The sequence below is a fragment of the Oncorhynchus mykiss genome, chromosome 2, assembly GCF_013265735.2.
Source record: "Oncorhynchus mykiss isolate Arlee chromosome 2, USDA_OmykA_1.1, whole genome shotgun sequence".
Taxonomy (NCBI): Eukaryota; Metazoa; Chordata; class Actinopteri; order Salmoniformes; family Salmonidae; genus Oncorhynchus; species Oncorhynchus mykiss.
In genome coordinates, this window is record NC_048566.1 from 94500012 (window position 1) to 94560959 (window position 60948).

A 60948-nucleotide genomic window follows, 5' to 3' on the forward strand; every position below is an offset into this window, starting at 1 on the left:
AGCCTCGCTCAGAAGAAGTGGAAGTCACAGACCTCACCGATGCAAGTTTAAAAGATGAGCTGTTGAAGCATGGAGTCAACACTGGGCCCATAGTTGGTGAGTGCTGCTTATGTCTCTCACTTGTCTAAGGTGTCCTCCTCTCCTTCGTCTGCACTGATTGGAGAAGAGAAGTGAAAGCGAAATGGCAGAAGCCTACTGAGGAATCTCCTTTCACCTCGTCAGTTCTTTCAAACCTGTGCAGATGAAGGAAAGGAGACGAGGAGAGGAAGCCACTTGAGACTATGGAGGTGTGTGCACCAACAGACTCAGACAAACGGTGATATATTTTTTATCCACAGTTCACTTCATCCCTAACTGGTTTCCTTTGCCTTTCCCTCAGGCTCCACCAGGAAGCTTTATGAGAAAAAGCTTCAGAAGCTACTGGATACACCTGCAGCTGAGACTACGCCCAGCCCACCTGAAACTGCCACAGTTAACGCTGCAGCCAAGGCAGATGGCAACCAGAACGGCAACACATACTCTGGCCAGTACAGTGACAAGGAGGAAGGTGAGAGCAATCATCTTACCACTGCACAAGAACATGCACCATTAATTAGGCAGCTCACCTATACAAATAAAGTTAATTCAGGATTGGGATCAATTCCATTTCAGTTCAGGAAGTAGGCCTAAACTGAAAAGCAATGAGGAAAATTTTAATTTCAGTCCTCTCCCTGAATTGAAATGGATCTTTTTTACTTTATGATGTTTGACTGTCAGTTTAGATGCCTTGATTCTCACTGACTCATGTTGGCTTTGCCTGTGCCAGATGAGATAGGTACCGCTACGGAACCAGAGCCTGTTCCTGTTGTGGAGAAGCCTGTGAGGAGCAGAGAGAAGACTCCTGTCACTGTTAGGAACAGCAGCAGACGGAGCAGCAAGGTAAGCCTTCAAGTTCAACTTTATTTTCCATATAGAATAAATAATAAATAAATAATAATTAAAACATCTTAAAACATACAATGGAAATCAGAGCTCTCACATTAAAACCGCTTTCGTCTTCAACAGCAAGAAAGTTCACTGCAAATATGTGCAAATAACATTATCTTGCATCCATAAACTCCAGCCTCTCAATCATCTGTTGCTATTGTCAATGTTCACAGCTACAGGTGGTGGAGGTGAGCCTAGCAACGGGCGACCAGACCCCTAAGAAGACGAGGGAGAATGTTGAAGAGATTCTCGCTAATGAGATCTTTTCACCCACAGGCATCAGGTAAGTCTGTTGACATTTCACTTCATCAGCAAAGTAGCCTTGAAGAATGGTTGTTTTTTTCCAGAAAGATTAAATATAATTTTGGAAAAGTACTTATCTTTCCAGTCGGCCTGGCACAATTACTGTATACCCATGTAATCCACAGTTATGAATGAAGACTGTCATGAAAATAAAATAACTGTCATGACCACAACAACAACAAAAATGAACTAACAAACAGCTGACTGGAGACTGGGTGGCTAGGTATTCGCGTGGTTGAGTCCGTTTCTACGGTAACATGGACTCTTAACAACGTAACGAAACTCTGTTTCTCCTTTCTGAAACAAACAAGGTGTTGTAGCAAAACAAGCACACATAGAAATCTACAAGCAAATTGCAGCAGCACACACAGAAATGTCATCTATGGTAGCTCATGCAGTCAGGAGTGGAGGACAGGAAAAAATGTGTGTAATAATAATATTTAACATTTCTTGCTATTCGAATGGTTAATGCGGAGACTTGCGGTCATTTGGCTGGCCAAATAACGTCATCCAAAATTCCATTCCATCACTTTTCAGTGATATTTAAAGCAGTAGATTTAAATTACTTTAGTCACTCAACTCATCCTCTATTCCCTCTCTCCCCAGCGCCAGCTGCAGGCGACCGATTCGCGGCGCGGCGGGCCGACCGGTGAAACCCAGCAACTACTGGCTGAACGAGTCTCTCCTGGAGCACTCCATCTATACAGAGTCTTATTCTGGATGCAGCTCCTTGGGCTCCAACGTGCCGGCCAGGCCCGGCTTCCTCTCTGTACTATTAAAGCTCATGGTACTCGTCACTGTAGCTGGGTCCATCTACTTCGCCATTCAGCACCTCGATGCAGATCAGGTTCAGTCCTTCAAGGGAATGCTGACCGACGCCAAGGGTCTCCTAAACAGCGCTAAGGGTCACCTGTGTAGCGCGGTTGATAAGGTGGTGGATGCCGTGTTCGATAATGTGATTGTGCCGCTGGGTATCGGGGGAGGCAGCAGCCAAGGTGCAGAAGCAGAGAGTGGCGGCCGGTAAGCAGTGCACCCTCTCCACCCTGCTTTCTTTTTTTGTTGTATTATTTTACCGTTATTTTACCAGGTTGTCCAATTGAGGTCAGATCCCCGGTTATTCAACAGACCACCTGGCCACTGCTCTGCCATCCACACCTCACTAGCTCACCACACCCCCCTCCATCGTCATCCTCTGGTCACTACCTTGGAGGACGGACTGACTTTTAATCTGGGCTGGTAGACTATCATCCTGTCCCCTCCTTGTTCACTTTTCCTCACCCCACGTGAGGAGGGCAGGAGGGGTATTCAACCCAACCAACACCAGCTTCCTGGAAAACCAACACTGTCTTGCCAAGACAGTCTAAAGAGACTTGTTTTTATTATGACGTTGTTTTTAATCGTAGTGTGAAGTCTTATGTTGTGTATCCTTTGTGTGTGTATTTTTAGAAAGGACAGACAAATCGTACGCATGGTTGTAGTTTTTTGAAGGACATGTTTGTCGTTTTTGGAGTGTCTGTGGTGCCAGGTGTTTTTCTGATGGTGAAGTGCATGCACAGTGATAGCACTTAGTGCCAGTGTAGGTGTCAATTCCATTTCAATTCCAGTCAATTCAGAAAGTAAACAATTCCAAATGTTCCTCATTAAAAAGCATGGAAGAGAATTGGAATTCCAGTGTACTTCCTGAATCGACTGGAATTGACATGGAATTTACCTCAACCCTGCTTAGTGCCCTCCCACTAATTCAAGCACAGAGAAATGATATTAATTACAGAAACATTTACAAGTATTTCTGTATTGGTTTTTGAATATACACTAGTAGTAACAATAAAGCTAGGTAGAATAATGGTGCTCAGGTCTATTCTAATTTGCTCTAAATTAATCTGATCAGTGCTGGGAGGAGTGACAGTGTCCAATAGTGTAACTTCAGGTCTCGTCACTGTATGAGGAAAAACCCTTATTTTCAAGCTATAAAGGTTATAAAACTGATTTTCTTTGGTTAAATTGCTCGTTTTTTGGTATATGCTGCAGTAACTAAGTAAGTGGTCTGACCTGTGAATGGCTCATGATGGCACCTGACTTGAGGAGCAGTGACCCAAATCCCAGTATTAGCTTTGTGAGTTTGTGTGAGTTTACGTACATGTTTCATTTAGTAGTGATTTGTTGTGCTAAAGATTCCAGATCTTCCAGTCCCATCTACCGGGTCATGTTCAGTAGGGCACTGTAGCAAAATGGGTATAATCCTCTCTGTTTTAATGTGTGTTTTCCCTGTTTGTTGCCTAAGGAACATGACCCAAGACTGGCTGTCTTTTTTAGTGCACCCACACTGCCCTTCTAAGCGGTTCTGCACACTACTGATCTGGGAAAAATAACGTTTTTGCAATAGGTAGTTGAGCAAATATACGAGTTAACAATGTATTCCATTTTGTTACTTGGATTATAAATTGATATTTACTCTGCCTCATGTACACTTCATTGTCATAGAAGAGGTAACACTAACAATTGCCTGAGGAGAGACAAATGGTAAGCAACTTAACAAATTGATAGCAACTTAACTTATGTTGACCATTCATAGAATTTTGATGTCAAGATGTTGACATTTTTTGTCCAGTGTTGAAAATAAGTATTTTATTTTTTTTTCTGTATTTTTCTAATGTGAATTGTTAATGTTGTTCTTTTGTCTAGGTGAAAGTGAAATTTTAAAAAACAAACAAAAAATGCTATCCTAAAACTGAACCTCTTTGTTGACTTGTGGTTACACAGTGAATACAGTATATTAAAGCTGAAATGTTTGTTACTTTGATCAGGCAGCTAGCTTCCCAACGATGGATTGTGGGGGTAAGGATTTTGAATCTGTTTTTATTTAAAATACTATCATGAAATAAATGTGGTAATTGAATTGTCTCCCCGTGGTTTTCTTTATTGAGGTTTGTACACTGTTCGATGGACAGCTACGATTGTGAGAACCGATTATGAGAACCCTTGTCTTGCCTGAGACTTGAAGATTTGTGTTGGCTCACTGAGATAAAGCCTAGGATTTAGATCCGTGGGTTAACAGTCTTGTGGCGCGCACTGTGCATAAAAACACATAAGAAGGACGCTCTAGTTGGAGAATATTTCAACAAAAACTGAAAACATTCATGCATAGTAAGATGTGCGTCCAACTCAAAGGTGAAAGAAGAGTGTTGAGTGGCATTCTTCAACTTGAGTCAAATCTAATTTTATTGGTCACATACACATGGTTAGCAGATGTTATTGCGAGTGTAGCGAAATGCTTGTGCTTCTAGTTCCGACAATAGCAGCAATATCTAAAAAGTAATATCTAATTCCACAACAAATACCTACTTTACACAAATCTAAGGAATGGAATGAGAATATATAAATATATGGATGAGCAATGTCAGAGTGGCAGCATAGGCTAAGGTGCAATAGATAGTATAGAATGCAGTATATACATATGAGATGAGTAATGCAAGATATGTAAACATTATTAAAGTGGCATTATTAAAAGTGGCCAATGATTCAAGTCTGTCTGTAGGCAGCAACTGTTCTGTGCTAGTGATGGCCTTGAGATAGAAGCTGTTTTTCAGTCTCTCGGTCCCAGCTTTGATGCACCTGTACTGACCTCGCCTTCTGGATGATAGCGGGGTGAACAGGCAGTGGCTCGAGTGGTTGTTGTCCTTGATGATCTTCTTGGCCTTCCTGTGACATTGGGTGCTGTAGGTGTCCTGGGGGGCAGGTAGTTTGCCCCCAGTGATGCGTTGTGCTTGTGCAGACCGCACTACCCTCGAGAGCCCTGCGGTTGTGGGCAGAGCAGTTTCTATACCAGGAGGTGATACAGCCCGACAGGATGCTCTCAATTGTGCATCTGTAAAGTTGTGAGTGTTTTAGGTGACAAGACAAATTTCTTCTACCTCCTGAGGTTGAAGAGGCGCTGTTGCCCCTTCTTCACTACACTGTTTGAATATGTGCCTGTTACAAAGGAAAAGGACAAATCAATGAATGAACAACACAAAAAATGACACAAATTGCCACCTGGGGCAGTCAGAGACCTTCATATTGTATGCAGAAAAGCCTGGTATAGGTAGGACGCCACAGAGCGCAACCCAAAGACACCAAAAGTGCGGAACTGACGTATCCTCTAACCTCGGGTGACGTAGACCCTTGCACAGTTAGGACGGACACTTGCCAGACACGAAGGTCTCTACGATTCGCCGGTGGTGAAGGACGGCGGCGCCATTTTGCGACTGAACGCGTGGAAGTAAAGAACATATAAAGACAACTTTTTTTTGTGTGAATTTATAGTTTACGTAGAAACACATTCATTGATGTGGGATACATTTCTCAAGACAAGAATATTGGTTTCTCCAGCAAGGATAATCTAAAAACAAAATGTTGACCGACTAGCTCACGTTAGCTAGCCTAGCAACTAGCTAACACTCAGGGCTAGCCAGCAGGCTTTTGTGTACTAACGACTTTACCTAGATAACGTTAACTCTCTTGCTTTAAAATATCAAGTACATGAAACAACAACATGTCATTTTAAGCCGAAGTTGACCAACTAATCTAACTAAATACATTTTGATTTGTTTCATCCATTTTTTGGGGTAGGGGGGTTATAAGCTAGCCTAACCACGTTGTCTTTATCTGTTCCCCACAGCCATCCCTTAATAAGGAACAATGTACCCCAACGCGTTAATGACACAGGTGGCGCGATCGAACCCGTTCAGCGCTCCCGGTTTCACTCTCCAGAAAGTCGAGGAGCCATCACAAAGTCTTACTGCCGATCATGGACCAAGAACACGCACATTGGCTGCGGCTGCAGTGGCCGGTAAGAAGAGTGGTGTATATGTGATTTAATATTAGCTAACAAAGTCCTCAAACGAATTAGTTAGCTAAAATAGGTTTGATAGCTAATATTACCACTTATGGGTTGTGGGTTTATGAACGAAAGCCAATTGAACCGTCTCTTTTATCTCTCTTTACTTATCGGTGTGTACATCAATGACTATGTTTGAATTACACCTATAAAGCTTAAATCGTCTGGGCCCAGTTTTTCTAAAATTATCTTTCCGGATTTCGGCTTTAGGTTTAAATGCACATACATAGAATGAATAGAACAGACTAATCATTGACATGAATATGAACTCGCGTTTTTATTTCTCTTGGTGTAATACTATCCAATAGCCGAAGTACAGATAACCTTTGAAAAGACTGGATCGCTGAATATCAGACATCAGAATATTTTTTTTTTTTCGCTTTTGGCTTCTGTACAGTCCCTCTGCACTTCCTTTTAGGCAAGGCCTTGCAGTCATGCATGGAGGACACTGTGAAGGGCAAAGTTTTGTAAAAAAAAAAAGTAGGCCAGAAGCTATGACAACTTATTAGTAGACTCTGCTTGAGATATATAAAAAAAAACAAGAAGAAAAGGAAAGCAGCTAGTAGTATTGCCAAGGCCCGATCCCCTTTTTATGAGGACTAAAGCTACAATGCAAATCATATTGTTAGACCTAAATGGTCTCATGTTGTCTTTAGCCCTGGCACAGGTAGCTAGATAATTACAAAGTAAACACTGTAACAGCCTAGGGCTTATTTTGTTGCAAATAAGTGGAATAACACATGGGGGCCTAATCTCATGGTTGAGTTGAAAGAATAGTGTCAAAGACGTGTGTGTATAGGGGCTTGCACATGGTCTCCTGATCTCCTTGCCACGTGAGTTTGGAGGTCTACCAATTTACTAAAGGTCTCATTATGGACTGGTCCTAGGCTGTGCTACTTGCTTTGACAGTTTCTTCCATTGAGTCTTATCAGTTAGTGATTTAATGGGAACCGTTGGGCTTCGTTGTACTTGAGCCCCTATCAAATAGATTAGACGGATAGGCTACCGTTTACAACCCTCCGTTTGCGTACTATGTAAGATATGGTGCCCTTTAACTACATGTACCCACATATAAATGGAATAATCAGCCGTAACGCCGTTATGAAGGTGATTTTTTTCTTCTCCCCCCGCTATTGCTAGACCGTCGAGCTCAGGTATCAGCTTGAATAGAATGTGAGGCACCAGTTAGACTCAGTACTAGAATAAATATATGGTCTTCACTCTCAGAGTTGAACTGAACATTTCTATTCCGGTCTCTGCACCAACTACCCAACTTAAGACTAGGCCTAATACTGCAGTTTATTTTTCAAAAAAAATTCTCCCCCTCTTACATTTGTGAAAGAACCCCAATTCACTGTCTTTTCCTCAGAGGGAGACAGTTGTGAGTTTGGCTCATCGCATTATTTCATCATGTGTGGCATCGGTGGAATCCTGAGCTGTGGTACCACACACACTGCAGTGGTGCCCCTTGACCTGGTCAAGTGCAGGTTGCAGGTCTGTGACCCCGACCACGGGTTGCATGGCATGTATATTGTGTTGTGGATTCCACTAAAACATTGACATCCCAGATAACAGTATTTTTGTGAAACAAGACTACATCCCAAATAGCTTTTATTTTCAGGAACGGTGTGTTTCCACTAATATGCAGTGGGGTGGAAGCAGCCAGTTATTTTATTTGCATGCTTGAACTAGTATTGTTGAGGCCCTAGGAGCTAAAAATGAGAGTTCACGTGAACTGTGAAGCTTTAACAGAATGCGAAGCTGGCATTCTTTAACTTTATGGTATGACCCCTAAATGGTACTGGCAGGAGCTTGCCCTTTCTCTGTGCGCTAAGAGCAATTTGATACTCTACCCACATTCATTCAACATCAGTGACCTTTAGCCTAGCAACAACTGCAGTCAAATTCCTAGCCAGGACAGGACATCCTCCTTGTTAAAAACTGGACTGCCCTGCCTTGGAGTTGGGCCTATAATACTTGCAGAACAAGTTTTCTAAATGACGACTGGTGTCCTTGGCCAGTATTCACGAAGTGTAAGAGTGCTGATCTGGGATACTTTTTGACCTTTCGATCATAATGAATAAGATTACATTGATAAGAGGGGACCTGATCCTAGATAAGCACTTACAACTCTTGACACTCAATGAATAATGACCCTGGTATGGGAATAGAGGAATCACCTATTATTGAAGATTTTGTTTTGTGGTATGAACTTACTTTTACAATAAAAACATGAGTCAGTGTCAGGGAGAGTGTCTTCTTCACTGTGCTAGAGAGCATAATCAAGAGAAAAGCCTAGAGAGCGTATTATGACAATCCCATTGCTCGCGTTGTGGTGTGAGACACTCGGCATGGCTTAGAAGTGATGTTGACTTAACAGCATGGTGTGTGTGTTGTCTGTCTCTATTCTGTATTGTGTTCGGTCTGCTCTAGATTCTGACGTTAGCTGTGAGTTTGGCTCTAAGAAATACTATGCCTTGTGCGGCTTCGGCGGCATCCTCAGCTGTGGGATCACACACACGGCGGTCGTTCCCCTTGACCTGGTCAAGTGCCGCCTGCAGGTCTGTATATCCGCTAGTCGTGGGGGTTGCGTCCCAAATGCCACCCTATAGTCTACATAGTACACTACTTTTGACCATAGGGTTTCTGCCAAAGTAGTGCACAATGTAGATAATAGGTTACCATTTGGGATGCAATTCTAGTCTCTGTGATCAATGTGCTCTGCTGCGCTGGAAGAATGGATACATTGCAGCGTTGAAGGTCGATTCCATTTCAATCCAGTGACTAAATTGAAATTCCAATTTTTTTCCCCCCTTCCTTCCTGCTTTGAAATGGCATTGACCCCAACTCTAATAAATGTATAATACATTGAGTGTGTTATGGCCCTGTAGTATTGAGTGCGTTTCTGTAGTATTGAGTGCGTTTCTGTAGTATTGAGTGCGTTTCTGTAGTATTGAGTGCGTTACTGTAGTATTGAGTGCGTTACTGTAGTATTGAGTGCGTTTCTGTAGTATTGAGTGCGTTTCTGTAGTATTGAGAGCGTTTCTGTAGTATTGAGTGCATATCCCTTACAGGAACCCTGCAGCACTATTTCCCCACTTAAAAAAAAAACAACAACATCAGTTTGGTTTCTAATGTAGGTTCTGTTCTCCAGGTGGACCCAGACAAGTACAAGAGCATCTTCAAGGGTTTCTCCATCACCATTAAAGAGGATGGCATGAGAGGGCTGGCTAAGGGCTGGGCTCCCACCTTCATCGGTTACTCCATGCAGGGTCTCTGCAAGTTTGGCTTCTATGAGGTGTTCAAGATCACCTACAGCGACATGATCGGAGAGGTCAGTACTGTACTAGTGCTCATCAGTGAGACTAAGTCCACGTCCCAAATGGCACTCTCTGAACACAAGTAGTGCCCTATACAGGGAGTAGGGGGGACTTAGCCAATATGTTGATTCCTTGACTCAACTGTATTGGACCTTTCTTCGCAAGGAGAGTGAATGTAAGGAATCGAGTAAAGGTGAATTGCGAAAGACCCAAAGAATAAGGTCGTCCTCCCATTTTTATAATAATCCAATCGGCTCTTTCTCAATTAATCTTTCCTCGATTCTTTGCATCCTCTCGCCTGCTTCTCAAAACGTATTGAATACGGTCTTGAAGTAAGGAATCTTAGCGCTTCTGTTCCAATACAGTTGAGGAGGCAAGCAGGTGAGATGTGAGGAGTCGTGGAAAGACTTAATTGAGATTGTGATTTTGCTCTTCACCTCCTACCCTGCCTATCTGATAAATGCAGGAAAACACCTACCTGTGGAGGACCTCTCTCTACCTGGCTGCGTCTGCCAGTGCAGAGTTCTTCGCTGACATCGCCCTGGCCCCAATGGAGGCGTGTAAAGTGCGTATTCAGACCCAGCCCGGCTACGCTAACACCCTCAGACAGTGTGCCCCTAAGATGTTCGCCGAGGAGGGAGTCTGGGCGTGAGTATCCCTACTGAATCAGCCGGTCACATTTAGCTACCTTCGTCTTAGCCCCAACCCTTTTGATGTTTGTTATTCTGAAGGGTCTGGGTTGGTATGGTCAATGAAGTTCTGGTGCTCTCAGATCTGCAACCATCGAAGGGCTAGGACCGAGGGTCAGGGAACACATTGGGACCAGCTGAATTAATATGGCCTTGTTTTGTCATGACTAGAATAAACTCCTCAATGACGAGGATGTTTCAAAGTCCAACATGCTCCTTAGATCCACCTCTGGGGGGGCGCTCCTGGTCTGAGTCTGCTATCTCTCTCTCTCTCTCTGAGTGTTGACTGCAGCTCCAGCCCAGACGCTCCCAACAGCTTTCTGGCTGTACAGTTGGAGGTGCTTGAGTCATTGGTGTGTGAGAACAGTCTACCTGCTCCTCAGCCCACTCCCTGCACTGGCACCCTCGTTGGAAAATGACCAGTGCAGACAGGCTGGGGAGCGGACAGCTTTTATATGTCCCTAATGAACTTTTTCTTTACACGGGTCATAGACTATTTGGTTCCTGTTTCCTATACTGAATTTAAGCCTCCTCCTGGTCTTAAATATATGCTCACGGAATAATCTATTAAAACAGTTGTTTATTCCAGAATTAGATTAAAGGTCCAACGTAGCTGTTTTTTATCTCAATGTCAAACAAAAAACTCAGTGTGATTGCTTTCATTTAAAACGGTCAAGAATAAAATAGCTTTTTTTAGCAAATTTTTTGCAATTTCTCAAGCAAGAATTTAGTTAGGACTATCTGGGAGGGGAAAACTAGCTGTTATTGGCAGTTTGAAACGTCCTTATTGGTTTATTAACTAATGTACCGACTGGTGATGTCACCGGGTAGGTCAAAACCTCATCCCACCAAAACAAGCTGAAATTTCAAACAGCTCTTACACTAAACAAATCTTTATTTTCACACTATTATTTCAACCTTAGTGTAGAAATGTATATAGAACAAGAGGACAGTCGTGTTTTTGACTGCACTGGGCCTTTTAATCATGTTAAGGTAGAGGTCAATAACACGGAAACAAGTCACTCACGCTCTGCCCCTTTGCTGCTGCTCTATAGTTTCTACAAGGGTGTAGTCCCACTGTGGATGAGGCAGATCCCCTACACCATGATGAAGTTTGCCTGCTTTGAGAGGACCGTAGAGCTGCTGTACAAACATGTGGTGCCTAAACCCCGCGCTGAGTGCTCCAAGGGTGAACAGCTGGTCGTCACCTTCGTGGCCGGATACATTGGTGAGTCCACGGTTCTAAAGAGAAGCGGATTGAAGAAGTTGGTAGATGTTTTGTTTTGGTTAGACTTCCAACCACAAGTGGGTATACTGGGTATTAAATCATTTTAAAGATGAGTTTTACAATGGATTTCTGTTGGTATGTGTTATGAGAATTTCGTTATCAATGTTCAAAAATGTCAATTAATCTACTCAGTCTGCAATCCAGAGTTTGTAAGATTCTAGTTGAATGAAACAGACGAGAGTCCCCGCTTACAATTGTCAAAATATTTATTCGCGAGAGTACTCTGAAGTCTATTATACAAAGACATTTTCTACCATGCTCCTTAATTACGCACATACATACACACCCAAACAGTAGGTGAGTTTTTATCCTTCTCCGTAGTTCTCACCCCTGTGTATCACTACCCAGCTGACAGTTCCATTCCCCCGAGATTAGGGAAACCTTGAGAAGTACTCCCTGTGCTATCATAAGTTCATCAAGAGTTCTAGCCAGGTTGGTTCAAACACAGTTTAATTGTTCTCGGTATTTTCCTAGGCGCACACACATACACACACATTTCTCTCTCTCCCAGTCCAACCTAGTCGGATTTATGTTTAATACTTTAATTAGTCCTTATACATGCTACATAACTATAATCCCTAATGTTTAAGTTTCAGGGTAGAATTATTTAATCATTATCTCTAAACATATAAATGATTTTATCAGTATGAGATGTAGCCTATAACTTTACTCCGAAGCCATAACTCATCAAATGTATTTTTTTCTTAATCGATTTAAGAATTTCTACTTATCTGATATTTTCTATGTTGTCCTGATCACATCTCTGATGGTTGTTCTGTCCCCTGCAGCTGGTGTGTTCTGTGCCATCGTCTCCCACCCTGCTGACTCCGTGGTGTCTGTGCTGAACAAGGAGAGTGGCAGCACCGCCATCGGAGTGCTCAAGAAGCTCGGGCCCAAGGGTGAGGAGTAGCACTGCATTCCTCTGTCAGAACCCTCCCTTACCCCCATATCCTTTTCACTCTACTGAGACATACCAAATTGTACTGGGTTGACGCTGATATTTCCCTTCCACCTTGTTTTGTCCAGCAACTTCTTTTAACTGTGGCGGATGTGTAACCAGGCCAGCTCAGTACAGCTTGGTTTGGCTCGGTAGTGTGACTCAGCCAGTAGGATCTTTCAGATGGAAATGTATTGTGTAGTAAAGAGGTTTCCAACACGCTCCTTAGATCCACCTCTGGGGGGCGCTCCTGGTCTGTTGAGTCTGCTATTATCTCTCTCTCTCTGAGTGTTGACTGCAGCTCCAGCCCAGACGCTCCCAGCAGCTTTCTGGCTGTACAGTTGGAGGTGCTTGAGTCATTGGCGTGTGAGAACAGTCTACCTGCTCCTCAGCCCACTCCCTGCACTGGCACCCTCGCTGGAAAATGACCAGTGCAGACAGGCTGGGGAGCGGACATGTTTCAATATCTCCTACATCATCTGACATTTTGATTTGTTGATATTTTTTATGTATGTGCTGTAACATAAAATATTATATTTTGACTTGAGTGTAAACTGTTGTGTTCTGTTGCTTTCTTCCTTTCTATCTCCTCAGGTGTGTGGAAGGGTCTGGTGGCCCGTATCATCATGATCGGTACCTTGACCGCCCTGCAGTGGTTCATCTACGACTCTGTCAAGGTCTACTTCTGCCTGCCCCGTCCCCCTCCCCCAGAGATGCCCGAGTCCCTCAAGAAGAAGCTGGGGATTACAGAGTAAAGAAACAAAATGGCGGCCTTATCAACAAATATCTATTCAAAATGGCGGCCTTATCAACAGCAATATAAGATGGCGGCCTTCAAACAACACATCCTTAAGTTAACATCCACACTGCACACCGCTATCTGCCTGGTATAGTCATAGCTGTCCTGTTCTGCCTGTAGACCACCTACCCTGGTCTGAGCTACTTCTGCATATTACATTCAGAGCGAAATATGCCATGTAGAACAGACATGCCGCTACGACGTGTAGAATAAAGAATCATGTTGACTCTTATTAGTAGCGTTTCTATATGCGACGTTCCAAAACATTTTCGTACTGAACATGGCCCTGGTCAGCATGAGTTGGGGTCCATTTCATTTAGATTCCAGAAGTAAACTGAAATTCCACTTCTTCTTTTTTTAAATTATAATTTCTTAATTGAAATTTTAGTTTTTGGAATTGTTTGAAATGAAATTGAACCCAACCCTACTGGTCAAGAGGGAGGAGGGTTCCCTCCTGTGGGGGAATAGAGGGAAGACGACAACACATGCCATCAGGTTAACACCCTACCACAGTTGGTTAATGTTCTAATAAATAAATGAAAATGTGGAAACATTTTATGTCCTTGTTTTTGAAAGTTGTGTGACTGATGTTGGATTGTAGTTCAGGGGATGTTTTTTATGCCCCTTTAAACAGATCATTACTTGTTCTGTTATTGGTTGTAGTTTAGTTATGAGGATTTTTGCACTAAAAAGTTAATGGAACATTATTATGATTTGTCTGATTCTTGCATTATTACCTAGAATACACACACATCCTGCAGGTGAAGAAGCCGGATGTGGAGGTCCTGGGCTGGTGGGGTTACAAGTGGACTGCGGGTGTGAGGCCGGTTAGATGTACTGCCAAATTCTCTAAAATTACATTGGAGGTGGCTTATGGTAGAGAAACCAAAGCGACTTAATATGCCTCGCTCACAATGATTTAGTGTAATAGCACAAAACACTATGCAGCATCATCTGGATGTGTGCAAGAAATGTTCAACATTCACCTTCTGCTACCATTTCTGTCAAGCTGTCTATGTGTACAGTTTGACACAAATGTTTGACAAATCTAATGTACTCACTGCAACTGCCTCTGTGCTGCAAATGCAGCGTTCCGTTGGAAGTTAATGTACTTCTAGTGTACCAAAATGCAAAGGACCTGTCGGTGTGATCGAGGCGTAAAACACAAGGGATTAAAAAAAATGTATTTAACCTTTAACTAGGCAAGTCAGTTAAGAACAAATTCTTATTTACAGTGACGGCCTACCAAAAGGCAACAAAAAAAAACTCCTGCAGGAACGGGGGCTGGGATTAAAAATTAATTGCATTTAAATATTGGACAAAACACATCACGACAGAGATACTACATAAAGAGAGGCCTGAAACAGCATGGCAGCAACACAACATAACATGGTAGCGGCACAAAACGGTATAAACATTATTGGGCACAGACAACAGCACAAAGGGCAAGAAGGTAGAGACAATACATCAAGCAAAGCAGCCACAACTGCCAGGAAGTGTCCATGTTTGAGATAAAACTGTCCAGTTTGAGTGTTTGTTGCAGCTCGTTCCTGTCGCTAGTTGCAGCGAACCGTAAAGACGAGCGACCCAGGGATGTATGTGTGCTTTGGGGACTTGTAAAATAATGTGACTGCCAGAACGGGTGTTGTATGTGGAGGATACACAATGTAGATCGCCATCTGAGGTGCAGGGCAGGTGCACCAGATGGAGCCTGTGTCATTACAGACATTTGGCATCCGATTAGTAAACCTAGAGCGTTGTCCGGTCAGAGTAAAGCAGGAGGAGGAGCCGATTCTAGAGCTCTGTGCTGCTGTCACTGTCACATTCTGTGGTGCACACTCGCTTTGGGCCTGCGTCACATGCATCCGAATCTGTAGTGCTGCAGCTCATCTACGGTATTCCTCCTGACCTGACTGGATAGAGGATACGGTCGTTGTGTGAGGTGCTGTGGTTGCAGGGAGAACCCACTTTAGCTCTCTTCTGGTCTCGTCAGACATGTTGATTACATGGTGGTATTTATATATTACAGCTCGGAGCATCCTCCAACAAAGCAAGTATTTGTTTGTTATTGTTTGTGCCTAAAGTAGTTAATTGTTTCCTGCTAGGATCGACAAGCTCTGCACGGTGATATGGTGTTTCTGTTGATTGAATGGTTGGTTGTGTGTGTGTTTAAGAATGGTGTGTAGGTGGTAGTAGGCGAAAATCATGCAGGACTAAAGACTAGAATCAAATGTCTAAAACCTTAATCTCTAATCTCTGGGCAGGACAGGGCAGTGCTGTCAGCCTGCCATTTTAAAGCGACGCAGGTTGTTTTTTTGAGTGCATCAATTATTTAATGAAACTAGCTGGGTCAGGAAAAGTGTTTGTCCTGCTTGTGTCTGAGGGTTCACTATTGTGTCTCTTTGGACATGTAAAATACTTACATTTTATGTGTCTGACCAGGTACATTCTCCCTCTACCCAACCCCTTCCCTCCTCTCACCCCCCCCCCCCTCCTATTTTCCCATCTCCTTCCCTCCAGCATTGAACATGGCCTCTATCCTTCAGAAGCTCTTGACCCCCCTGGTCAGTGGGAACCCGGAGCCACCCAGGAACAAGGTGACGGTGGTGGGGGTCGGACAGGTGGGCATGGCCTGTGCTGTCAGCATCCTGCTCAGGGTAAGACCCAAACCTGCTCTGTGTTGTTGACTGACTCCTGTTAAAAACATTGCTACAGTATTATGTCTAGACTAACCCCCACCCCGTGTTACAGTATAACCTGTCTAGTCTAACCCCCGCCCTGTGTTACAGTATAACATGTCTAGTCTAACCCCCACCCTGTGTTACAGTATAACCTGTCTAGTCTAACCCCCACCCTGTGTTACAGTATAACCTGTCTCGTCTAACCCCCACCCTGTGTTACAGTATAACCTGTCTAGTCTAACCCCCACCCTGTGTTACAGTATAACCTGTCTCGTCTAACCCCCACCCTGTGTTACAATATAACCTGTCTCGTCTAACCCCCACCCTGTGTTACAGTATAACCTGTCTAGTCTAACCCCCACCCTGTGTTACAGTATAACCTGTCTCATCTAACTCCACCCTGTGTTACAGTATAACCTGTCTACTCTAACCCCCACCCCGTGTTACAGTATAACCTGTCTCATCTAACCCCCACCCTGTGTTACAGTATAACCTGTTACTACTCATCTCTCAGTAGTCTGTATTACACAAACATTCCCTCTTTTATTAGTGTCATAACAAGGTTGTTGCTATGCTTTTGTGCTGTGTTTTTGCTCATGTAGGAACACCTCGTTCATTGTGTGTTCAACTAATTTATAAAACATAGTTTTTTTTAGAAGCACACATGCAAATGATATGTAATCAATAATATTACCATTTACTTATATGAATGACCTGTGTTGGGGCTGTCTCTCTGCAGGAGCTAGCTGATGAGCTGGCATTGGTGGACGTGATGGAAGACAAGCTGAAGGGAGAGATTATGGATCTGCAGCACGGCAGCCTCTTCCTTAAAACACCCAAGATAGTCGCAGGCAAAGGTGAGTCTATAGCAATGGGACACTAGGTAACCAGAGAGCCAAGATGGCCACCCTCTACATGTCAAATGTCTTTTCTCTATTTTATTGGTCACGTTGTCTTTTGATATGTTATAAACTTGTTCACTTGTCTCCAGACTACTCTGTGACGGCTAACTCTCGCATCGTCGTGGTAACGGCGGGCGTACGTCAACAGGAAGGAGAGAGCAGGTTGAATCTGGTTCAGAGGAATGTCAACATCTTTAAACGCATCATCCCTCAGATCATCAAACACTCCCCACACTGCATCATCATCGTGGTCTCTAACCCAGGTACTCACTACACACACACACACACATACTAGTGTTAGTGACTCCAATTATTTGTTAAAGCAGTGTAGCCTAAGCCCAGAAGTCTCTCCCTGGCCATAGTTGATGTGCTGACCTATGTGACCTGGAAGTTGAGTGGCCTGCCCAAGCACCGCGTCATCGGCAGTGGCACCAACCTGGACTCCGCCCGATTCCGTTACCTGATGGCAGACAAACTGGGCATCCACACTTCCAGCTTCAACGGATGGATTCTGGGAGAACACGGAGACACCAGCGGTAAGTGTCCAGTGTGTGTTCGCGTGTATGTGAGCGGGTGTGGTGCATAATTAGGACAAATTAAAGAACACACACTCAGGAAGTCAGGACAAGTGTGTTTTTATAACATTCAAATATGCTTTAGAATTCTTCTACTATAAATAGTAGCAACCCCTTCCTTTAGGGTTACTGTGATAAAGGTGAGACGTGAGAGACCTGCTAATCTATCTGGGCATTAAGGAGTTAAGTGTTAATTAGGTTAACTGTGTGTGCTTTAGTGCCTGTGTGGAGCGGAGCTAATGTAGCAGGCGTTAACCTGCAGACGCTGAACCCTGACATCGGTACTGATGCTGACCGGGAGAACTGGAGGGAGATGCACAAGCAGGTGGTCGACAGGTAATGTCGGCCTACACAGTCCTATTCAAGCAACCTGTTATCTCTATTGCTGTTGGTATAAATCAATGTCATTTGAAGTTTAATTTCTGTAGTTCTGCTCTCTCACTGTTATGGAGTTGTGTGTATGTTGTGCTCAAAGTCACAACGGCAATCTGGTTGCCTGCTCACTTCCACAATCATTTTTACTGTCAGCCCTGGGATTCGAACCGGCAACCCACCGGTTACTCCCCTGTTTCTCGAACTGCAAGGCTACTGAGATTTAAAAATGTGACTGTGTGAGTTTTCAGTGCCTATGAAGTGATCACGCTGAAGGGCTATACTAACTGGGCCATTGGCCTGAGTGTGGCTGACCTGACCGAGAGTCTGATCAGGAACATGAACAGAATCCACCCTGTCTCTACCATGGTCAAGGTAAGGAGGACACACACAGTACTGTATATGTAAGGTGTGTAGACACTTATCTAATGTACAAACACACACCTACACCCACAGATTACAGCATACCCATAATGCACAACACACATACTACCGTTCAAACGTTTGGGGTCACATAGAAATGTCCTTGTTTTTTAAAGAAAAGCACATGTTTAATCCATTAAAAAAAACATCAAATTGATCAGAAATACAGTGTAGACATTAATGTTGTAATTGACTATTGTAGCTGGAAATGGCAGATTTTTTATGGAATATCTACATAGGTGTACCAGAGGCCCATAATCATTTACCATCACTCCTGTGTTCCAATGGCATGTTGTGTTAGCTAATCCAAGTTTATCATTTTAAAAGGCTAATTGATCATTAGAAAAACATTTTGCAAGTGTTAGCACAGCTGAAAACGGTTGTTCTGATTTAAAGAATCAATAAAACTGTCCTTCTTTAGACTAGTTGAGTATCTGGAGCATCAGCATTTGTGGGTTCGATTACAGGCTCAAAATAGCCAGTAACAAATAACTTTCTTATGAAACTTGTCGGTCTATTGTTGTTCTGAGAAATGAAGGCTATTCCATGCGAGAAATTGCCAAGAAACTGAAGATCTCGTACAATGCTGTGTACTCCTCCCTTCACAGAACAGCGCAAACTGTCTCTAACCAGAATAAAAAGAGTGGGAGGCCCCGGTGCGCAACTGAGCAAGAGGACAAGTACATTAGTGTCTAGTTTGAGAAACAGACGCCTCTGCCGTTTCCAGCTACAATAGTCATTTACAACATTAACAATGTCTACACTGTATTTCTGATCAATTTGATGTTATTTCAATGGACAAAAAATTTGCTTTTCTTTCAAAAACAAGGACATTTCTAAGTGACCCCAAACTGAACGGTAGTGTGTGTGTTACATACAATAGATACAAATAACTACACACACACACACTGCTCCAAAGTGTCCATGCTGTTGATCTTCAGGGCATGTACGGGGTCAAGGACGAGGTGTACCTGAGTCTGCCGTGCGTCCTGAACGCTGGGGGCGTGGCCAGCGTGATCAACATGACCCTGACGGATAATGAGATCGGCCAATTAAAACAGAGCGCTGACACATTGTGGGGCATACAGAAGGACCTGACGGATGTGTAACAGAACAACAGGGGGCGCCACACTCCACTCACCACCAGGCTGCATCCCAATAATATCTCCTTTGTCCTTAAGTGTGGACTCCTTCACAATTTTCGAATCTACAAAATGTATCTAATCTTACCTAGATTCACACAATCCAAAAGCATTGGATCGCTGGAGGCATGGGCCAGTGCGAGTTTACATCAGTCATTTCCTTTCAAATCAATGAAGGGAACTAGTGCACACTTCTGGAGGAAGGATAGATATTTGGGACAGAGCCCCACTCTCCTGATCACCTATAACGTATGCCACTTAGAAAACAAGTCGCTTTTATCCAAAACGAATTTCAGTACAGGGAATGCATATATTTTGAATGTGTATTTGTTTCCTGCGGTAATTCCCTTCATTCATTTTAAATGTTTGAACTCACACATAAGTCGTTCTGGATAAGAGTGTCTGCTAAATGACGTAAGTGTAAAATGTACCTGAAACTTTTCCATTGCTAGCACTGCACTACACTCTTAACTGGGCTACACAGTAAAAAAAAAAATACTCAACTTCCAAAAATACACTGTCAGTGTCACTGCTCCCATTTTACACTCTAGTACTGTTCTTAGCTTCCCTGTTATCTGGGAGGGGGTTTGGGTCACCATGGAAATAGGATCTAGTCCTTCTATTTCTATGTTGGTCTCATGGGCACTTGGTTTGAGGGTTACTCATGACTGCTTTACTGGAAAAGGGTCAGATTACAGAGTATTTGGGTTGGTGAACAGCACTATTAAAAATAACATTTATTCAGGTGTGCGATCAGCAAAAGCTTCAGTCATTTGTCCTTGTCAGAATGAAGAGAAATACAATCTGTCAATCATGTTGTTTGATGTGTAAATGAATAAAGCAAGATTATTTATTGGTCCTGCCTCATTTCTTTACTTTTCAGGGACAGACTCATTTTTAATCAATGGTAATTTATTTGTTTCAGATTTAGAAACGTATGTCTTCGGTTGTATCACAACCGGTCGTGATCGGGAGTCCTAAATGGCGGCGCACAGTTGGCCCAGCGTCGTCCGGGTTTGGCCTAGGGGGTTTACTTAGCTCATTGCGCTCTAGCGACTCCTTGTGGCGGGCCGGGCGCCTGCAGGCTGACTTCGGTCGTCAGTTGAACGGTGTTTCCTCCGACTCATTGGTGCGGGTGGCTTCCTGGTTAAGCGGGCAGGTTTTAAGAAGCGCAGTTTGGCAGGTCATGTTTCGGAGGATGCATGATTCGACCTTTGCCTCCCGAGCCCATTGGGGAGTTGCAGCGATGAGACAATATGGAAAAAGGGGGGTTGTGGCCTAATAATTTTAACTATATGTATATTTTTTTATATTTAAAGGGCCAATAAACAGTTGAAACAATAACAAAGCATTATCCCCACCACTGTTTTACTAAAAAGCTGGGAGATGGGGCTAGAAAAATGTAATTACTCTCAACTTCATAGTTCTTGCATCCATAGCGGTCTGACCATCCATTCTATCAAATTACAGTTTGAATCATGTTTTGAGGCTATACAGTGTTTGTTGACAAACATTGGAGTAAAAAAAAAAAGTGTATATTCTGGGTTCTGATTGGGTATGACAGTTGGAACTAAACTCATGAGGCATGTGTTATACTCTTCAAGAATCAATGGGAGTACAAGATCATGAATTTAAAGGGATTGGTCCTTTAAAGGCATGCATTAACACTTGTTAACAATTACCTTTTATAAGGGGTGTTTTCAGTTCTGCTTAGATTGAGCCCTAGGCATGGGGTGAAGTGTCACCGTACTGTTTTCTATTAGACAGATTATGCCTCTAGGTGCAACCTGGAAAAGGTTCAATAAAATAAATAACAAATCAGTACCTGGTTTGGTGCCGGGACAACCTTTCAATGTGAGCAAAGCAGAGGAGCTGATCGTGGACTATAGGAAAAGGAGGGCTGAACAGGCCCTCATTAACGTCGACTGGGCTGAAGTGGAGCGAGATTTTCAAGTTCCTTGGTGTCCACATCACCAACAAACTATCAAGGTCCAAACACACCAAGACAGTTGTGAAGACAGCACGACAACACCTTTTACCCCTCAGGAGACTGAAAAGATTTGGCATGGGTCCCCAGATCCTCAAAAAGTTACACAGCTGCACCATCGAGAGCGTCCTGACCGGTGCATCACCGCCTGGTATGGCAATTGCTCGGCATCTGACCGTAAGGCGCCACAGGGGGTAGTCCATCACTGGGGCCAAGCTTCCTGACATCCAGGACCTATATACTAGGCGGTGTCAGAGGAAGGCCCAAAAAATTGTCAAAGACACCAGTCACCCAAGTCGTAGACTGTTCTCTCTGCTACCGCACGGCAAGCGGTACCGGAGCGCCAAGTCTAGGACCAAAAGGCTCCTTAAAAAGCTTCTACCCCCAAGCCATAAGACTCCTGAACAGCTAATCAAATGGCCACCTGGACTATCTACATTGACCCCACCTTTGTTTTTGCACTGCTGCTACTCGCTGTTTATTATTTGTGCATAGTCACTTTACAAATTACCTCCACTATCCGGTACCCCTGCACAATGACTCGGTACCAGTACTTCCTGTATATACCCTCCTATTGTTATGTACATTTATTGTGTTACTTTGTTATTGATTCAATTTGTTTTCCTTTAGTTTATTTAGTAAATATTTAAATCAACTCTTTCTTGAACTGCATTGTCGGTTAAGGGCTTGTAAGCATTTCACTGTAACCCTAACCTGTTGCATGTGACAAATACAATTTGATTTGATGGATGGTGTTCAGAGTGGTGTGATGTCAGTGTCTAAAATGGTACCATATTCAGGGGTAAAAACAACAACAAAAAAGTGCACTTTATAGGTAATAGGGAGCCATTTTGGCCAAAGACCATCTTAAGTATGGTGGACTGTCGGTTTTTGTTTTATTGATTATCACCTCAGTGATAAATAGTCATTTGATTTGATTTGATGAACAAAAGTCCAGCACAGAACAAAGCAAAATAGTTGTTTGAAAAGGAAAACAGCTCAAGTGACCATTAGAGCTTTAAAAAAAAATATTTATATAAAATATTTGATTTACTGCATTAATAATATAATTATAATAATTCTATTCAATGAAATACCAAATTGGTATTACATTAACAGTGCATTATATTTCACAACATGAAAAATGTATCGTTCAACATTGTAGTTGATATTCCACATTGGTTGGTCTTGAAAATATAAATAATTTTCCCTGGCTGCAAAGAAAAAATCTATTGCATGTCATTATGTGAAACTGGGACAAGCTAACGAGAAATGATGCCACCTGAGACCTTTTCAGCCAAATCAGCGTTCTCCCTGCAGGTCACTGTCAAGACACCACACATATCAAACACTAGAATGTATAGACACATACAATATACAAACACATATTGCTACTCTTTCAGCCACCAGTTGTCAATGAAAAGTACTATTATTCAAAATGCATTTTTAGCCGAGAAGAGAGCTCAGATTCTGATATAGTATATCAAAGCACATCAGTTTATTAGCTTCTTAACTCTCTTCACTGGTCCCTCATTAGCTTCTTAATTGTCTTCACTGGTCCCTCATCAGCTTCTTAACTGTCCCTGGTCCTTCATTAGCTTCTTAACTGTCCCTGGTCCCTCATTAGATTCTTAAATGTCCCTGGTCCCTCATTAGCTTCTTAACTGTCCCTGGTCCATCATTAGCTTCTAACTGTCCCTGGTCCCTCATTATCTTCTTAACTGTCCCTGGTCCCTCATTAGCTTCTTAACTGTCCCTGGTCCCTCATTAGATTCTTAACTGTCCCTGGTCCCTCATTAGATTCTTAACTGTCCCTGGTCCCTCATCAGCTTCTTAACTGTCCCTGGTCCCTCATTAGCTTCTTAACTGTCCCTGGTCCATCATTATCTTCTAACTGTCCCTGGTCCCTCATTAGCTTCTTAACTGTCCCTGGTCCCTCATTAGCTTCTTAACTGTCTTCACTGGTCCCTCATTAGCTTCTTAACTGTCCCTGGTCCATCATTAGCTTCTTAACTGTCCCTGGTTCTTCATTAGCTTAACTGTCCCTGGTCCCTCATTAGCTTCTTAACTGTCCCTGGTCCCTCATTAGCTTCTTAACTGTCTTCACTGGTCCATCATTAGCTTCTTAACTGTCCCTGGTTCCTCATTAGCTTCTTAACTGTCCCTGGTCCCTCATTAGCTTCTAACTGTCCCTGGTCCCTCATCAGCTTCTTAACTGTCCCTGGTCCCTCATTAGCTTCTTAACTGTCTTCACTGGTCCCTCATTAGCTTCTTAACTGTCCCTGGTCCATCATTAGACTCTTAACTGTCCCTGGTCCCTCATTAGCTTCTTAACTGTCTTCACTGGTCCCTCATTAGCTTCTTAACTGTCCCTGGTCCTTCATTAGCTTCTTAACTGTCCCTGGTCCCTCATTAGCTTCTTAACTGTCTTCACTGGTCCCTCATTAGCTTCTTAACTGTCTTCACTGGTCCATCATTAGCTTCTTAACTGTCCCTGGTCCCTCATTAGATTCTTAACTGTCCCTGGTCCCTCATCAGCTTCTTAACTGTCCCTGGTCCCTCATTAGCTTCTTAACTGTCCCTGGTCCATCATTATCTTCTAACTGTCCCTGGTCCCTCATTAGCTTCTTAACTGTCCCTGGTCCCTCATTAGCTTCTTAACTGTCTTCACTGGTCCCTCATTAGCTTCTTAACTGTCCCTGGTCCATCATTAGCTTCTTAACTGTCCCTGGTTCTTCATTAGCTTAACTGTCCCTGGTCCCTCATTAGCTTCTTAACTGTCCCTGGTCCCTCATTAGCTTCTTAACTGTCTTCACTGGTCCATCATTAGCTTCTTAACTGTCCCTGGTTCCTCATTAGCTTCTTAACTGTCCCTGGTCCCTCATTAGCTTCTAACTGTCCCTGGTCCCTCATTAGCTTCTTAACTGTCCCTGGTCCCTCATTAGCTTCTTAACTGTCTTCACTGGTCCCTCATTAGCTTCTTAACTGTCCCTGGTCCATCATTAGACTCTTAACTGTCCCTGGTCCCTCATTAGCTTCTTAACTGTCTTCACTGGTCCCTCATTAGCTTCTTAACTGTCCCTGGTCCTTCATTAGCTTCTTAACTGTCCCTGGTCCCTCATTAGCTTCTTAACTGTCTTCACTGGTCCCTCATTAGCTTCTTAACTGTCTTCACTGGTCCATCATTAGCTTCTTAACTGTCCCTGGTTCCTCATTAGCTTCTTAAATGTCCCTGGTCCCTCATTAGCTTCTAACTGTCCCTGGTCCCTCATTAGCTTCTTAACTGTCCCTGGTCCCTCATTAGCTTCTTAACTGTCTTCACTGGTCCCTCATTAGCTTCTTAACTGTCCCTGGTCCATCATTAGACTCTTAACTGTCCCGGGTCCCTCATTAGCTTCTTAACTGTCTTCACTGGTCCCTCATTAGCTTCTTAACTGTCCCTGGTCCTTCATTAGCTTCTTAACTGTCCCTGGTCCCTCATTAGCTTCTTAACTGTCCCTGGTCCCTCATTAGCTTCTTAACTGTCCCTGGTCCCTCATTAGCTTCTTAACTGTCTTCACTGGTCCCTCATTAGCTTCTTAACTGTCCCTGGTCCCTCATTAGACTCTTAACTGTCCCTGGTCCCTCATTAGCTTCTTAACTGTCTTCACTGGTCCCTCATTAGCTTCTTAACTGTCCCTGGTCCTTCATTAGCTTCTTAACTGTCCCTGGTCCCTCATTAGCTTCTTAACTGTCTTCACTGGTCCCTCATTAGCTTCTTAACTGTCCCTGGTCCCTCATTAGCCTCTTAACTGTCCCTGGTCCCTCATTAGATTCTTAACTGTCCCTGGTCCCTCATTAGCCTCTTAACTGTCCCTGGTCCATCATTAGCTTCTTAACTGTCCCTGGTCCCTCATTAGATTCTTAACTGTCCCTGGTCCATCATTAGCTTCTTAACTGTCCCTGGTCCATCATTAGCCTCTTAACTGTCCCTGGTCCATCATTAGCTTCTTAACTGTCCCTGGTCCATCATTAGATTCTTAACTGTCCCTGGTCCATCATTAGCTTCTTAACTGTCCCTGGTCCTTCATTAGCTTCTTAACTGTCCCTGGTCCCTCATTAGATTCTTAAATGTCCCTGGTCCCTCATTAGATTCTTAACTGTCCCTGGTCCTTCATTAGATTCTTAACTGTCCCTGGTTCCTCATTAGCCTCTTAACTGTCCCTGGTCCTTCATTAGATTCTTAACTGTCCCGGGTCCCTCATTAGATTCTTAACTGTCCCTGGTCCTTCATTAGCTTCTTAACTGTCCCTGGTTCCTCATTAGCCTCTTAACTGTCCCTGGTCCTTCATTAGATTCTTAACTGTCCCTGGTTCCTCATTAGCCTCTTAACTGTCCCTGGTCCTTCATTAGATTCTTAACTGTCCCGGGTCCCTCATTAGATTCTTAACTGTCCCTGGTTCCTCATTAGCCTCTTAACTGTCCCTGGTCCTTCATTAGATTCTTAACTGTCCCTGGTCCCTCATTAGCCTCTTAACTGTCCCTGGTCCATCATTAGCTTCTTAACTGTCCCTGGTCCCTCATTAGATTCTTAACTGTCCCTGGTCCCTCTTTAGCCTCTTAACTGTCCCTGGTCCCTCATTAGATTCTTAACTGTCCCTGGTCCCTCATTAGATTCTTAACTGTCTTCACTGGTCCCTCATTAGCCTCTTAACTGTCCCGGGTCCATCATTAGCTTCTTAACTGTCCCGGGTCCATCATTAGCTTCTTAACTGTCCCTGGTCCCTCATTAGCTTCTTAACTGTCCCTGGTTCTTCATTAGCTTCTTAACTGTCTTGGCTGTCCCTGGTCCCTCATTAGCTTCTTAACTGTCTTGGCTGTCCCTGGTCCCTCATTAGCTTCTTAACTGTCTTGGCTGTCCCTGGTCCCTCATTAGCTTCTTAACTGTCTTGGCTGTCCCTGGTCCCTCATTAGCTTCTTAACTGTCTTGGCTGTCCCTGGTCCCTCATTAGCTTCTTAACTGTCTTGGCTGTCCCTGGTCCCTCATTAGCTTCTTAACTGTCTTGGCTGTCCCTGGTCCCTCATTAGCTTCTTAACTGTCTTGGCTGTCCCTGGTCCCTCATTAGCTTCTTAACTGTCTTGGCTGTCCCTGGTCCCTCATTAGCTTCTTAACTGTCTTGGCTGTCCCTGGTCCCTCATTAGCTTCTTAACTGTCTTGGCTGTCCCTGGTCCCTCATTAGCTTCTTAACTGTCTTGGCTGTCCCTGGTCCCTCATTAGCTGTGAATCATTAGCGGGTATCATTATAACCCATTGTGCACATCAACATTCCAATCTAGAACATATCTATCCATGTAGAAGAAAGGCATCTGTAACAGATTCCAGACTCCTCCAAAGAGATGTCCAGTCCAGTGATTGGTCCAGTCACGTGTCAATCATCATCATCAGTCGATCAGGAACGGACAGTAACACAAAAAGGGCCCAATTCACCCATTGGGCTTCGAAATAAAGTAGTCCTTTAGTAACAATGTCCATCAATGGCAACCAGGTTACGAAGCCATTTCCTTATCGTCAAAATAAACTTTACGAAGCCAGTCGTATTCATACACCTGCCCAAAATAAGATTATATTTCTTTGAACGGAAAGAGGTTTTTGATTCACAGCTTTGACCTTTAACTTGTGTTGACCAATAGTAGTTGACCAATTGTAGTTGACCAATAGTAGTTGACCAATAGGGAACAAAGTCCCCATTACAAATAGAGTTAAGCGATGTAATACCCTCCAATCCAAAGGTTGTCACTGTTATACCATATTGTTGCTGTCGCTGACTTTGTCCACCAACTGAAGAAGAGAGAATTTGATTATTAGTAAACCACAATCTTACCAATTCAGGGGCTGGTTTCCCGGCCACAGATTAAGCCTAGTCGTAGACTAAAAATCAAGCTCAACGGAGAATCTCCATTTAAGGACTTTTTATTCAAGGACTAGGCTTAATGTGCATCTGGAACCGCCCTGAGGACAGGCACAGTGATGAAAAAAAGCAATGAGACAAAAACAGCTGACTGACAATTCTATGAACTTTGCCACATTACACACAGCAAATTAATGTGATACTTACTCCACTAATCCCTGGGAGGTTGAGTATGGACCCGAGGACAGGCACCCTCCTGATGAAGCCTACTGCCACTGGGAAAAAGCCCCTGGAAAAGAGAAGAGAGTGGCATATAGAGGTGAGAGACTGAGGAGGACTATCATTTAGGGTGAAATTCAAAAGTATATTTCTTGATTCATCACATCCTTGGTACATCACACCCCCACCTTCCCAAAATATCAGAGGGAAGCGAAACGGGAGAGCACTGGAGGAGAATGTTTCTCCTCCAAAGCTCTAATCGCTTCCCTCTGATATTTTGATTAGACAAGGAGAGAGGAAGCAAGGAAAAAAACTTGAGATTAGCCCATTTTTTTTTAACCAATTTTCATTTCAGACCAACTCACCTGAATAAGAGGAAAAATCCATAGATCTCCAGCACCACTCCAATGATGGGCCAGCCAATCAGAACCACGACCACGCCCCCCAGGAAGAAACTGGTGGCTTTAAATTTGTGTCTCTGGAAGAAGAATTTGAAGGTACGCTCCAAGCCGATGACAAAGGCTAGGCCTGCTACAAACAATATCTGACACACAAACACAGGGACAATAAATTAACAGAGGATTGGCAGTACTAGCCTGGCTGCATCCAAACTTCTTATAGGCACTTTAGTATTGCCAGTGTAACAGTATAGCTTTTAGTCCCTCTCCTCCCTGGGCTCGAACCAGGAACACATCGACAATTAGCGCGCGCTAACTAGCTAGCCATTTCACTTCAGTTATACCAGCCTCATCTCGGGAGTTGATAGGCGTGAAGTCATAAACAGCGCAATGCTTGACGCACAACGAAGAGCTGCTGGCAAAACGCACGAAAGTGCTGTTTGAATGAATGTTTACGCGCCTGCTTCTGCCTACCACCGCTCAATCAGATTATATGCAACGCAGGACACGCTAGATAATATCTAGTAATATCATCAACCATGTGTAGTTAACTAGTGATTATGATTGATTGTTGTTTAGAGTGCACCTGTGTAATGATCATGCTGTTTAATCAGCTTCTTGATATGTCACAACTGTCAGGTGGACGGATTATCTTGACAAAATATAAATGTTCACTAACAGGGATATAAACAAAATGTTGCCAAAAAGAGAGTAATAAGCTTTTTGTGCATATGGAACATTTCCGGGACCTTTTATTTCAGCTCAAGAAACATGGGACCAACACTTTACATGTTGAGTTCATATTTTTGTTTTGTGTTGCTACAGTTGTTTCACTTCAACAACGGTGAGGTAAAAGGCAGTGAAATCATTTTGGATGCAAAGCTAGTGCAATACAGTATGTCTTATCACTTAATTTAGCTATGCGAACTGCTGGAGGTCACATACCAATAATACAAGCTAGACAGGTCCTGACACGGTGGTTTGATCAGAAACCCTGACATATACTGCCGCTAAGGAAGTGTCGCCATGCATTACAACAGAGAATCATCAAAGGCCTCCACAACAATAGCTGAAAGGGTTTCTTCCAGAGAGGAAGGAGTATAGCAGCAGAAATGAGGCCGTGTTGTTACTTTACCATAAAGAAAGCTGGTGCACATACACACAGAGGGGAATCTATGGCATACGTCATAACATTCTGATTATGTAGGCTTGGGCTGTAACTCACATTTCCAATGGCAAGAAGAGCTTTGTCAAAAAACAGGACCATACCGAAGAAGAGGAAGAACACGCCGAAGCCTGTCAACCCCATCCCGATCTCTGTGGAGCCAAAATAGATGTTAATACATAGTTCATTTACGCTTTCCATTGACATTGGATTGACACCTCCATCCATCCATCCATATGGCACTCAGTCTGCAGATCAGGGAGATCAGGGAACTCATGAGCTAGCTACGAACTACAGTACAGATTCTTCTAACTAGCGATGCCTAGCTGCAATGATATGACTAGCATTGAAGCTCATAAAATAGGGCGATGGGCCCAACTGGTCCCATTCATTAAATTATAGCTAGCTAGCTAGAAGAAGTAGTTCACAAAGCGAAAAAACAAGCTTAAAACATTTCATTTATAAATTAAAATGGTCTTACTTTGTGAATCCGTTAGAGAGATCATTTTGGCTGCAGTGTAGCAATTGGCCAATAACTACTGCTCATTCAATAATCGTTAGATAGCTTCTAGCAGTCTCTGTTGTGTGAAGCTTGTTGACAGCAGAGGAGAAAAGCTGGAGCCACGTCTTCTGGATCGACGCATGTACGCTCAAATGATACGTTCGCAGGAATCAGTTATGCGCAATGCTGCGTAAAGACTATCTTTATGGGAAATGTTGTTATCATTGTGGAAACTACAATACCCAAGCGTACCAATTTATTTATCTAGCTTTATCTCGGGCAGGGACCTGTGTTTACACAATGTCCTCGTTAGAAATACTCTTGAACAAGTAACGTATATAATTTTCGACAAAGTTTTTACCGATAACTGCAAACATGAACACCATTTTTGCAGTACTTCTTGTTTTTGTTGGGTGCTGCAGCAATGTTGTGTTTCTGGAACTACTTGTAAGGTCAGTTATGAACTGAACGAATGAACTATTGACTGCGCTAGACTAGGCTACTAGCTTCCATGGTTAAATTAGGTTCAATCTTTTCAGTATTTCTGCATTCTTTGGTTGTATAGCTAAGATGATGTTTCGCTTACATTACACTAATATATTATGTAGGCTAGCATATTTCCTACTAATTTATACGATTCATACACACTGTTAATGCATTCTGCCTTCTCCCAGAAAGTTTCCAGGATGTGGCAACATTGTGACCTTTGCTCAATTTGCCTTCATTGCATTGGAGGGGTTCATCTTCGAGACGAACTTTGGAAGAAAGAAACCAGCTATTCCAATGAGGTAGCCTAACGTCCTAATGTCTAGTTATCATTTTGTTGTCTGTCTGCGTGTCTGTCCGTCTGCCGGCCTGTCTGTCTGTATGTCTATTAAGAATGAGATGAGAAGCACAGTTTTCATTTAAACGTTGTGTTTATTTCTTCTTTATAGCAACTATGTGATCATGGTGACCATGTTCTTCACAGTCAGTGTGATCAACAACTATGCCCTCAACTTCAATATCGCTATGCCTCTGCACATGATCTTCAGATCTGTAAGTATATCAATTTCCTTAGTCCAAATCAATTTCCTGATAGCCTAACTTTAACTCAATGTCTGATGCCTCATACCACCTATTACCATTTAAAATCTCTTATTGGTTGACTAAGTGTGTGCTTTGTGTGTTATATCTCCACAGGGATCATTAATAGCTAATATGATCCTGGGTATAATAATTCTGAAGAAAAGGTATACATCCCTGCCTAATATCTCTTGCCCTGGCAGTCTTTATATATACCCCCCCCCCCCCCCCTCTCTCTTACATCACAACCCTTTAAACTCGTTTAGCATGTTAGAATGTAGATGTTGCTAAAAAGACACCCTAGAGCCATTATTTTGATAGATGAATGCTTTGCATTTCAGTTGTATTAAGTGTTGCATCATGGGAATGTGCTGCTGCTTTTGTCACTATGTTGCATGCTCAGACTGCTGTTTATAATTATGAGCTTAACTATATTTTTTATAGATCTTATAGCTAATCTGGTTATCCAAACTCTGATAGGAAGTTTCTAAAACCAGGTACTGCATCTTTTCCCCTGCAGGTATTCAATGAGTAAATATCTCTCCATAGCGATGGTGTCTCTGGGTATCTTCATATGCACCATTATGTCCGCCAGACAAGTGGTGAGGTCCTCATTAACATGTTTCTGTTCAACCACACACTTTTCTTCCATATAAAGTGCATTGTGGGTTGCAGCTTCACAGTTGTGTTGTAGCAGAGTTGTTAGTAAGATTGTTACACAGTTACAACACTTCGTTACACATCTACTCTACATGTTCATAGTGTACAGTGAGATCTTTAGCTCCAACACAGAACAACATAATACATTACACTGTGCTATTTAGTGACCTCTGTTTTTCCTTGTGCAGAACACAGGGGCCGAGGGCTCAGAGGACCAAGATGTTTATGCCTTCCTGCACTGGCTGCTAGGTAAATTTGCCATGGGTGTGTACTGTTGGGTGTGTACAGGATTGATTTGACTGAGTCATCACTCTCACTCAGCCAGAAGTCTTTGTTGACTTGCATTTTTGATATGGAGATCGTTACCTGAGCCCAGACAAGTTGGGACTACCTTTTAACCGAGAACTGGCCACTTATTGTTTCAGTTGTTGACAGTTTTTATTTTTTATTTAACCTTTATTTAACCAGGCAAGTCAGTTAAGAACATATTCTTATTTACAATGATGGCCGACCCCAGCCAAACCCGGACGATGCTGGGCCAATTGTGCGCCACCTTAAATTCTATTTGCGCCTACAGATCTCAAGTCAGAATTCCGCCCCTGGTGCATTACCTATCCAATTCCCTATTTAATGTTTACATACTAGCTGATCCCGAAGACTTCCAGGCATTGTGCTAATGCTTGATAGCATTGGTTCGTGAAACTACCTCAAACTTCCTTCATGCAGGGCACAGATTATATAATGTGGTATCCACAAGTTCATCTGACTCTGGGGAGTCAAGCTAAACAAAACAAACTTCCTTCAGTGTTTGAAAATAAATGGAACTCACTCAGCCCCAGCCTGATTCTCTCTCTCTGTGTGTGTGTGCGTGCGTGCGTGCGTGTGTGTGTGTGTGTGTGTATGTGTGTGCGTGTGTGCGTGCGTGTGTGTGTGTGTGGTATCAGTATCTCAACCATGATCCACTTGATTTTCTGACCTAGCTTTGTTGTTATTCTAGGGATCGCCATGTTGACCTTTGCTCTGCTCATGTCTGCGAGAATGGGCATTTTCCAGGAGACCCTGTACAAACAGTATGGCAAACACTCCAAGGAGGCTCTCTTCTACAACGTGAGTGTCAACCAGGGCTTAGACGATACCATCAACGCGATACTCTTTAGTAACGCGGCAAGCAAACAGAACACAAAGTGGAAAATATCCCTAATGTTGTCATCATTTATTTATTTTATCAAGCTATAGCACACAATATTTGTTACATACAGCAGGTTTTTAAAGGACCAAGAGTTTTGTCTGCTTTGTGTTTTCATTTTTTTTGCCTTGGAAAAAATATCGCCGTAGTGGTATCATCACAGCCCTTAGCGTCAACCCCAAACTCCTGTCTGCAATGCATTTCATACCTGACAGATGCCGTACACTTCTTCAGGCAAAGTAACTAACAAAAGTGACTGTCGTGTATCCCCTGGCAAGGGAGATTAAAAAGCTTTGCTTCTCTCACCAAACATAATGCTCCACCATACAATGGCACAAAGCCTAATCCGTAACATTTGCTGCAAACAGAGTTGCTTAATTGCCAGTGTTTTGTGTGCATTGCTTGATTTGTACTGTACCTCTTATGTATGTATGTCTCTTCTCTGCACATTTAGTTTCCTCGACGCAGATTACGTTTAGACCTGGACCAAAAAAACAATTTCAATGGAGATTCTCAATTGAGAATGTTTTCTAGTTGAGGACGAGGCTTCATCTATGTCTGGGAAATCCACCAATAATCTCTGACATTGTAATATGTTTTGTTTGTTGCCTTCTCAGCACTGCTTGCCTCTTCCTGGGTTCCTGCTTCTGTCCTCAGATATCTACAACCATGGTGTCCTCTTCAGTCAAAGCAGTGAGTTAAAAGACTTTCAAATATTTGAATGAAACATGTCAAAGTAACCTCATTGAGTAGAGTTTCCAAGTTAAAATAAATTAGTTCCAGTTGGAGGATTCTATTCCTTCGTGATTCCAAAAAAAACCTCAGGGATTTCTGAACAACCTGGAAAATTAACAGAATTTTACAACTCGAATCCTCATTCAGTGTAGTGAAAGGACTTCAAACCTCAATAATCTATGGTTAAGTTTGTTGTTGTTGTCTTTGCTGACTGAAGTCATTTATGCTTTGTTGAATCTACACTGGACAAAAATATGAATGTAACGTGTAAAATATTGTTCTGACGTTTTATGAGCTGAAATAAAAGATTCCAGAATTTTTCCATACGCACAAAAAACGTATTTCTCTCAAATGTTGTGCATGAAGTTGTTTACATCCCTCGTAGTGAGCATGTCTCCTCTGCCAAGATAGTCCATCCACCTGACAGGTGTGGCATATCAAGAAGCTGATTAAACAGCATGATCATTACACAGGTGCACCTTGTGCTGGGGACAATAAAAGGAATGTCCAACAGAGCTGGTGCCAGATCATTTAATGTTCCTTTCTCTATCATAAGCGGCCTCCAATGTCCTTTAAAGAGAATTTGGCAGTACGTCCAACCGGCCTCACAACCGCAGACCACGTTTAACCACACCAGCCCAGGACTATCCACATCCGGCTTCTTCACCTGCGGGATCACCTGGACAGCTGCTGAAACTGTGGGTTTGTACAACTGAAGAATTTCTGCACAAACTGTCAGAAACCATCTCAGGGAAACTCATCTGCGTGCTCGTCGTCCTCACCAGGGTCTTGACAAGACTGCAGTTAGACTTCAGTGGGCAAATGCTCACCTTCGATGGTCACTGGCACGCTGGAGAAGTGTGCTCTTCACGGATGAATCCCAGTTTCAACTGTACCGGGCAGATGATATTTATGATTTATGAGGTTATGGTATGGGCAGGCATAAGCTACGGACAATGAACACGATTGCATTTTATCTATGGACAAATTTAATGTACAGAGATATCGTGATGAGATCCTGAGGCACATTGTCGTGCCATTCATCCGCGGCCATCACCTCATGTCTCAGCATGATAATCCACGGCCCCATGTCGCAAGGATCTGTAAACAATTCCTGGAAGTAGAAAATGGCCCAATTCTTCCATGGCCTGCATACTCACCAAACATGTCACCCATTGAGCATGTTTGGGATGCTCTGGATCGACGTGTACGACAGCGTATTCCAGTTCCCGCTAATATCCAGCAACTTCGCACAGCCATTGAAGAGGAGTGAGACAACATTCCACAGGCCACAATCAACAGCCTGATCAACTCTATGCGAAGGAGATGTATCACGCTGCATGAGGCAAATGAATGGTGGTCACACCAGATGCTGATTGGTTTTCTGATCCACGCCCCTACCTATTTTTTAAGGTAACTGTGACCAACAGATGCATATCTGTATTCAGAGTCATGTGAAATCCATAGATTAGGGCCTAATTAATTTATTTCAATTGACTGATTTCCTTATATGAACTGTAACTCAGTAAAACCGTTGAAATTGTTGCATGTTGCGTTTATATTTTTTGTTCAGTGTGTGCGTGTGTGTGTGTACAGTACCAGTCAAAAGTTTGGACACGCACACCTATTATTTTCAAGGATTTTTCTTTATTTGTACTATTTTCTACATTGTAGAATAATAGTGAAGACATCACAACTATGGAATAACACATATGGAATCATGTAGTAACCAAAAAACTGCTAAACAAATCAAAATATATTTTAGATTCTTCAAAGTAGCCGCCCTTTGCCTTGACAGCTTTGCACACTCTTGGCATTCTCTCAACCAGCTTCACCTGGAATGCTTTTCCAACAGTCTTGAAGGAGTTCCCACATATGCTGAGCACTTGTTGGCTGCTTTTCCTTGACTGCGGTCCAACTCATCACAAACCAACTCAATTGGGTTGAGGTCAGGTGATTGTGGAGGCCAGGTCATCTGATGCAGCACTCCATCACTCTCATTCTTGGTCAAATAGCCCTTACACAGCCTGGAGGTGTGTTGGGTCATTGTCCTGTTGAAAAACAAATGATAGCGCAAACCAGATGGGATGGTGTATCGCTGCAGAATGCTGTGGTAGCCATGCTGGTTAAGTGTGCCTTGAAATCTAAATAAAACACAGCCAGTGTCACCAGAAAAGCACCCCCATACCATCACACCTCCTCCTCCATGCTTCACGGTGAGAACCACACATGCCGAGATCATCCATTCACCTTCTCTGCGTCTCACAAAAACACGGCGGTTGGAATCAAAATCTTACATTTGGACTCATCAGACCAAAGGACAGATATCTACTGGTCTAATGTCCATTGCTCGTGTTTCTTGCCCCAAGAAAGTCACTTCTTCTTATTGGTGTCCTTTTAGTAGTGGTTTCTGTGCAGTAATTCGACCATGAAGGCCTGATTCACGCAGTCACCTCTGAACAGTTGATGTTGAGATGTGTCTGTTACTTGAACTCTGTGAAGCATTTATTTGGGCTGCAAATTCTGAGGCAGGTAACTCTATAATGAACTTATCCTCTGCAGCAGAAGTAACTCTGGGTCTTCCTTTCCTGTGGCGGTCCTCATGAGAGCCACTTGATTATTTTTGCGACTGCACTTGAAGGAACTTTCAAAGTTCTTGAAATGTGTTGGATTGACTGAACTTCATGTCTTAAAGTAATGCTTATTTGAGCAGTTCTTGCCATAATATGGACTTGGTATTTTACCAAATAGGGCAATATTCTGTATACCACCCCTACCTTGTCAAAACACAACTGATTGGCTCAAACGCATTAAGAAGGAAAGAAATTCCTCAAATTATCTTTTAACTTTGCACACCTTTTAATTGACATGCATTCCAGGTGATGACCTCATGAGCTGGTTGAGAGAATGTGAAGAGTGTGCAAAGCTGTCATCAAGGCGAAGGGTGGCTACTTTGAAGAATCTCAAATATAAAATATATTTTGATTTGTTTAACACTTTTTTGGTTACTACATGATTCCATATGTGTCATTTCATATGTCTCCACTACTATTCTACAATGTAGAGAATAGTACAAATAAAGAAAAACCCTTGAATGAGTAGGTGTGTCCAAACTTTTGACTGGTTCTGTGTGTATGTTTTTTATATACAGCCTTGGCCAAATGTTTTGAGAATGACACAAATATTAATTTCCACAAAGTTTGCTGCTTCAGTGTCTTTAGATATTTTTGTCAGATGTTACTATGGAATACTGAAGAATAATTACAAGCATTTCATAAGTGTCAAAGGCTTTTATTAACAATTACATGAAGTTGATGCAAAGAGTCAGTGTTGACCCTTATTTTTCAAGACCTCTGCAATCCGCCCTGGCATGCTGTCAATTAACTTCTGGTCCACATCCTGACTAATGGCAGCCCATTCTTGCTTGGAGTTTGTCAGAATTTGTGGGGTTTTGTTTGTCCACCCGCCTCTTGAGGATTGACCACAAGTTCTCAATGAGATTAAGGTCTAGGGAGTTTCCTGGCAATGGACCCAAAACATTGATGTTTTGTTCCCCGAGCCACTTAGTTATCACTTTTGCCTTATGGCAAGGTGCTCCATCATGCTGGAATAGGCATTGTTCATCACCAAACTGTTTCTGGATGGTTGGGAGAAGTTGCTCTCGGAGGATGTGTTGGTACCATTCTTTATTCATGGCTTTGTTCTTAGGCAAAATTGTGAGTGAGCCCACTCCCTTGGCTGAGAAGCAACCCCACACATTAATGGTCTCAGGATGCTTTACTGTTGTCATGACACAGGCCTGAGGGTAGCGCTCACCTTGTCTTCTCCGGACAAGCTTTTTTTTGGATGGCCCAAACAATCGGAAAGGGGATTTATCAGCTGGTCCTATTGTGGCAGGGCTGAAATGCAGTGGAAATGTTTTTTGGGGATTCAGTTAATTTGCATGGCAAACAGGGACTTTTCAATTAATTGCAATTCATCTGATCACTCTTCATAACATTCTGGAGTATATGTAAATTGCCATCGTCCAAACTGAGGCAGCAGACTTTGTGAAAATTCATATTTGTGTCATTCTCAATACTTTTGGCCACGACTGTGTGTGTATATATGTGTGTGTGTGTGTATATATATATATATATATATATATATATATATATATATATATATATATATATATATATGATAGTAAAGAAGTGACTTTGCATGTCTGTTGGAGTCTTTCCTGTAATATTATGTTGAGTTCTTGTCCTGTTGTCCTTTTGTTGTGCTGTAGCCTAAATGTAATTTGTCTTCCAGCTCCTGTAGAGGTTCCTGTGATTGGCCAGGCTGTTCCAGTGATGTGGCTATACCTGCTGATTAACGTAATCACACAGTATCCTTGATCAAATCAAATTGCATTTGTCACATGCGCAGAATACCGTGAAAAGTAACACAAAGTAACAATAACAAGGCTATGTACAGGGGGTACAGGTTAGTCGAGGTAATTTGAACAGGATTCAGTGTTAGTCCTGTATTGACGCTTTGCCCTTTTGATGGTTCATCTGAGGGCATAGCAGGATTTCTTATAAGCGTCCAGATTAGTCTCCCGCTCCTTGAAAGTGCCAGCTCTTTAGCTCGGTGCGGATGTTGCCTGTAATCAATGGCTTCTGGTTGGGATATATACGTACGGTCACTGTGGGGATGACGTTGTTGATGCACTTATTGATGAAGCCGGTGACGGAGGTGGTATACTGCTCAATGCCATTGGGATGAATCCCGGAACATATTCCAGTGAAACAGTCCTGTAGCATCCGCATCATCTGACAACTTCCGTATTGAGCGAGTCACTGGTACTTCCTGCCTTATTTTTTGCTTGTAAGCAGGAATCAAGAGGATATAATTATGGTCAGATTTGCCTAATTGAGGGAGAGCTTTGTATGTGTCTCTGTGTGTGGAGTAAAGGTGGTCTAGAGTTTTTTTTTCCCCCCTCTGGTTGCACATGTGACATGCTGGTAGAAATGATGTAAAACGGATTTAAGTTTGCCTTCATTAAAGTCCCAGGCTACTAGGAGCGCCACTTCAGGATGAGCATTTTCTTGTTTACTTATGGCCTTATACAGCTCGTTGAGTGCGGTCTTTGTGCCAGCATCGATTTGTGGTGGTAAATAGATGGCTATGAAAAATATAAGACTCTCTTGGTAGATAGTGTGGTCTACAGTTTATCATTAGGTACTCTACCTCAGGCGAGCAATACCTTGAGACTTCCTTAAAACTTCTTATGGCTTAGATCCCACTAACGGGATCGATATGACAACAGCCAGTGAAAGTGCAGGGTGCCAAATTCAAAACAACAGAAATCTCATAATTTAAATTCCTCAAACATAGAAGTATTTTACACCATTTTAAAGATAAACTTGTTGTTAATCCCACCACAGTGTCCGGTTTCAAAAAGGCTTTACGACGAAAGCACACCAAACGATTGTTAGGTCTGCACCTAGTCACAGAAAAACACAGCCATTTTTCCAGCCAAAAAGAGGAGTCACAAAAAGCAGAAATAGAGATAAAATGAATCACTAACCTTTGATCTTCATCAGATGACACTCATAGGACTTCATGTTACACAATACATGTATGTTTTATTCGTTAAAGTTCATATTTATATCCAAAACTCTGTTTACATTGGCGCGTTTATGTCCAAATACCTCCTTTTTGTTTGCGCGTTTAGGACACAATCCAAACTCACGACGCGCGGGCAAGTCCAGGCGAAAGTTCAGAAGAAAAGTCATAGTACAGTTCGTAGAAACATGTCAAACGAATTATAGAATCAATCTTTAGGATGTTTTTATCATAAATCTTCAATAATGTTCCAACCGGAGAATTCCTTTGTCTGTAGAAATGCAATGGAATGCAAGCTAACTCTCACGTGGGCACGCGTGACCAGCTCATGCCACTCTGGCAGACCTCTGACTCATTCAGCTCCCATTCCCCCCTCCTTCACAGTAGAAGCATCAAACAAAGTTCTAAAGACTGTTGACATCTTGTAGAAGCTTTAGGAAGTGCAATTTGACCCCATAGACACTGTACATTGGATAGGCAATGAGTAAAAAAACTACAAACCTCAGATTTCCCACTTCCTGGTTGGATTTTTTTCTCAGGTTTTTGCCTGCCATATGAATTCTGTTATACTCACAGACATCCTTCAAACAGTTTTAGAAACGTCAGAGTGTTTTCTATCCAAATCTACTACTAATATGCATATATTAGCTACTGGGCCTGAGTAGCAGGCAGTTTACTCTGGGCACCTTATTCATCCAAGCTACTCAATACTGCCCCCAGCCATAAGAAGTTAATATTAGACATCGTGCAACAGCTGTTGATGAAAAATAGACACACACCCCCACCCCTCGTCTTACCAGATGTAGCTGTTCTGTGCTGCCATTGCTAGGAAAACCCAGCCAAATGTATATTATCCGTGTCTTCGTTAAGCCACGACTCGGTGAAACATAAGATATTACAGTTTTTAATGTCCCGTTGGCAGGATAGTCTTGAACAGAGATCATCCAGTTTATTCTCCAGTGATTGCACGTCAGCCAATAGAACGGGTGGTAGAGGCGGAAAACCCACTCGCCGACAAATTCTAACAAGGCACCTGTATCTTTTCTTCACGCGAATATCTAGGATTTGTGCCTGGTCTCGGAGAAGCAGTATATCCTTTGCGTCAGAATAATTAAAGAAAATATCTTTGTCCAGTTCAAGGTGATTAATCGCTGTTCAGATGTCCAGAAGCTCTTTTTGGTCATAAGAGACGGTAGCAGCAACATTATGTACAAAATAAGTTACAAACAATGTGATAAAAAAACACACAAAATGGCACAGTTGGTTTGGAGACTGTAAAACTGCAGCCATCCCCTCCGGTGTCATTCTTTTACAGTATTATTGCAATTGTTTTATTTGTTTTTAAAGTACACCTAAAGACGAAACATAATGGACAGTAACAAAACATTAAGGACAAAAACCTCAGAAAAGTGTCCTCACAGGGCTTCACTCGCATCACAAAACTCTTACTTGAAACACTTTGTGTGTAGTCACAGAACACAAATGGGCATAATTGGTGGGGAATTCATCCCACTGTAAACTAATTCGATTAGTGTAGAGATTGATTTTATACAGCTGTAAGAACAGCACACTATTGCTCTCTGCATACTAGAAGACTATGAACATTCACCTTAAACATGTATGACTGACTGTACAAAGTACTCATGCAAGGATATAGAAGAGCCCCCCCCCCCCAAAAAAAAAGCATAACATTTTTATTAAACACATATCATCATCACCCTCTTGCAGTCCTTCACTTTCTCCTCAGATACGTGTGTATCCGTGGCGTGTTCATCCTGACCACAGAGTGTGCCTCTCTCACTGTGACCCTGGTGGTCACACTGAGGAAGTTCATCAGCCTCATCTTCTCCATCCTCTACTTCAAGAACCCCTTCACCGCCTGGCACTGGGTGGGCACTGCCGTCGTCTTCCTGGGCACCCTGATTTACACGGAGGTCTGGACTAGCGTCCGCATGGCACTGAGAGGAAAAGAAGAGCTGAAAGAGAAGAAGGCGGAGTGATACACAGCACTGACGTATCACTCAATGACTGATTTCACTTTATCTTTCCTCAATTCCTTGCATCCTCTCTCCTTGCCTCATTCTCAAAACACATTGGAGAAGAAGGTCTAGGGAGAGACCTGAGACATTCTCTTCCAATATGATTGTAAAGTAGTAGAGGAGAGAGGATGCGAGGAAATGTCGAAAGAGAAATTAAGATAGAGCCAATGGCACTGTTGTGTGTGTGTGTGTGTGTGTGTACTGTATTTGTTGTAGGTGTGCTCCCCCCTTCTCTCTCTGCTGCAGTCGCAGTGGGACCACGTCTGTTTTTAATAGGATCATAATTCTGTATTTTTTTAGTAAGGATTTTCCTATTTCCTTAGAAAAGATGGCTTCCCAATAGGCTTCCTGCCTAACCCATTTTTAAGGACATCACCTAACAGTGGAGGCTGCTGAGGGGAGGACGGCTCATAAGAATAGCTGGAATGGCGTGAATGAACAGGCATCAAACGCATGGAAAACAGACCATTCCACTATTCTGCTCCAGCCATTACCACGAGCCCGTTCTCCCCAATTAACCTGTCTGTGCTAGACAAACACTACAGTACTTATTGACCAAATAAGCCAAGGCAAGCTAAAAAATTAAATAAAAACACACATATAATAATTATAATAAAAAATACATATTTGTCCTCTGAAGACAAAGGGATTCATAAAAAAATAAAATAAGGCAAGCTATTGTGAAACTGAAACCGTACTGTTCTGTTAATTTTGTTTGGTGAAAACTATTTATTTAACTAAATATGAGGTTGGGGATATTCTGATCTGTGTGTTAATAGTGAGTTGACAAACCACTTCATCAACAGATATTGATGGGACACAAGTGAAACGTGTTATGTTAATGTTTTGTGATACTTGTTCATGTTTTATTTGAGGAATATCTCATTAGGAAACTGTTTGTCCTATCAAAGTAGTACTTGGCAGGACCAGTAACTTTGTCATGAAAAACATCAATGTGAAAAACCATGCAAATGCATTTTTATTTTAAAAGATTGTCCTACATTCTAGAATCATTACACCATCCATTCTATATCTACTGAAATTGCATTGTATTATATAGTTTCCATATATTACATTTCTCTGTACGTATATTTCCATAACATGAGTCCCTGATAATGGGACATACTGTACTTCTTACGTCATAGTTTCCGTGAAAATGAAGACCAATGGAAAGGGGTCTTGTTCAAGACGCCTTTTCTCAGCCAATAGAAATGACCAATAAACATTACTCAGAAGTGGGAAGGGCAGGTACTTGCGGTTGTGTTTGTATCGGAGCTGTGAGATTAAACTGGGCGGCGTGTTCTCGGTCCAAAGACCCACGTTGTGGTTCAAGATTTACACCAAACCTACCTGCACATTTCTCAATAAAATTTTAGGCACTCTGTCTGTACGAAGAGGATGGGAGGCAACAGCAGCAGCCACGTCTCGTATGAAGACGACCACGTTACTTTTGTGAAGGGCATTCGGGTGAGTGAGCAATGAGATACGAAGTTTATGTAACCTAAAAACATGCAATAATGTTACGCGCACTTACTCATTAGTTACAGAAAACTGAAATTATACGGTTATGTTGCATTTATTTTTGTCGAATGTCGATATCATGCCAAAATACTGAAACGCACCACATTCGTGAAAAACATCGATGCTTCTTCCAACAGCCTCATCAGCACGTTCACTTTCCAAGTAAATCAAAATCTATGTATTTCTATAAGCGGGCAAACAGACAGTTTTTACACATTGCACAACCATTTGATTTGAAAACAATGTGCTGCTACGCTCCCCCAAATTGCCCAGGCCTTTTCTAATTTGGCGAAAAGTCCGTCCCCGCCCTCCATCCTCTCTCCTCCGCACCGAATACAACAGGCGAAGACATGACCGTGAAATGCTTACTTAGGAGCCCAACAATGCAGAGTTTTTTATTTTTATTTATTTTTTTTAAGTAAGAAAAATGTGCTAAATAAACTAGAGAAAATAGTAACACTATAAAATAACGAGGTTATATACCGAGTCAATGTGCAGTGGTACTGGTTAGTCAAGGTAATTGAGGTAATATGTTGGCAGGGGTAAAGTGACTAAGCATAGAGAATAGCAGCAGCAGCATATGTGAAGGAATGTGTGTCAGTGTAGTGTGTGTGGTTGGAGCCCAGTGAGTTGACATCAAGTCGGTGCAAAAAATTATAATAAAATGAGGGGGGCAATGCAAATAGTCCGGGTTGCTATTTGATTAACTATTAAGCAGTCTTCTGGCTTGGGGGTAGAAGCTGTTAAGGAACCTTTTGGTCCCAGACTTGGTGCTCCGGTATTGCTTGCCTTGAGGTAGCAGAGAAAACACTCTATGACTTGGGTGGCTGGAGTTTTTGAACATTTTTAGGGCCTTCCTCTGACACCCCCTGGAAACTCGCCCCCGGTGATGTACTGGGCCGTACGCACTACCATCTGTATCACCTAGTGGTCAGATGCCAAGCAGTTGCCATAACTAGCGGTAATGCAACCATGCTCTCGATGGTGCAGCTGTAGAACTTTTTGAGGAGTTGATGTCCCGCCATGCCTAATATTAGGCATATTTTCAGCCTCCTGAAGGGGAATAGACGTCACTGTGCCCTCTTCACGACTGTGTTGGTGTGTTTGAACTAGAGGTCGACTGACTATGATTTTTCAACGCCGATACCGATTATTGGAGGACCAAAAAAAGCCGATACCGATAAATCGGACAATTAAAAAAATATATTTAAACTATTTTTATTTATATAGTTGTGACAATTACAACAATACTGAATGAACAATGAACACTTTTAAAAAAAATAACTTAATATAATGCATAAAATCAATTTAGTCTCAAATTAAATAATGAAATGTGTTCAATTTGGTTTAAATAATGCAGAAACAGTGTTGGAGAAGAAAGTAAGAGTGCAATATGTGCCATGTAAAAAAGCTACCGTTAAGTTCCTTGCTCAGAACATGAGAACATATAAAAGCTGGTGGTTCCTTTTAACATGAGTCTTGGCAAAAGCTGCTGGCAAACGGAGGAAAGTGTGGTTTGAATGAATGATTTAGAGCCTGCTGCTGCCTACCACCTCTCAGCCAGACTGCTATATCAAATCATAGACTTAATTATAATATAATAAACACACAGAAATACGAGCCTTATGTCATTAATATGGTCAAATCCGGAAACGATCATTTCGAAAACACAACGTTTATTCTTTCAGTGAAATACGCAACTGTTCTGTATTTTATCTAACAGGTGGAAACCCTAAGTCTAAATATTGCTGTTACATTGCACAACCTTCAATGTTATGCCATAATTATGTAAAATTCTGGCAAATTACGGTCTTCACACAGTTCGCAACGAGCCAGGCGACCCAAACTGCTGCATGTAGCCTGACTCTGATTACACTCAGCGCAAGATAAGTGACACAGGACACGCTCGTTAAACTAGTAATATCATCAACCATGTGTAGTGAACTAGTGATTATATTAAGATTAATTATTATTTATAAGATAAGTTTAATGCTAGCTAGCAACTTACCATGGCTCCTTGCTGCCTGCACTCACGTAACAGGTGGTCAGCCTGCCACGCAGTCTCCTCGTGAATTGCAATATAATCGGCGTCCAAAAATGCTGATTACCGATTTGTTATGAAAACTTGAAATCGGCACTAATTAATTGGCCATTATGATTAATCGGTCGATCTCTAGTTTGGACTGCGATAGGTCCTTAGTGATGTGGACACCAAGGAACTTGAAGCTCTCGACCCGCTCCACTACAGCCCTGTCGATGTGAAAGGGGGCGTGGTCGACCATCCTTTTCCTGTAGTCCACGATCAGCTCCTTTTGTTTTATTCACGTTGAGGGAGAGCTTGTTGTCCTGGCACCACACTGCCAGGTCTCTCTACTCCCTATAGGCTGTCTCATCGTCGTCTGTGATCAGTCCTACCACGTCGTAGCCACGTGGTCGTGGGTGAACAGGGAGTACAAAAGGGGATTAAGCACTGTGGTGGAAGAGTTGTTTTATTTTCCACAACAGCACGTACCCCTGAGGGGCCCCCGTGTTGAGGATCAGCGTGGGAGATGTGTTGTTGCCTACCCTCACCACCTGGGGGTGGCTCGTCCCAAGGTCCTTAGCTTAGTGATGAGCTTGGAGGGCTCTATGGTGTTGAACGATGAGCTGTAGTCAATGAACAGCATTCTCACATACACTATATATACAGTGGGGCAAAAAAGTATTTAGTCAGCCACCAATTGTGCAAGTTCTCCCACTTAAAAAGATGAGAGAGGCCTGTAATTCATCATAGGTACACTTCAACTATGACAGACAGAATGCGGGAAAAAAAATCCAGATAATCACATTGTAGGATTTTTAATGAATTTATTTGCAAATTATGGTGGATTTTTTTTTTTTTTTTGGTCACCTACAAACAAGCAAGATTTCTGGCTCTCACAGACCTGTAACTTCTTCTTTAAGAGGCTCCTCTGTCCTCCACTCGTTACCTGTATTAATGGCACCTGTTTGAACTTGTAATCAGTATAAAAGACACCTGTCCACAACCTCAAACAGTCACACTCCAAACTCCACAATGGCCAAGACCAAAGAGCTGTCAAAGGACACCAGAAACAAAATTGTAGACCTGCACCAGGCTGGGAAGAATGAATCTGCAATAGGTAAGCAGCTTGGTTTGAAGAAATCAACTGTGGGAGCAATTATTAGGAAATGGAAGACACACAAGACCACTGATAATCTCCCTCGATCTGGGGCTCCGCGCAAGATCTCACCCCGTGGGGTCAAAATGATCACAAGAACGGTGAGCAAAAATCCCAGAACCACTCGGGGGGACCTAGTGAATGACCTGCAGAGAGCTGGGACCAAAGTAACAAAGCCTACCATCAGTAACAGAGAATAGCCTTAATGAAGAGCTCAGTGACTTTCAACATGGCACTGTCATACCTATAGGATGCACCTTTCCAACAAGTCAGTTTGTCAAATTTCTAGGCCACACAAGCCACAGAACGGGACTGCCGAGTGCTGAAGCGTGTGTAAAAATCGCCTGTCTTCCGTTTCAATAGTCAGTTCCAAACTGCCTCTGGAAGCAACATCAATCTGTCGGGAGCGTCATGAAATGGCCGAGCAGCCGTACGCAAGCCTAAGATCACCAATGCTAAGCATCGGCTGTAGTGTTGTAAGGTGCGCCACCATTAGACTCTGGAGGAGTGAAAATGCGTTCTCTGGAGTGATGAATCATGCTTCACCATCTGAAAGTCCGGCGGACAAATCTGGGTTTGGTGGATGCCAGGAGAACCTGCCCCAATGCATAGTGCCAACGGTAAAGTTTGGTGGAGGATGGATAATGGTCTGGGGCTTTTTATCATGGTTCGGGCTAGGCCCCTTAGTTCCATTGAAGGAAAATCTCAACGCTACAGCATACAATGACATTCTAGACGATTCTGTGCTTCCAACTTTGTGGCAACAGTTTGAGGAAGGCCCTTCCCTGTTTCAGGATAACAATGCCCCTGCACAAAGCGAGGCCCATACATAAATGGTTTGTTGAGATCGATGTGGAAGAACTTGACCGACCTCCACAGAGTCCTGACCTCAACCCCATCGAACACCTTTGGGATGAATTGGAATGCAGAGTCCGAGCCAGGCCAACATCAGTGCCCGACTTCACTAATGCTCTTGTAGCTGAATGAAAGCAAGTCCCCGCAGCAATGTTCCAACATCTAGTGGAAAGCCTTCCCAGAAGAGTGGAGGACTTGATGTAATGGCATCACAGGGGACCAACTCCATATTAATGTCCATGATTTTGAACGAGATGTTCATGTAGTCCAGGTGTTTCTTTTATCCAGGTGGGAAAGGGCAGTGTGGAGTGTAATAGAGATTACACAATCTGTAGATCTGTTGGGGCGGTATGCGAATTGAAGAGGGTCCAAGGCTTCTGGGAGGAGGGTGTTGATGTGAGCCATGACCAGCCTTTCAAAGCATTTCAAATAGAAGTTTGGTGATAGTTAGGTTGTTACGAATGCACTGATATAAGTGGACGCACATAGTATTTCGGCAACTTTGGGAAAAAATGACTTTATATTGGAGTTGTGCCTGTTGACAGGTGACTCATGGGTATAACCTGTTTTAGCATGGACATTGCCATTGAGGACTTCCGACATTTTTAAAATAGTCAACTGGGTGGGGATTGCTCCCAACTCATAGGAATCAGCCAATGAAGAAGAAGAAAGCACGAGCTGTCACAGACGCTATGATGGCACAGACATAAAGATGAGTGCTCTATCTCTGTGGCCTGCTTACACGCGTATCTGCCCTCGCAATGACTAGAATGGTCCAACCTGATATCGCTTTCTCCCGCCAGCCTTCTATCTTTGAGGACATGTAGTTCCATTGTTGGCGCGGTCACTCAACTATCTTGTCAATACAAAAGACAATCTTTGGTGTCAATTCATTAGTAGGCAAATGGAAGACTGTCCTCCCCTCCTCGATATCCTCCTTTTGGCGAAGAAGCAGAAGTGTATCCTCCTAGAGTCCTTCACAGAAGAGTTTTGCTATCTGCAACACACCCCTTGAATTAGCTATTGTTTTCTCAAAGGAGAAAAGCATGCAAACATTTAAAAACAACATCCTTTTATCTGCTAAATGTCTTGCACAACGAGCTACCTTTTGTTTTCATCACTTTATACATTTTATTTTGGACATCTATCCTGTACAACTATGCTGGGGCGGCAGGGTAGCCAAGTGGTTAGAGCGTTGGGCTGCAACGCAGCGGAAGGTTGCAAGTTCAAATCCCCGAGCTGTCGTTCTGCCCCTGAACAGGCAGTTAACCCTGTTCAGGGGCCGTCATTGAAAATAAGAATTTGTTCTTAACTGACTTGCCTAGTTAAATAAAGGTAAAATAACATTTAAAATAAAGATAATTTGCCCGAGGATGCGCAATTGGAGAAGGAGACTCATACGAGCGTATTTTCGTCCACTTTGCCTCTTTCGTCTCCTTGCCTCTTTTTTTGATTACCTTTTTGACCTTTCTCTCAAAAGGAGGCTAGAGAGAATGGAGGAGCGAGGACCCAAGAGTTGAGCAAATCTAATTGAGAAAGTTCCCTGTCTTTACAGGGTGTAAGCTTGTGCACGTCTTTGCAGGAGCTGGTGGGAGGGGGGTGCTACGCCAATATAAGCTATCACTGTTAGTTGATTTACATGGCACACATCTAATTGTATTATCTTTAGTACGGTCTAGTGCTGTGTTTCTAGAATAAATATTATGCCTGATGATTGTTGAACTTTTGCCTTCTTTCCCTGACAGCTGACTGACAAAGTCATCAATCGGATGAGAGAGGAGTGCCAAGCCCAGAAGGTTGTCCATCCTCGCTCACAGCAGAATGGACCTGCTTCCACGCTCTCAACAGAACCTGTGGTTCCTGTGTCCACACCGGCCCCCACAGTCGATCATTTGGTCCCCCTTCTGGTCTCCCCTTCCCTGTTTATCCCCACAGCCCCTCCACCTGCGGTCCTACCCACACCTCCGTCTCCCCCTGTTCAGCCAGTAAAGCTTACTCCTCCACCTCCTGTCACATTTGTCTCTGCTCCCTGTCCACCTGCGGCCCTACCCACACCTCCCTGTCCACCTGCGGCCCTACCCACACCTCCCTGTCCACCAAAGGAATCGATAGTCCGAGCTCCAGCTGTTGAACCTATTGTTCCACCTCTAGATACCAAAGTGCTTCCTCAAGGGGCAGAACCCATACTTCCTCTGGTGCCTTTAGAACCTATAGCGCCATCTTTGGCCCCATCTCCACCAATAGAAGAACCAGTACCCGTACTCCTATGTACCCCTACCACTGAGGAACCTGTAGTTCTGCCGACACTGGCTGAACCTATTGTCCCACTTGTCCCTATAGAACCCGTAGTACCACCTAAGCCTGTGAAACCTGTGGTTCTAGCTTCTCCAGCTGTGGAACCAATTGTGCTGCCTCCAGTGGTTGAATCTGTTGTCCTACATCACCCTGTAGAACAGGTAGACCCACTTACCCCTGACCCTTCACCTGTTGAAGCTACTGTCCTGCCACCTGTTGTGGTTGAGGAAGTAGCAACACCTACCCTCGTAGAACCGGTAGTCCTGCCACCTGTTGTGGAATCTGTCACCATTACGACACCACTTGTTGTTGAAGAGGTTGTCGTACCCACACATCCACCTGTAGAGCCCCTACCTGTCTCTACTCCTCCGCCTGTTGCAGAACCTCCACCTCCCCCAGTCCTAGCACCTATCCCAGAGCCTATTCTGGAGGAACTTCCTCCAGCACCATGTCCCTCCATGGAGCTGGCCACCCTGTCTACTGCATCGGCTGCTAGCAAACCAACTGATCTCCCTCCCCCTGTAGAAGAGCCCATAGCTCCCCCTCCTCCTCTCTCTGCCCCAGTAGAACCCATGGTCAGCATTCCACTACTCCCTCTCATTGAAAACGTGGCTGTTCCAGTCGTGGCTCCTGTTGTGACCCCCCCTGTGGTCCCACTGCAAACTCCATTGGGTGAGTCTGCTTTCTCTCATTCAACTTGTATTGGTTTGTAATCATGTAGTCATGATGTATTCCTTATTGGCTGAAATAATTCAAGCGTATGTGGTTGTTGACCATGTGTACACGATTGCAACGGAGACGTAAATGAAGACACGGAGACCTGTCATGATGCATAAGTGTGTGCTTTGTTTGACTCCTACACTGCATAATTCAATATAGACCTCTCAGACGTCTCGGGTTGATTTGATAAGTCGAGCAGCGTTATTGTTTTTTACACAAAGCTCTCGCATGAAACATTTCCCTCTCTTTGTGGTTTAGTGGTAGATGAAGAAGTGCTGAGGAGGCAGATCCGAGCTGAGCTGACGAAGGGCCTGGAAGAGGAGATGAAAGTGAAGCGGCAAGAGTTTGAAAAACAGTGAGGAGACCCACATAAATCATAAAGGGCTGTTTTCCCAGACACAGGTTACGCCGAGTACTGGACTAAAACACAAGCTCAGTGGAATATCTCATTTCAAATACTTTTTCAAAGTGGTCCTAGGAATAGCCTTTTTAGGGAGGTCTGAACTTCTGTGTCTCTGTCTATCTATAGGTTGTATGAGGTGAAGGTCCAGGCCAGAGCCCAGGCTCAGATCCAGGAGGAGGTTAAGAAAATCCTGGATGCGGAGAAGGCAGCGCAGGGAGAGAACCTGATGGCGGCCATAGAGAAGGAACGCATGACCACAGAGGATGAGAGACTCATGGCCCAGCTCTACGTAAGACACAGCACTAGATACAGTGGTGGATGTGCAAGCTTGAATATAAGCAATGCCTGAAATGCTAACTAAGTACAGTCAGACTGGTCTGTCAACTTAACCAGAACTACATAGCCATTTGCCTCTAATTGTGTTCACTAAATATACTATATAATATACTATATATTTGCTCTTCTGTAGTTTGAAATATTTGCATGAGGTTTGTCTGTGTACTTTCTGTCTGATCGTGACTAATGTTACAGAGTACTTGGATTTATCTATTGTTTAATTCTGTCTGAAATGCTTGCGAAGGCCTTGCAAGTAAGTGTTTTAGCTATTTCCATAAAAGGTCTGCCTGATGTTGGTAATATTTTGTGCATGACTGCTTGTGGCTTGTTTGGTGAGCTGAATTCAAATCCAAATCAAATCAAATTTATTTATATAGCCCTTCGTACAGCAGCTGATATCTCAAAGTGCTGTACAGAAACCCAGCCTAAAACCCCAAACAGCAAGCAATGCAGGTGTAGAAGCACGGTGGCTAGGAAAAACTCCCTAGAAAGACAGGATCCTAGGAAGAAACCTAGAGAGGAACCAGGCTATGTGGGGTGGCCAGTCCTCTTCTGGCTATGCCGGGTGGAGATTATAACAGAACATGGCCAAGATGTTCAAATGTTCATAAATGACCAGCATGGTCGAATAATAATAAGGCAGAACAGTTTAAACTGGATCAGCAGCACGGTCAGGTGGACTGGGGACAGCAAGGAGTCATCATGTCAGGTATTCCTGGGGCATGGTCCTCCGAAGGAGAGAAAGAAAGAGAGAATTAGAGAGAGCATATGTGGGGTGGCCAGTCCTCTTTTGGCTGTGCCGGGTGGAGATTATAACAGAACATGGCCAAGATGTTCAAATGTTCATAAATGACCAGCATGGTCGAATAATAATAATAATAATAATAATAATAATAATAATAATAATAATAATAATAATAATAAGGCAAACAGTTGAAACTGGAGCAGCAGCACGGCCAGGTGAACTGGGGACAGCAAGGAGTCATCATGTCAGGTAGTCCTGGGGCATGGTCCTAGGGCTCAGGTCCTCCGAGAGAGAGAGAGAGAGAAAGAAAGAGAGAAGGAGAGAATTAGAGAACGCACACTTAGATTCACACAGGACACCGAATAGGACAGAAGTACTCCAGATATAACAAACTGACCCTAGCCCCCCGACACATAAACTACTGCAGCATAAATACTGGAGGCTGAGACAGGATGGGTCAGGAGACACTGTGGCCCCATCCGAGGACACCCCCGGACAGGGCCAAACAGGAAGGATATAACCCCACCCACTTTGCCAAAGCACAGCCCCCACACCACTAGAGGGATATCTTCAACCACCAACTTACCATCCTGAGACGAGGATTGCTCCTATTCTGGTGGCACGAGATCACCTCTTAGGGTGAGCCAGGTGATTTGCCCAGGAAAACAGGCAAAGGTACCACTCCTTACCCCCTGCCACCACTAATGAGCTTGGCTGCAGCTGGCCCATACAGCTCACCCAGATTTGTGGACAGAGCACTGGTCAGTTGACTGCCAGGCTGGCAAGTTGAGTTCAGAGCAGATCCCAAAGGGATGGCTTGTTGTTTGCTTCTTCTATGAAATAGAATGGCATGACGCTGCATCTTGGAGGTCTGTATTTCCCCTTTGACCTGTAAAGATCCTAGTTCTCACCAATCCGTCTTCATCTTCCTTCCTGTTCTGCTATCTTGTTTCAGTGGATAGAGCTTAAGGTAAGACAAGGGAGTGATCCTACTTCATGCATTCCTTGAAGATCATCTATTCACTATTCAGTTATATGATTTTCGTGTTGAATATTTGATTTTCATTGTCATCTCACTCAGGCGGTCATTTAGTAGGAAAGAAGAAATGACTTTATGCTCTGTTTTATATAAATATATTATCTCTGTCCTTCTCAGGCCCACAAACTGGAGGAGAAAGAGAACCAGGTGAAGAAACAAGATGCACTCTTCAGGGAACAGGTCGCCAAGCTGGAAGAAAAGGTACACGACACACGGACATACAAATGTCTCACACACACACACGGCCACAGCCTCTGTTATTATTCCTGTCATATTGTGTTATTACTGTACACACTGTAGAAAGGTTTGTGGTCATATGCACATCCTTAAAGGTAGGTGCTGGACTAAGGAAGGATCCTAGAGAAGAATAAAGGCCCGTACACTGAATTTGCTCCCAATTGCCACCTTTTTATTGACAATGTTTAGATCCAAAAAGCATCTTCTTCAGGTCAAAATGACTGTGTACACTGCGTTGCAGCATTGCATCTACAGTTGAAGTCAGAAGTTTACATACACTTAGGTTGGAGTCATTAAAACTCGTTTTTCAACCACTCCACAAATGTTTATAGTTTTGGCAAGTCGGTTAGGACATCTGCTTTGTGCATTTTTCCAACAATTGTTTAGACAGATTATTTCACTTATAATTCACTGTATCACAATTCCAGTGGGTCAGAAGTAAACATACACTAAGTTGACTGTGTCTTTAAACAGCTTGGAAAATTCCAGAAAATGATGTCATGGCTTTAGAAGCTTCTGATAGGCTAATTGACATAATTTGAGTCAATTGGAGGTGTACCTGTGGATGTATTTGAAGGCCTACCTTCAAACTCAGTGCCTCTGCTTGACATCATGGGAAAATCAAAAGAAATCAGCCAAGACTTCAGAAAAAAATTTGTAGAACTCCACAAGTCTGGTTCATCCTTGGGAGCAATTTCCAAACGCCTGAAGGTACCACGTTCATCTGTACAAACAATAGTATGCAAGTATAAACACCATGACACCACGCAGCCATCATACCGCTCCGGAAGGAGACACGTTCTGTCTCCTAGAGATGAACGTACTTTGGTGCGAAAAGTGCAAATCAATCCGAGAACAACAGCAAATGACCTTGTGAAGATGATGGAGGAAACAGGCACAAAAGTATCTATATCCACAGTAAAACGAGTCCTATATCGACATAACCTGAAAGGCCTCTCAGCAAGGAAGAAGCCACTGCTCCACAACCACCATACAAAAGCCAGACTACGGTTTGCAACTGCACATGGGGACAAAGATCATACAATTTGGAGATATGTCCTCTGGTCTGATGAAACAAAAAAAATAACTGTTTGGCCATAATGACCATCGTTATGTTTGGAGGAAAAAGGAGGAGGCTTGCAAACCGAAGGACACCATCCCAACCGTGAAGCACGGGGGTGGCAGCATCATGTTGTGGGGGTGGTTTGCTGTAGGAGGGACTGGTGGTACACTTCACAAAATAGGTGGCATCATGAGGGAGGAAAATTATGTGGATATATTGAAGCAACATCTCAAGACATCAGTCAGGAAGTTAAAGCCTGGTCACATAGGTCTTCCAAATGGACAATGACCCCAAGCATACTTCCAAAGTTGTGGCAAAATGGCTTAAGTACCACAAAGTCAAGTTATTGGAGTGGCCATCACAAAGCCCTGACCTATAGAAAATTTGTGGGCAAAACTGAAAAAGCGTGTGTGAGCAAGGAGGCCTACAAACCTGACTCGGTTACACCAGCTCTGTCAGGAGGAATGGGCCAAAATTCACCCAACTTATTGTGGGAAGCTTGTTGAAGGCTACCCAAAACATTTGACCCAAGTTAAACAATTTAAAGCCAATGCAACCAAATACTAATTGAATGTATGTAAACTTCTGACACACTGGGAATGTGATGAAAGAAATAAAAGCTGAAATAATTTTTTATGGGATTAAATGTCAGGAATTGTGAAACTGAGTTTAAATGTATTTGACTAAGGTGTATGTAAACTTCCGACTTCAACTCTAAATGCTGACACACCACCTTACTTTCCCTACAATGCATGACCGCTCAGTAGGCACAGTCATACCAGTGTCCTACAGCTTGTCAACAGTCCAACAGCTGTTGTGTTGTTCCCCTCGTTAACAGAGTGCTCAGTTCTTCAAAGTCACCACAGAGAACTTCAAGAAGGGCAGAGAGGACGCCCACAACACCTTCAAGTGAGTAGCATCGTTATTGGGGCTGGGATTTGCCAGGGACCTCCCAAAATGATTGTATCGCTATACTTAGGTGTCGGTTCGTGACTTTGATTTTATTGCAATTTGATGTTGCTAAGGCTGCCACAATAACCGTGTTACCGACAGTTATGGATGAAGAAATACAATTACCGCTATAACCGAACGAACAGCTGACTGAAGACGGGATGGTTAGGTGTTCAGTCCGTTTCTACGGTAACTTGGACTCTTAACAACGAGATGAAGCTGTGTTACGCCTTGCTGAAACAAGCAAGGTGTTGTAGCAAACAATGAATAGGATGGGCTTGGAACCTCTAACCCTGGCAATTTGATAGGTAAACTCATGGGTACAGTGACTGCCTGGTATTGTGATGCAATAATTTCCATGGTAATGGAGAATGTTCATTCTAATTATGTTAACTGATGTGGCTCATGCAACGGAATGTTTTTATGTCCGTTGAGTTGAATCAACAAATCACAGCACATATTGATGGGTGCATTTCCTGCTTTTACGTCCTCCTTTGTTCCTATGGATACACTCGCAATGGCCGCCAGTCCACCCATTATGCCATCATTGACTTGAATTCAAACACCCGTTCTATTCATTCTAATTTTATGGAATCACATGCAGTTAGGAGAAGAGGAGAAAATGTACATCCATTTTTATTTTGTCTTATATATATTCAAACTGTTATTACCATGGTAATTTGGCTGGTCAATTACCGTCATCCAAAATTCCATGACCTTCACAGATCTACATATGCTCACCATATGTCTGCTACAGAGGGACACGCGACAGCATGACAAAATTAGTTTTGATCAGTCGTGGAAATAAAAGTGCTGGAAAACATGTTGGATTACTATTTAAAAAGATGGAGAACAAGCTATAGGATGAAAAATACCGGCGTTTTGTCGGAGATACAGCCGACTAACTCTACCTAACAATTTTTTTTAAAAAATAAAAATCAATACTTGGAGTCAAGTATCGATTTATAATATCGTCCAAAAATCATATCGCGATATGTAACTATCTGTTTTGGTCTCCCCATTGCTCATCGTTTCACTGGGTCGTGGGCTTAAGGTTTTTATTTCCTATTTAACCTGGTAGGTTATTGAGAAAACATTCTGTTGGACAAAAACAAACTGTCTTGACTGGGCAGACTATGGTATAGTAGGATGTGTCTATAATCTCTCTCTCTCTCTATTCCCAGGCGTGTTGACATCAAGCCAGTGTGTGGTGACCTGCAGAGTCAGATCCTGAAGTGCTACAGGGAGAACACTGGACAAACCCTCACCTGCTCTGGCATCGCCAACTTGTACATGAAGTGTGTGGACAACCACAAGGTCTCACACATCTTTATTTCTCTCTGAAAAACACACACACAGACTGAAAGTGAAACACACACCTCTATTGTGAGCTGACATTTTAGTCAAGCCCTGTTCTTCTTCTTTGTTTTTCAGACTAAGAGCATTGGAGGTTAGAAGAGCCTAATTTTTCACCAATGGCGTTACTGTTTAACTAGAGGGACAGGAGCTGAACGCCATCAGCCATCGAGACGCACCAAAAACCAGTTGAACTGTTCTGAGACCATGACCACCACAGCTGAAGACACTCCTGCTCCACCATCCCTTCCTCCCATCCATGGTATCTGTATTAATCCCCCCCCCTCCCCCCGAGAGGGTCAGAGGTAGAATGAGGAGCCCATGTCCTGACCCAGTACAGGCTAGAGGCTGGTACTGATGTTAAAGAGAGCGCACAATATGGTTCTTGGGTACACAAATGGACAGTGCTACTAGCACTACACTGACAGAAAATGGACATTGTTACCATGACTACACAATGACAGGAAATGGAACCGGAAATGCAACACGTGCACTACACTATGACAGAAAATGGACATTGTTACCATGACTACACTATGACAGGAAATGGAACCGGAAATGCAACACGTGCACTACACTATGACAGAAAATGGACATTGTTACCATGACTACACTATGACAGGAAATGGAACCGGAAATGCAACATGTGCACTACACTATGACAGAAAATGGACATTGTTACTGTGACAGGAAATGTGAGACATCTCATCCCTGACTGAATATAAAATGCTTTATACATCTCCACCAATGGAAATATTGGGATTACGCTTTTGCCATTGACAGCAGTATGAAACATAATGGAATGGCCAAGTTGTGAAAGATATTGTGCATTGTTTGTTTGTTGAGTTAATACGCACCTATGCCTTAATGTCCTATCAAAACACAAATGTTGCCTATGGAAAAAAAATATTGTAATTTTGATCTTTATTGTTATAAAATACAAACGGATATGGGGGTGGAAACTGACTGTGCCTTCCAAATGACATCCTATTCCCTGTGAAGTGCACTACTTCATAGTGCACTTCACCATTTCATAGTGCACTACGACCAAGTGTGAGGTCTGGCCCATGGGCTCGGGCCAAAACTAGTGCAAAAGTAGTGCATAGTGTGTAATTTGGGCCAGACGTCACACTTGGTCGCCACAGACCAAACCAAGACATATTTGTCACATTGTTCATGGAGGGTGTGAACGGGAGTTGTTCGGAAACCCCCATCAGCCTTCCTATTGGAATTTATATTGTTTCAGCTTTAAGAATGTTTATTGGAAATATAACAAAATTGCTTTTTTGAGTAGCACTGCCCTCCTGTGGACATGGTTAGAATTACGCATTTTATATATTTTTATTCAACCTTTTATTTAACTAGGCAAGTCGGTTAAGAACAAATTCTTATTTACAATGATGGCCTTCCCTGGCCAAACGCAGACGACGCTTGGCCAATTGTGCGCCACCCTATGGTACTCTCAATCACGGCCGGATGTGATACAGCCTAGATTCGAACCAGGGACTGTAGTGACGCCTCTTGCCATAGACCGCTGCGCCACTGGGGAGAGGATAGCAAGTAAACAATTGACCCAAAATGGCACTCTTTTTGAAGGGTTGTTTTAACTTAATCACATCCAGTGTACCCTACTTGTGTGGAAATGTATCATCTTCCGATACCTGTCGCTGCGTATTATCTACTGCGCTTGTGTTTTGGCCATTAGATTGCGCACCTTTTTCCGAGTACTGCAGCATGCAGAGATCGGGCGACCCGTGTACATACTCAACTGTAGGTCTACCACATCTGTTGCATGTCGGATTTCTAATCTACCACTTCGGAGTTCCCTTAAATGTCCAAAGAGAGAATACGCACATTATCGCATGGATACGATGACAGAATAGATACGGAAAAGCAAAGTGCGCAACGGACCACAAAAACATCGGTCAAAGCGAGCGCACGGAACTTCCCACCTCCATCCATTCCACTCGGAACGGCATAAGTGCGGTGGACCACACCATCCGCGACTCGCGCTTCATCTGCAGGGCGGGGAGACGGACACCTGCACGGAAGCTTCGCCATTTGCTTGTACATGCAAGTTTGACATTTTATTTTATCTTAATTTCAATTATATAAATACAATTATTTACTGTATCCCAGTTGGATTATTTGATGCTGAAGTGTGGTGTTTTATGCAGATTCTAAGTAAGCTAGGCTAATATATTTAATTGTAGCTACAATAACGGTGGCCAACGATGGTAATTTGTTTTTATTAAATAGTCCTATAGAAATGTTTTTGTAGACTAGTGTGACTAGAGGAATTGATGCTGCGCAATGTTTTTGTAGACTAGTGTGACTAGAGGAATTGATGCTGCGCAATGTTTTTGTAGACTAGTGTGACTAGAGGAATTGATGCTGCGCAATGTTTTTGTAGACTAATGTGACTAGAGGAATTGATGCTGCGCAATGTTTTTGTAGACTAGTGTGACTAGAGGAATTGATGCTGCGCAATGTTTTTGTAGACTAGTGTGACTAGAGGAATTGATGCTGCGCAATGTTTTTGTAGACTAGTGTGACTAGTGGAATTGATGCTGCGCAATGTTTTTGTAGACTAGTGTGACTAGAGGAATTGATGCTGCGCAATGTTTTTGTAGACTAGTGTGACTAGAGGAATTGATGCTGCGCAATGTTTTTGTAGACTAGTGTGACTAGAGGAATTGATGCTGCGCAATGTTTTTGTAGACTAGTGTGACTAGAGGAATTGATGCTGCGCAATGTTTTTGTAGACTAGTGTGACTAGAGGAATTGATGCTGCGCAATGTTTTTGTAGACTAGTGTGACTAGAGGAATTGATGCTGCGCAATGTTTTTGTTGCCAAAGGGAGGGTGTTTTCGTCAGCCGCCACACGTGTCTGACACTTGGGGCATTGCCCAACGTCCGCATTCCGCATCATGTTGCGCAGATACAAATCCAGTGCTGAAGTATTCGGAATAACCAGGAGGTGAATGTCTTTTATCTAGCAATACAAGAAAGTGAAGCCGTAATGAAAGCGTAAATAACTAGTGAATCCCACTGCTATTTAATGCACGTTACTCCTCAGTAGATGACCTGATAAATATATAATCCTCAACACTGCTTTCTACTCAAGATTTGCAGGAGACTGCCATGATTCTAGGAGATTCCAAAGTATGGGCTTCTATAGGCTATATGATTGTTCCTTCGGGTGAACCTGAAGTGTGCTAAATGTGTAGCAGCATGCTAAAATAATATCTGGCCATCAGTGGCCTTTATTAAGGGCTGGTATATAGGTGTATTCAATGTCCACCCCGTTTTTACCGACTTAAAATAAATGTGCTGTGGTACTTGGCTGCACCATGCTCTGTCACCAGGAGAGGGCCCTCTTTCTTAGACCCTTTTCACACTAGTGAGCCGAGCTGTACTGCACTGGCCTGGTTACACAACTAAAAGACTGAGTCAGTTTGACTCGTTCTGCCGTAAAGTAAAAAGCTGGGAACTCACCGGTTCTATTTTGCCTCCATTGACTGATGCTTTGCCATGCCTCCTACAGAGTGAGAGTCTTGGCAGTTCTTCTGTGCGCCAGACATCAGGGCATGTCTCTGTCTCGCCATTATGCTTATGGAAGAGTGTCTGACGGTGCATATTTCTGCCAGAAAATCTGGGTGTTTTTTTAGGCTTGTGTGTTTTGAGTGGGACTGGTAGTCAATGCCCTATTATAGTTCAAGCAGCATGAAGCAGATATGAGACAAAACCTAATCACATCCAGACCCATTAACCATTACAGAATATATTATAACTGAGTGTTGTGTTGGGGGCCATCACACTGGTGCCATTTTGTGTTTTACAAGTGTGTTTGTGAGATGACAGGAATCCGATAGAGAAGGTGGGTGGTCCAAGTGAGTTGTACCGTAGAGGTAGTGAGAGCAGGAGGAAACGGAAGAGGAAGTGGCTACCACACGACACATTTTAGAACACATTTTCAGTCCTTTCTCTTTTCGCATCTCTTGGCAACGAGTTCAGTTGCTGAGGTGTGAAGTCGTCACTCTGCAGGACCAGTCAGTGCGTCTCTGACAAGAAGATCATGTGGTAGTTCATTGTTAGGGATCCAATGCCAGAATATTTCAAGGGGGAACAGTATTGACCACAGTAATAGTTCTGTCTGTCTTAATAGAGCAAGTGTGTGTGTGTTTTTTTGTCTTCTGCCTCACTCTCCAACAGCTGCTTATGGGCTTCCCCACCTAATAGCAGACTGGGAAAACAAAACACTAAACCAAACTGTGGTCTGCATCTCCAAAACCAGACTAGACGTCTGTCTGCGCTCTACTCCATTACCCAAAGAGGATGCTGTGGTCAGAATAACATGGTGGTTTTCTGTGGTATTCTGTGGCTTGTTCTGTTTGTACATCATGGTTCTGACTGGTGCGGGTTTGACTTAACTGTTAGTGCACACCCATATACTCTGTGGTGTGTGTGTGTGTGCATGAGCCAGTAGTATAGTAATTGCTTATAAAGACCAGCGCATACTGCTGTCACTCAACTTGTATTAGAGATTGTAAATCCTCCCCCCATGTTGACCTGATTGCTCACTGAGGTACAGGAATTCACACATTTGAGATGCATGTTGTAAGATGTATGCAATAGCTAGATGTTGTACTGACTCGTACAATTACATCCGTGTCCATAGCAACATAATATGGGGAATGTTATGTCTTCAGATGTCAGATTTTGGTCAAAACATTCTAACGAGTGTGTTCATACAGCCGTGTTTCAGTATCCCAATCCCCTGTGTAAATGTGTATAGCTGCTCCAGCTGTATAGCTGTGTTTTATAAGAGCTACAATTGGCTATTATATTTGGTATTGTTGGTATTTTATTAGGATCCCCATTAGCTGTTGCAAAAGCAGCAGCTACTCTTCCTGGAGTCCACATGAAACATGACATAATACAGAACATCAATAGAGAAGAACAGCTCGAGGACAGAACGGCCTCATTTCATAGACGCAGGGCGTGCCCTAGTGATTGTTACCGAGGATGTATCTGTCTGCAGTCTGGAGACCACTCAGGGGTAGTATTTATTATATATATATATATATATATATATATATATATATATATATATATATATATATATATATATATATTTACTTACTACTGTTCAAAAGTTTGGGGGCACTTAGAAATGTCCTTGTTTTTTGAAAGAAAATATATTTTTGTCCATTTTAAAATAACATCAAAATGATCAGAAATACAGTGTAGACATTGTTCATGTTGTAAATGACTATCGCAGCTGGAAACGGCAGATTTTTTAAATGGAATATCTACATAGGCGTACAGAGGCCCATTATCAGCAACCATCACTCCTGTGTTCCAATGTCACCTTGTGTTAGCTAATCCAAGTTTATCATTTTAAAAGGCTAATTGATCATTACAAAACCCTTTTTTAATTAACTTAGCACAGCTGAAAACTGTTGTTCTGATTAAAGAAGCAATAAAACTGGCCTTCTTTAGACTAGTTGAGTATCTGGAGCATCATCATCTG

The 60948-nt window shown here is 42.9% G+C and overlaps 6 protein-coding genes and 2 non-coding genes across 19 annotated transcripts in view; 7 read left to right on the forward strand and 1 right to left on the reverse strand.

Annotated features, from left to right (window-relative positions):
* LOC110500169 (lamina-associated polypeptide 2) overlaps nucleotides 1–4170 on the forward strand; it is a 5230-nt gene extending 1060 nt beyond the window's left edge. Inside the window, exons 2-6 of the mRNA XM_021577366.2 lie at nucleotides 1–96; nucleotides 380–547; nucleotides 806–918; nucleotides 1140–1249; nucleotides 1876–4170. The exon at nucleotides 1–96 is cut by the window's left edge and continues 22 nt beyond it. Coding sequence (XP_021433041.1) covers nucleotides 1–96; nucleotides 380–547; nucleotides 806–918; nucleotides 1140–1249; nucleotides 1876–2293 — 905 coding nt within the window. The 3' untranslated portion in view covers nucleotides 2294–4170. The remainder of the gene's footprint in view (nucleotides 97–379; nucleotides 548–805; nucleotides 919–1139; nucleotides 1250–1875) is intronic.
* A 1200-nt stretch (nucleotides 4171–5370) lies between these two features.
* Nucleotides 5371–13736, forward strand: LOC110500174 (phosphate carrier protein, mitochondrial). 3 transcript variants are annotated; one of them, XM_021577387.2, is made up of 8 exons: nucleotides 5371–5527; nucleotides 5927–6097; nucleotides 7515–7639; nucleotides 9300–9479; nucleotides 9932–10113; nucleotides 11210–11382; nucleotides 12231–12341; nucleotides 12974–13410. In XM_021577387.2, exons 2-8 carry the CDS (start codon nucleotides 5947–5949, stop codon nucleotides 13132–13134), a joined length of 1083 nt encoding a protein of 360 aa, XP_021433062.2. In that variant the 5' UTR covers nucleotides 5371–5527; nucleotides 5927–5946; the 3' UTR covers nucleotides 13135–13410. The 3 variants fall into 3 exon arrangements, with proteins under 3 accessions (XP_021433062.2, XP_021433054.2, XP_036815509.1); XM_021577379.2 differs by lacking the exon at nucleotides 7515–7639 and adding an exon at nucleotides 8579–8706 and having other exon boundaries at nucleotides 5372–5527; XM_036959614.1 differs by lacking the exons at nucleotides 5371–5527; nucleotides 7515–7639 and adding an exon at nucleotides 8579–8706 and having other exon boundaries at nucleotides 5947–6097; nucleotides 12974–13736.
* On the forward strand, nucleotides 10362–10603 carry LOC118944177. Its single transcript, XR_005039488.1, has one exon. It is a non-coding gene; the product is annotated as a small nucleolar RNA SNORA53 (small nucleolar RNA).
* LOC118944176 lies at nucleotides 12595–12837 on the forward strand. Its single transcript, XR_005039487.1, has one exon. It is a non-coding gene; the product is annotated as a small nucleolar RNA SNORA53 (small nucleolar RNA).
* Nucleotides 13737–14549: 813 nt separating the features above from the next.
* LOC110500186 (L-lactate dehydrogenase B-A chain) lies at nucleotides 14550–20130 on the forward strand. 4 transcript variants are annotated; one of them, XM_036959594.1, is made up of 8 exons: nucleotides 14550–14631; nucleotides 15699–15835; nucleotides 16599–16716; nucleotides 16851–17024; nucleotides 17124–17297; nucleotides 17555–17672; nucleotides 17960–18083; nucleotides 19073–20130. In XM_036959594.1, the coding sequence occupies exons 1-8, from the start codon at nucleotides 14568–14570 to the stop codon at nucleotides 19238–19240; spliced, it is 1077 nt and encodes a 358-aa protein (XP_036815489.1). In that variant the 5' UTR covers nucleotides 14550–14567; the 3' UTR covers nucleotides 19241–20130. The 4 variants fall into 4 exon arrangements, with proteins under 4 accessions (XP_036815489.1, XP_036815497.1, XP_021433074.1 ...); XM_036959602.1 differs by lacking the exon at nucleotides 14550–14631 and adding an exon at nucleotides 14663–14773; XM_021577399.2 differs by lacking the exon at nucleotides 14550–14631 and adding an exon at nucleotides 14866–15228.
* Nucleotides 20131–26536: 6406 nt separating this feature from the next.
* Nucleotides 26537–29597, reverse strand: LOC110500221 (vesicle transport protein GOT1B). 2 transcript variants are annotated; one of them, XM_021577466.2, is made up of 6 exons: nucleotides 29412–29597; nucleotides 28991–29082; nucleotides 27733–27911; nucleotides 27356–27437; nucleotides 27016–27078; nucleotides 26537–26846 (listed from the first exon to the last, which is right to left on the reverse strand). In XM_021577466.2, the coding sequence occupies exons 1-5, from the start codon at nucleotides 29434–29436 to the stop codon at nucleotides 27040–27042; spliced, it is 417 nt and encodes a 138-aa protein (XP_021433141.1). In that variant the 5' UTR covers nucleotides 29437–29597; the 3' UTR covers nucleotides 26537–26846; nucleotides 27016–27039. The 2 variants fall into 2 exon arrangements, with proteins under 2 accessions (XP_021433141.1, XP_021433132.1); XM_021577457.2 differs by having other exon boundaries at nucleotides 26537–27078; nucleotides 29412–29595.
* A 32-nt stretch (nucleotides 29598–29629) lies between these two features.
* LOC110500215 (UDP-xylose and UDP-N-acetylglucosamine transporter) lies at nucleotides 29630–41951 on the forward strand. 4 transcript variants are annotated; one of them, XM_021577436.2, is made up of 10 exons: nucleotides 29630–29884; nucleotides 30111–30220; nucleotides 30368–30470; nucleotides 30615–30664; nucleotides 31018–31099; nucleotides 31346–31406; nucleotides 32155–32264; nucleotides 32961–33036; nucleotides 37375–37450; nucleotides 40421–41951. In XM_021577436.2, the coding sequence occupies exons 1-10, from the start codon at nucleotides 29645–29647 to the stop codon at nucleotides 40671–40673; spliced, it is 1161 nt and encodes a 386-aa protein (XP_021433111.2). In that variant the 5' UTR covers nucleotides 29630–29644; the 3' UTR covers nucleotides 40674–41951. The 4 variants fall into 4 exon arrangements, with proteins under 4 accessions (XP_021433111.2, XP_036815524.1, XP_021433121.1 ...); XM_036959629.1 differs by having other exon boundaries at nucleotides 29655–29884; nucleotides 30107–30220; nucleotides 32155–32321; XM_021577446.2 differs by having other exon boundaries at nucleotides 29655–29884; nucleotides 30107–30220.
* Nucleotides 41952–41955: 4 nt separating this feature from the next.
* On the forward strand, nucleotides 41956–56374 carry LOC110500196 (calphotin). 3 transcript variants are annotated; one of them, XM_021577408.2, is made up of 10 exons: nucleotides 41956–42179; nucleotides 48013–49234; nucleotides 49541–49637; nucleotides 49812–49974; nucleotides 50266–50274; nucleotides 51722–51736; nucleotides 51923–52006; nucleotides 53944–54014; nucleotides 55241–55373; nucleotides 55491–56374. In XM_021577408.2, the coding sequence occupies exons 1-10, from the start codon at nucleotides 42111–42113 to the stop codon at nucleotides 55509–55511; spliced, it is 1884 nt and encodes a 627-aa protein (XP_021433083.2). In that variant the 5' UTR covers nucleotides 41956–42110; the 3' UTR covers nucleotides 55512–56374. The 3 variants fall into 3 exon arrangements, with proteins under 3 accessions (XP_021433083.2, XP_021433090.2, XP_021433099.2); XM_021577415.2 differs by lacking the exon at nucleotides 50266–50274; XM_021577424.2 differs by lacking the exons at nucleotides 50266–50274; nucleotides 51722–51736.
* The last annotated feature ends 4574 nt before the right edge of the window (nucleotides 56375–60948 follow it).

What these genes read in the sequence shown, in the direction of transcription:
- LOC110500174 (XM_021577379.2), top strand. Translation starts at nt 5,947, where the DNA reads ATGTACCCCAACGCGTTAATGACACAGGTGGCGCGATCGAACCCGTTC. An exon ending in CTTCGTGGCCGGATACATTG is followed by an intron (nt 11,383 to 12,230) that starts GTGAGTCCACGG and finishes TGTCCCCTGCAG; the next exon opens with CTGGTGTGTTCTGTGCCATC. An exon ending in CAAGAAGCTCGGGCCCAAGG is followed by an intron (nt 12,342 to 12,973) that starts GTGAGGAGTAGC and finishes CTATCTCCTCAG; the next exon opens with GTGTGTGGAAGGGTCTGGTG.
- LOC110500186 (XM_036959594.1), top strand. Translation starts at nt 14,568, where the DNA reads ATGGTAGCGGCACAAAACGGTATAAACATTATTGGGCACAGACAACAG. An exon ending in ACAGCACAAAGGGCAAGAAG is followed by an intron (nt 14,632 to 15,698) that starts GTAGAGACAATA and finishes CCTTCCCTCCAG; the next exon opens with CATTGAACATGGCCTCTATC. An exon ending in CAAGATAGTCGCAGGCAAAG is followed by an intron (nt 16,717 to 16,850) that starts GTGAGTCTATAG and finishes ACTTGTCTCCAG; the next exon opens with ACTACTCTGTGACGGCTAAC.
- LOC110500221 (XM_021577466.2), bottom strand. Translation starts at nt 29,436, where the DNA reads ATGATCTCTCTAACGGATTCACAAA. An exon ending in CTCTCTAACGGATTCACAAA is followed by an intron (nt 29,083 to 29,411) that starts GTAAGACCATTT and finishes TTGGCTCCACAG; the next exon opens with AGATCGGGATGGGGTTGACA. An exon ending in CTCTTCTTGCCATTGGAAAT is followed by an intron (nt 27,912 to 28,990) that starts GTGAGTTACAGC and finishes TTTGTGTGTCAG; the next exon opens with ATATTGTTTGTAGCAGGCCT.
- LOC110500215 (XM_021577436.2), top strand. Translation starts at nt 29,645, where the DNA reads ATGTTGTTATCATTGTGGAAACTACAATACCCAAGCGTACCAATTTAT. An exon ending in TGCACATGATCTTCAGATCT is followed by an intron (nt 30,471 to 30,614) that starts GTAAGTATATCA and finishes ATATCTCCACAG; the next exon opens with GGATCATTAATAGCTAATAT. An exon ending in TTATGTCCGCCAGACAAGTG is followed by an intron (nt 31,100 to 31,345) that starts GTGAGGTCCTCA and finishes TTCCTTGTGCAG; the next exon opens with AACACAGGGGCCGAGGGCTC.
- LOC110500196 (XM_021577408.2), top strand. Translation starts at nt 42,111, where the DNA reads ATGGGAGGCAACAGCAGCAGCCACGTCTCGTATGAAGACGACCACGTT. An exon ending in CTTTTGTGAAGGGCATTCGG is followed by an intron (nt 42,180 to 48,012) that starts GTGAGTGAGCAA and finishes TTTCCCTGACAG; the next exon opens with CTGACTGACAAAGTCATCAA. An exon ending in CGGCAAGAGTTTGAAAAACA is followed by an intron (nt 49,638 to 49,811) that starts GTGAGGAGACCC and finishes GTCTATCTATAG; the next exon opens with GTTGTATGAGGTGAAGGTCC.